Source organism: Nyctereutes procyonoides, unplaced genomic scaffold, assembly GCF_905146905.1.
Source record: "Nyctereutes procyonoides isolate TBG_1078 unplaced genomic scaffold, NYPRO_anot_genome, whole genome shotgun sequence".
NCBI classification, from domain to species: Eukaryota; Metazoa; Chordata; class Mammalia; order Carnivora; family Canidae; genus Nyctereutes; species Nyctereutes procyonoides.
In genome coordinates, this window is record NW_026575024.1 from 27,946,856 (window position 1) to 28,018,217 (window position 71,362).

At 49.4% G+C, this 71,362-nt stretch overlaps 1 protein-coding gene across 1 annotated transcript; it reads right to left on the bottom strand.

Annotated features, from left to right (window-relative positions):
* Positions 1-12,159: 12,159 nt before the first annotated feature.
* Positions 12,160-47,653, bottom strand: RSPO4 (R-spondin 4). Its single transcript, XM_055306375.1, has 5 exons — positions 47,453-47,653; positions 17,744-17,932; positions 16,899-17,039; positions 15,265-15,456; positions 12,160-12,292 (listed from the first exon to the last, which is right to left on the bottom strand). The coding sequence occupies exons 1-5, from the start codon at positions 47,529-47,531 to the stop codon at positions 12,183-12,185; spliced, it is 711 nt and encodes a 236-aa protein (XP_055162350.1). The 5' UTR covers positions 47,532-47,653; the 3' UTR covers positions 12,160-12,182.
* Between the last annotated feature and the right edge of the window lie 23,709 nt (positions 47,654-71,362).

A 71,362-nucleotide genomic window follows, 5' to 3' on the forward strand; every position in this document is an offset into this window, starting at 1 on the left:
GACAACTACTCAGCATGGACACTGACCAATCAGAATGGATCCCAGCAGCAGTATAGGGCGGGCAGTGGGCTGGTGCTGGTGACTGGTGGCAGCTCTGTGTCTGCACAGCTTTTGCGTGACATGGGTGTGCCAGCATGTATTTAACCAGTCTTCAAGTGATGGCATGTGGGCTGTTTCCAATGTTTTACTTTTTCACTCAGGGTTGCGAGGAATACCCATTTTGCACATATGTAGGAGGATAGAAGTAAGATGATTTTCTAGAAGTGAAATGGCATTCTGCATCCATATGTCACAAAAATTATTTTAACTCATCTCTCACACTATACGTAAGAATGAACTCAAAATGGACCATAGAGCTAAATGTCAAACCGGAAATCATAAAACATCCAGGCAAAAACCTTAGATCAGGCAAAGATATTTTTGACAAGACACAAAAAAACCTGAACCATGAAAGACACAAAAAGTCTGAGCGATGAAAGAAAAAAATGATCAATTTGACTTAATCAAAATGTAAACCTTCTCTTGTCATAGAACTGTTAAGAAAATGGAAAGGCAAGCCACAAATCAGGAGAAGTATTTGCAAAAGTCATATCTGATAAAAAATTTGTGTCCAGAATATATATAAAAAGCTTTCACAACTCAATAGGAAGACAAATAATCCAATAAAAAGTGAGTGAAAGATTTAAGAAGGCACTTCACCAAAAAATACATAGTGACGGTTAATGAGCACAGGAAAAGATATCTAACAGTATCAGATATGCAAATGAAAGCCAGAGCCAGGCACCGTGGCACATCTCTGAGAATGGCTAAGATGGAAAAACAGCTGATAATACTAAGCAGCAGTCAGGGTACACAGCCACTGAAACTTGGGAAATAATTAGGCAATGTTGTAGAAAGTTAAACATATACTTACCACATGACCCAGCAATCCCACACCGATGCATTTACCCAGTAGAAACAAAAACTGTGTCCACACAAAAAAATTATATGCAGATGTTTAGAGTGGCTTTTTGCATAATCACCAAAAACTGTAAATAATTGTCCAACAGGTGAATGGATAAATGATGGAATACTAACTGGACAATAGAAAGGGATGAAGTATTGATACACACATGTGGGATGAAAGAAGCCAGATTCAAAAGGCTACATACTGGATGATTTCACTTATAGGACTTTCTGGAAAAGACAAAACCATATGGAGAGAGAGCAAACCGATTAATGTTCGTCAGGGGCATGTGGGGGAATAGGGGAGACCAAGCACAAAGGAGTATGGTGGAATTTTTTGGGTGATGGGATTGCTCTAGAGCATGATTGTGGGGTGAGTACACAACTGTATGGGGTGAGTGCACGACTGTATGATTGGCCCTTGGACAAAACAGGCTCAAACTGCATGGGACCGCTTATATATGTGGGGTTTAGGTGTAAATACAGTATAATACTTTAAATGTATTTTTTCTCCTTTATGATTTTGTTAGTAACATTTTATTTTCTCTAGCTTACTTTATTGTAAGAAGAGAGTGTATTACATCTACTGTACACAATATACGAAGTAGGTATTAATCAACTGTTTATGTTATGGGTAAGGCTGGTCAATTGTAGGCTATTAGTAATGAAGGAGATTTTCTACCAACTGGCGTCAGTGCCTCTAAACCCCAGTTTGTTCAAGGATCAACTGTAGATGTTCGTCAAAATACAATGAGCTTTACATCTCAAAGGGATGGGTTTTATTTACTGTAGTGAACTATATTTCAATAAACCTTATACTTAAGAAAACTGTATGTATGTCTGTAAATGTGATAACTATTTCTAAATGGCCCACAGAGGGAGAGGCTGTACAGGTTCATTTGTCCTCCCTCACTATGAGAGTGAGGGCCAGACTCTGAAGGATCAATAGGGAGTGGGGGGATGGGGATCGGTGACAAGACGGAGACTGGAGGCTGTCTGCTGGGGCCTTGGGCCAGTGGCTGCTGCTTGCCGGGTAACACCAGATCTCACTCCTGCCCAGTGCCACCTTGGGGTCATTCATTCATCTCTTCAATAGTGGCTAGGTCCTACCCTTGTGCCAGACTCTGACTGGGCACGGGGATCCAGGGAAGAGTCAGACCCAGGCCTTAACCTCATAGTGCCCCGATTTGGGGAAGACACACACACACACACACACACACACACACACACACACGGAGTCAAGGACAACACAGTCATGTCAGCGCAGAGCTAATGGAAGAGGCACCAGGCCAGCCTGGGAGGCTGTCAAGGAGGGCTTCCAGGAAGAGGTGGAGTCAGAACTGAAACCTTGAAGATGGTTGGGTTCACAGATGAGGAAAAGAAGAAGGGGGCTCCAGGTGGAGAGCACAGCTGTGTGAAGGAGGTGAGGGGTATAGTCAGGGTGGGGGAGTTACTCGGCATGGTTTACACACTCTGTATCCATGGGCCTCCCGCAGCCGCAGCCATAACCGCAATCTCCCAAAGTGGTTGAGATGATTCAAGATAATGGGTATCAAGTGGTCAATGCACCATTGTGTCTGCAACAATGATGGGAGAAGGGGAGGGGCCCAAATATTTGGGGGCCTAGAGGAGGGGCAATCAGGAAAGTCTGGTGGCAGCCCCTCTGAAACAGGGTCAAATCCAAAAAGGAGGTCCTCATGCTCTCAGCTTCAGGGATGTTTCCTCCAAGGAAATAGAGGTTTACTATCAGTCCTTTACTTATTCCTTAGAGTGAATTTTCACACTCCTCACCCTGCCCTTATTTCTTCTGAGATCTGCATTTTTAAAAGTAGCCTCCACATCCAGTGTAGAGCCCAATGCAGAGCCTGAACTCCTGACCCTGAGATCAAGAGTCAGACACTTAACTGCTTGAGCCACCCAGGCACCCCTGGGATCTGCAGTTTAAGCTGGGTTTCTGACCAGGGGATAAAGTGTCCCTTGAGATCAGCCCAACTCTCATTCCCATGTGCTACCTCCCAACTGGAGTGGTAATTAGTTCTCGATGATGAAATGTAAGCAGAAGTCTGCTAGGTGTGTAGGGTGGGGCTGGGGGGTGAGAGAGAGCCTGGAGGGAACTGGAGGTTTCCTAGGAGAGCTTTCTTGACACAGATATAGCCTCTTTCTCTTGTTGCCTCTTTCTTTCTGCCTTGAATCTGTGTGTAGAGGTAGCCATCTTGCAACCATGAGGGGAAGTTCAAGAGAATCACATTCCTGACATAACTGGATCACTGAACCAATGCCAGCTGCCACCTACCTCCAGACTTTATGTGTGAAAAACAAACCATTATTTGCAGGGGGTGATTCGAAAACATTGAACAAACTGGCATGACCATACACCTGTGTGCTGGGTACATATTCCTCCCGCTTATTTGCTGACACTTCTATGAGTTTGCGGTTTTCAGTGTTTATAGTCAAATCAGTCTTAAAAGCCCACTTAACAGAGTCTTAAACAATTAGGGGCTTATTTTCTCCATGTAGTGGAGGTTTGGAGGTCAGTGGCAACTGGTAAAGTTTCAGTGGTTCAACAAAGTCAGGGATGGCAGCTTTGCTCTTTCCCTCAAACCTGTCACCTCATGGACACAAGATGGCTGCTGCAGCTCCAGATATTACATCTACATTTAAGGCAGGAGTAATAAGAGGTTTGAAAGAGTAGTTCCATCTACTTCCTTTTAAGCAGACTTCTACTAAGGCCTCATTGGCCAGAATGGTATCAGATGATCACCTCTGGCTTCCTGGAGGTTAGGAAAGTGAGTATCTGGGAAAGCCAAGAAGAAAAATTGTGTTCAGTTAGGAAGGCAGAAGTGGGGGATGGTATTTGGGAAGCTGTGCCCACTATATGTCACTCTAGTGTCAGGAGCAGGTGGAGAGAGACTGTAGAAGGGATCCTAGACTAGGGACGCCTGGGTGGCTCAGTGGTTAAGCTCTGCCTTCAGCTCAGGGTGTGATCCTGCAGTCCTGGAATCGAGTCCCACATCGGGTTCCCTGAGGGGAGCCTGCTTCTCCCTCTGCCTATGTCTCTGCCTCTCTCTCTCTCTCTGTGTCTCTCATGAATAAATAAATAAAATATTTTTTCAAAAAAAGGTATCCTAGAATTCAATAATTTTTTAACAGAAGTATAATTTACATATAGTAAAATACAAGGAATTTAAGTGTACAGTTGGATGAGTCTAGACAAATGCATCCTCCAATGGCACCACCGACTGAAAAAAGTTACAGGACATTTTCACCACTCCTCCCAAATTTCCTTGTGTCCTTTGAGAAGGAGAGATGGGAAGGTATTCAAGATGAAGAGCCTTTGCAAGTGACCACAGGACACATGATGAGGTGGTTTTTCTGTTTGAAGAAAGGAAACCCTTGTCATCCATGAGGTGACAGATGTTGTAGCCAGATGGCCCTTATATCCAGACAAGGTCATTTAAAATCACAATAAGGGCTATGAAGAAGCATTTAAACAGGTACTAAGCAGAGAATGCCTTGGGGTAGGTACTGGCTATTAGGTAAACTTGTCAGGGAAGGCCTCTGTGAAAAGGTGACATTTGAACAAAGACTTAGAGAAAGAGAAAGAGGCAGGCCACATGGAGATCTAAATCTAGAGGGAGTGCACTCTGGGTAGAGGGATAGCAGGTGCAAAGGCCCTGAGGCCAGAATGAGATTGGTGAATTTTGGGAACAGATGAGGCTACTGTGGCTGGAGGGGCAAGGGAGACAGGAAGAAGATAAGATCAGAGAAGGAGTAGTGGCTGATTGAGTAGGACCCTGTGGCCATGAGGAGTATGGATTTTATTCTAGGAGTGGAGAAGCTTTTAGCCTGCACCAGTCCTGACACAGTGCAAGGTGCCCTCCAGATCCTTGCTCCTGGTGTCTTTGGGCCTCCTGCTTCCTCCTCTATGTTCATCAATGTCACTGGGCAGGTTGGCCATCCTGATTTCTTCCCATGCCCCTCTACCTGTCCTGGCTCACTAGCAATGATGCTTACCCTTCCCAAACCCCCTTTACACAGGCTTCCAGGTCCTCACACTGCTCCTCTTGCATTTCATTGTGTCAGCAAAGCCAATGACCTAGACCACAGCCTCCTGAGATCTTGAAGGAACCAGAAAAGTCATTAACTGAGTGAAAAATGAGTGCATTATTATTGATGTGAGAAGGGTAGGCCAAGGTGAGGGCTCCCCCTCCCACCGCCTGGGCCTGAACTTTGGTGGTAGCACACCGTTAAATGGGGGAGAATGTGGCAAACAAAAGTGTGAATCGAAGCTCCTACATCCTCAGTGGTCATCAGAGAAATGGGAGTTAACAGTGAAGAGGCACACCTCCTCTGCACCACTGGGCTGGCAAAAATGAGAAAGCCAGGAGCTTCCCGGTGTTAGCAAGGTGTGGGAGATGGGAATTCTGTGTTCTGCTGGGTGTTCAGACTGGTGCAAGACCCAGGGATGGTAAGCAGAGATATACCAACGGCCCCGCCACACTTTACCTGCATGTGTAGCCCAGAGAAATTCTCCCACAGGCCCAGGAGGGGCTCTAAGGGGTATTAGACATGCCAGGTAAGTGAGCCAGGGCGGATGCAGGAACAATACCACGAGATCTAAGAAACACCAGGTGGGTGAAAGGGGGAAGAAGACAGGAGGAAATCTGTAGTGCAAAACCATTTCTGTAAATAAAAACACACAAACCCAAGGATTCACGCACATTAAACAACACCAAAAGAACTTGTGAGAGCGGATACCTGGGTGGGAGGGGAAGTGGGGCAGAGCAGGGGGCGTCAAGAGGGAAATTAAACAAAGCAAGAGATGGGTTTGCCTGAGTTGAGAATGATGAACTCAATTCTCTAGACAGTGAGCTGGAGGAAGCAGAGTGCCCAGGGTGGTGTCTGGCACACAGTAGGGCTTCCTAGGTATGCACCCTGGTGTTGCCTTGTCCAGCCTGGCTCCTCTGGCTTCCTGGGCAGCGCTGCCCTCTCCTGACCAAGAGAGTTACAGCACCCGGGCCACTCCCCAGGGTGTCAAAGAGTGTGCAAGGAGGGTGGAGAACTGAGTCACACAAGAAAGAGACAGTGGATCAGGTAAAGCTTCCTGGAGGAGGAGCATCTATGCTGCAGGACAGATATGATTTGGAGTCAAGGAGACTGATGAACAAATGAAGGGATGAGTGGAATTACAGTATCACAAGCTACCATAGTAGTGCTAAACCCTACTATGTGCCAGGACTTTACATACCCCCTACCATTCCATCTTCTACCCCTTGCCCCGGGAAAGGGTGCTCTTGCCTTTGGCAGCATTTACAGTTGCAGAAAGGAGACTTGGGGTGGGAGTTGAGGGGGGTAAAGTGACATGCCCACCAGTGTATTCTATCATCCCCTATTTTCTTGCAAACGAAGGAACCTCTGTGAGCTCAGGCAGGATTTACACGTGTCTTGGTGTCTGGACAATGTCTCAGCGGAGCTTCATGCTAGGTTTGCATAGGGAGTGAGCTTTCTGCTGCTCCTGTGTGAACAGAAGAAAGTTCCCTGTGGGACCTTGCACAGGGGCTCACGTTGGAAGCTGGACCCCTGCTCTCTGGCAGGCAGCTAGGACACCCAACTTGGGGATCAAAAGTGGGCCTCCCTCCTTGAGCTCAGGGCCATTATTTTTTGGAGTTGGTAGCATATTCCTATGTCTTAATAGTTAAAAGGAGCAAAAGAGAAAAGTGGTCTCCCTCCACCTGCTGCAGTCCTAGCCCCCGCGCAGACGACACAGAGTTCTGCAACTTGCTTTTCTCAGTTAATAACGCGTCTTGGCGATTGCTCTGTGTCTGTGCATTGAACACTTCCTCGTGATTCCTTCTCAGCGGCATGGCATTTTATTGAGTGCTATGCGATTATACCTTTAACAGGTCTCCTACAGAGGTTTAGGATGTTTCTAGTCTTTTGTGATCACACACAGGCTGCAGGGAAGAGCTCTGTGTCATGCACACTTGTTCTGCACTTAGGTGAGGCTAATCAGAGCATAAGTCCCTGGAAGTGGCTGGCTGAGCCAGGGGAGGAGTACATTGTCATTTTGATAGATGTTGTCAACTCATCCTCTATAGAGGTTGGGCCAGGTCCTTCCCCCTAGGAAGGCAGGAGAGAGCACGGGCTCACCTGCAGCCCTGGCCAAAGCTCTGTGGTTTCAAAATCTGACTCTTTTCCACTCAGGTAAAAATAGTAGCTCTGTGTGATTTTATTGTCATTTAATTAGAGTGAGGTCAACTCTTTTCTGTTGTGTGTGTCCTTTGGAGTCCTTTTCCAGATGAAGCTTTTTTGCTGTACAGGAGCGACCCTAAGTGGAGGACAGCAGCGGAGCTCCAGTGGAGCTCCAGTAACGAGGCGCATCTCCCCGGGGTGCAGTGGGATGTGCCCCACGGGGGCCACACAGGAAGCAGCCACCTGGTGGAGGGTGAGATTTTAAGTTCCCACTCCACTGCTTCCTTTCTGAGCCTAGGATTCCTAGGCTATAAAAAGTAGGAAAAATAACAAAACCTACTTCTGAGGGCAGGATGGAGGATGAATTTAAGTTTTTAACGTGAAAGGCCTGATACAGTTCTAGGCTCAGACTTAGTACTTAAGTAATGGTTGTTGAATGAATAAATGAAATAGATCTTAAGATAAAACCCTTTGTTGAGTGCACTTACTATGTATATAAACTCTCGGATATTATTAAAACTTAATTAAACCTCTAGGAGACACCATGAGGGGTGCTCTTATCCCCTTTTACAGATGAGGAAGCTGTGGCACACAGAGATGTACAGGATGGTGCCTAAGAGCTCAGAGCTGGTCAGTGGTGGGATGACACGTGTGACCTTGCTGTGTGGCTCTCCCCTGTGCCTCCCTGCCCACCACCCCAGTTAATAGGGTGCCACTATTAACTCCCATTCCAGTCGTCTATCGCTGCGAAACTAACTTCCCTGACCTTAGGGACATAAAACAACAATCATTTTATTGGGTGTGTGGGCCTGAGGTCCAGGAGTACAAGACAGGGTAGAGCAGGGCCCACTTCTCTGGGCTGGGGCCTTAGCGAGGAAGACTTCCCAGTTGGCGTCTCCAGCCCCAGGCCTGGCTGGCTGATCTAGTCCACCTTGTGGGTGGTGGGTGGCTGCTTGAATTGAAGACTGTGGGTGAGGCTGGCAGTTGGAGGGCAAGCTGGGGGAGCAGCAGACCCTAGTGCTGAGTCCTCTGGTCCCACAGGCGGGCTGATTAGGAGGCTTGCAAATTCTGGGGTTGGCACCCGATGAGCACTTTCTGCTCCAGGCATTTGTGCATCCCGTTTCCTGTAGCTGGGATCCCTCCTGGCCCATGTCAGTCTTCAGTTCCCAGCCTGCCTACCTGGTCCTGGAGGAGGTGCTCCCTGAGGCTCCCCTCCCCACCATGGGCTGTACATGGATCTCCTGTCCCTCCTCCCCGATCCCCTCCTCTGGGGATCTGGAATCATGGTAATTGACTTAAGTACAGATCTTGTCCAGGGACAAGGCCTGGGGCTTTATCACCAGCACCCAGCACCATCTCAGGCACACAGCAGCCCCAGTGTGCAAATTTACCGAATGGATGACAGGATGAGACTGGTGGATTTTGAATGGCTTTAACTCGAGCCTCACTTTCCTTTTCTGTAAGTGAGCTTGCAGGGCTGTCATGAAGCTGCAGGAGATGAAGATGAAGGATGGGGAAAAGCTCGCACACAGGAGGAAGTTGGAAAGATGATCTGTATGGAAGGGAGGAAAGCAAAGGAAATGAGCTACTGCCCCTGAAGTGCCCAGCCAGCTCAGTACATTTAAGACATTCTTATTATTAATCATCGTGATCATTACTGTTGTTCTGTTATTACAAGAATGCACATTTCCTGAGTCTGATGGACCACACAGGATGGTTTGAAATCTTCCTAGAAGTGCAGATGGGAGAAATATAACTTGGCGAGTCACCCGTGCCGGGGGCCAGGATGTCTTGGCAGGAGGTCAGGAACTGCTGCAGTCATGCTTACCGGCTACGGGATGTTGGGCTCGGGTCCTCCTCTGAATCTGAGTCCCCTCTGTGCCTGGGAGGAAGGCCTGAGTGCTATGAATGCCACTCTGCGGAAGCCACCATCGCAATGCTTGTCGTTCAGCCTGAGGCAGGAGGCAGCCTCCCCTTGTCATCCACACCCACCAGCCCTACTGGGAGAGAAAAGCCACACGACCTGACCCTTATTTCTGAAAAGTGCCCAGTTACTAGCCAGGCTGCTGCACTATTCCTGGTTGGGTGGCACCCTCTAGGGACAGGATGTGGGAAGGATATGCGGGAATGGGGACCGATGAACTCTGGGGTGGGGTGTCTGCCTGCGAAGAGGGCCTTGGAGTGGCCCCTGGAGCCGGGGTGGGAGTAAGGGGGAGGCCAAGCCATGTTTTCTCCCTCTGGAGTAGCATCTGGCCAGCAACGAACCTCCCTCTGGGCTGTGTCCCTCTTCGGCTGGATGACACTAGCCAATTTTCGGAGCTTCTCTCTGAGCTTCACCTGTAAGAGGCAGTTCAATGGGAGGGTCTCCTTCCCAGTAAAGCAGCCCAATCCTCTGGAGAATGTGGGAGAGGCTGGGATGAGAATGGATTAGGAGCAGGGGGGGCAGGAAACATCTGAGATCCAAAGGTTATAGGAGGGGCTTAGGTCCTCAAGAAACTTTATCTCTTAATTTAAAAACATTAAAAAAAAAAAAAAAAAGACAGCCTTGTCCACAGCCTTCAATTGCAGACAGAGGACCAGGCTCCTGCAGGAAAGAACACAGCCAGGGGATTGTAGGATGGGAAGCTTCCATTCCCATCTCAATTTCTTAGAATGGTGGACTTTAGAACCTCCAGCATCCTAGAATTCAAATCTCATCAGAAAACAGAATGGAGAAGACACATATACATGAAACTCTATAGAATCATATCGCAGAGGCTTGCAGTCAGAATCAGGTTGGCAGCCGCTTCAAACTTAGGCCCGAGCAGCGTGCAGCTGCAAGTCACCCGAGAGCCACCCTCTCCACTGAGCTTGTTCTGGAATGAGTAGCTAGCTCTCACTGTCTGTCCCCAAATTTGTTCACAATTAGCAGGCCTGGGGTAGGGCCCTGAAATCTGAATTTTTAAAAAGCATCCCAGAGGATGCTCTTGGGCCACCCAGATTTGGGCAAAGAGTATAATCTAGTCATGCCTCCTCTTCATTCATCAAATTGGGGGAGGGGAGAATTGAGGCCCAGAAAGAAAAACTGACTTGGCCTGGAGCCCACAGACAGCTGGTGCCAGACTGGGACTCGAACCTGGGCCCCCAACACTGAGGCCACTGTCACCTGCAGCCCAGGGTATTCAGATAGCTCCTTGGGATGGTCACACCTTCTGGGGTGTCCCTGGCCCCTCAGACATGTCCTCTAGAGCACAGATGGGTTCCTGCAACCACTTCTGTGATTCATGGGACTGAGAGGTGCTGGGGGTGGGGAGCACAGTGTCACTGTTTCTGCCCCATGGTTAAACCCCCTTCTAGAAAGGACTGGGTATGGGGGCTGAGGGACCCTTCTCTTCTTTCAGCACACCCTTTGTCCCCAACACACCCTAGTCTTTTCAGCCCTGAACATTCCAGGGAAAACCGCCCCACATGGTTTAGATTCAGTTATTCCAAACTCATCAGCATCATGGTTTTGTAACACCCGCCTGATGCCCAAGAAGCACTTGCAAATTTCTTGTTTCTTTTTTCTCTTTATTAAAAAAAAAAGTTGGGGTCTTGAAACAACAATAGAGCATTTCAGAGGCACAAAATTTTGCAGAAGAGAAGCTGGTGGTCTGGCCAGGCGAGGAAGGGCTGTAGCTGTCCTCAGGGAAGTGAAGGGAATGTGGGGATGAGGGTGAGCCTTGGAGGGGTGGTAGCAGCATCAAGAGATTGAGCCAGATAGAGGGAAGCCTAAGGGCAGGTACTTTCTTGGAGTCGGGGAATGCTACTTCATCACCTGGAGCCTCTCTTCCAGCCTGTGGATACCCCATTCCCCAGGCTACCCTGGGCCCCTTGGACCTCAGACTCTCAGTGCTCCTAGCTCCTGGACCTTGAGTTCAGGCCAGCCAGTAATGCCAAGGAAAATTGGAAACTCCCCTTCCTGGGGACTCAGGGAGGCTGATGAGGAGGTACATCATGATGTACCATGATGGTGAAATGACAGGTAGTGAGGACAAACCTGCTACTGAGCTAAGTCTAACCTGAGACTCCCCAATGTTCTGGCGTGTGGGGGTGTCACAGTGAAATGCAAGTGCTCAGGGTTCAGTGGTGGTGTGAGGGAGTGGGGGGAACTTCCCTTGCTCCGGACCCTTCCCTTGCTCCTTCCTTCATCACCTCCCCAAAGGCAGTGACAGAGCAGTGACAGGGCTTGGCAGGCAGCGTCCAGGAGTGCAGACTCTGCGGCCACAGGAAGGCACAGGGCTGGCTGTCCAGCCAGAGGCCCCATCGTGCTCCTGCACGGCCAGCTGGGGAAAGTGTCAAGACAGGGTATCAGGAGCCCCCAGAGCCTCTTGATGGGGGGTGTTCCTACGTGATTCGGTGACCGGGGGCTGTGGAGGTGGCCTCCAGGGATTGGCCTGCCCACGGGGCACTCGCAGACCCGGGTTCTGGGGTCTCCTCTGGAGCAGAAGCAGGGCTGGCAGGACTCACAGAGCCTGCTTGAACCCAGAGCCTGGGCCCGCTTTTGGAAACCCCTTCCCTTCTCTGCCAACAGGGCGGGGTGGGGGAAGGTGGGGTCAAGACAGCGAGAGGAAAAGGCCTAGAGAAATGTTTGCTTTCTTTAAGAAGTAGAGAGAGCAGCCGGGGAGCCAGGCACAGAAGGGTCATCTCTCAAAGTGTGCATGTGTGTGCATGCGTGCGTGTGTGCGTGTGTGTGCGTGTGTGACAGAGAGAGAGCAGGACACAGGCAAGAACAGGAAGGAAAGCACGAGGAAAGGAAAAGAAAAGCAGGTGAAAGGGAAAAGTGAGAGAAGGGAAAGGACGAGAGGGAAGGGGGGAGGAGAGACAGAAGGAAGAGCAGGAATAAGGGAGAGAGCAGGAAAGGCAGAGGGCACCGGGGAGGACGGGAAGGGTGGGGAGAGAGGGTACAGGCCCAGGGACCGAGCCGGAGAGGGCGGGCGGGGGCTGGAGGCGCTGGTGGGGGGGCGGCGGCGTGTCTGCGGGGGTGGGGGGTGGCTACAGGCAGCGGGCGGGGGTGCAGGTGCTCCTCAGGCCGCAGGCGGGCGGGGCCTCACGTCCAGCGTGCGGTCCAGCTTCCTGTCCTTGCGCGGGCGCCGGTCTCTCCGGCCCTTCTTCTGGCTGGGGTTCTTCTCTGCATCTAGAGCACAGGGCGTTGTTTCTGAGGCCAGGTGGGCCCTGGAGAGGCCCCTCCATCCTGAGAGATGAGGGGGTGTCCCCCACACCCCCGCAGGGGGCTCAGAACCGCATTTGGGGGCTGACCTTACAGTCACTCCTTTTTGGAGTTTGGACTGCAGGGTAACTTACCCCAAATGGAACATCGCCCCCAGTTCCTTAGCAGTTGAGGAGGAGCGCTGACTGGCTGAGACCCACACGCCCCCCATGCTGGGCATCTGGCATGGCCAGGCCCGGAGGTTCACACCACGGGGTTGGGGGGAGTAGTAGGACTTAGGGTGGCCTCCATGGGGGTGCCCGAGACCCTCCCACTGGCACTTACTTCCCAGTCTACAAGGCTTTACATGGGAGACTCAACACCTTTTACCCGGGTCCCTGCACAAACTTCCCTGATCAGCTTCTGGCCCCAGCTCTGGCCCTCAGACAAGGACAGTAGCATTTTGCTGGTGCTCCTGCATGCCAGGTGCATCCCAAGGGCTCTATGGATGTTAACCTCAGGACCGCTGTGGGGGCAGGCACAGCCCCACTGCCCCCATATGACAGTTCTTATGTGGGGTTGGTGTGCAAACGCCAGACTTAACTGAAAACCCCTTGACCTTGTGCCTCCACCCCCAACTCCACCCTTGGGCCTGGGATGAGTTTCTAACATAAACATCTGATTTGTCCCATTTCTCAGATAAAGTGACTAAGGCCCAGCAGGGCCTTGACTTGTCTGGTGGCATAGTCTGGGCTGGGCTTCTTGATGTCACTTTCGAGTGGCTCCTGGCTCACATGGAGGAAAAGACCAGGACTTCTCCCTGGCCTTCCCCCCTCCTCTTACCCCTCAGGGGGGATTCTGAGTCATCCCCTTAGACCCAGTTCTGCCCAGTTTTGGGCCTCACTTCTGGGCCTCCCTTCACCCACTCCTGAACCTCAGGGGTTGATTAGGCCAGGTTCCCACTCTAAACTGCAGGGGTGTTTCATCTGAGGAGACATGAGCATCTGGGTGATGAAGTGTGGGTGCCCCCATCCCTTCCTTATGCCTGCTGATATTGGCCCACCTCCCCTCCCATCTACCCACCAATCCACTCCTCAACAATGTGAACTGAGCACCTACTGTGTGCCAGGCTCTTTTCTAGGCCCTGGAGAAACAGGCAAAGAGTTGGTCCTCATTGGAGATCACATTCTAGTAAGGAAGACAGACACCAAACAGCTAACACAAGAAGGTGCGCCATCATTTTGGGAAGATGTAAGTGCTATGACACCAGACGTTGGAAAGTGACTCTTGGTAGGGGCCGTCGTGGAAGGCCTCTCCGAGAACTTTGAGCTGAGACCTGGAGGATGCAAGTAGCTCACAGTAGGCTTGTCTGGAGATCAAAAGGGATCATATTTACAGAGCACTGACCACAGGGCCCAGATCACAGTAGGTGCTGTGTATGAATGTTTGCTGCTGCTGCTGCTGTTGTATATTATTATTATTATCTGTGGGAAAGGCTTTCCTCTCTCCAGGCCTCCACTGCCAATCACCACCAGCTCTCAGGTGCCATGAGAGGTGTGGCCAAAGTGACAAGTGTTATAGAGAACTTCCTATGTCTGTGTGTGTGGGTGCTTCCCTGGGTCTGGGGTCCTGTCTCAACCTCACCCTCTGTCCTCAGCTGCCCAGCATGACTCCTAGAAGACCCATCTCTGCTTTGCACTCATACCCCAGACACTACACGTGCTTCTGAAACCAGGCATGGGTTCGAGTCCTGGTTCCACCACATCCCAGCTGTGTGGCCCAGGTGACCTGGCTCCAGGCACCTTACACTTAAGCATGACTTTCGTTCCCTCTTTGCACACAGACCTACGTTTCAATTCCAGGTCCGGGCTTTCCTAGCTGCGTGAGCCTGGGGCAAGTGACTCAACCTGTGGCCTCTACCTACTCAACTGTAAAATGGGAATGGTAACAATACCACAGTATTGTGCCATTGTGCAGATTAAGTGACTTGAATGTGGAGGATGAGCTCCCTGCCCAGCACATAGTAGATACATAGTTAATGATGGCTAATTCCACATGATTGCTACTCAGCATTCACGTTTTACCTACCACACTCTGCAGCCTCTCTCAATTTTAAGTCAATGGCTTTTTAACAGGCCTCATGGGTATTTTGTAACTCTGTGTGCTGATCTGGGTTGTTACAAGGAGGGGGACCCCAGCAGTGCTCAGTGGACAGGGTCCAGGGACAGCCCGTGGGTCAGCTCTCCACAAAGAACTCTGGTTCCACTCAGTTCTTGCACCTCTGCCCCCTGTGGCCCCAGGCACACAACTGGAGACTGCACCTTTAGAGCCAAGCTCCATCTCGCCTGTGAAGGTTATGTGTGCTTTTGAACAGTCACCTTAGTCCCTGAACATCCCCAGGCTGCCAGCGTGGTGCCAGTCAAGAGATCTGACGGCTTGCTTGGGCTTTACTACGAGTGGGTCCCCTCTTGGGAGGTCGCGTCTCTGCAGCCCTGACCATAGCTCTCACTTTTGCCCTGACTCCGCTAAGTGCTCACCGAGGGTGTGGAGCCCAAGTGCTGCCATGTGGGGCAATTTCTCTTCTTTCTCTTTTATGTGACAGGGCACTCTACTGATTTTTTTTTAATGACCTGTGCAAGGAGATCACATTATCCATGAACTTTGGAGTTGTAAAAAGGGCGCTCCAAAACCTTGTTATTAAAAGGGAGGCAGTCAGTCCGAAAGGGCAGATAAGTCCTGATGAATGCAGGCACACATCCCTCATGTAAGTGGGACTGACCCGGGCAAGGAAGACTGCTTTTGAAGGACACCAGGGAGGGCGGTACTTTATCCACGGGAAGGCATGGCTGATCTTGGGCTTGCAGGCGGCCTTATGGGTGCTATATGGGCAGGCCGTGTCCCCAGCCACGTCCCCCATGGGCCCTGCCTGCCCCAGCCTCAAATGCCGGCCCAGTGCTTACCTGCTGGGCATGGCCTCTGGATGGGACACTTCCTTGACTCGGACAGCACCTGGCAGGTTGGTGCCTCCTCCCGCCCAGCCCTGCCGGTCTCCCGCACTCGCACTCGGGTCTCCAGGCCCCAGGCAGAACCACAGGTCTTTCCGTTATGCATGCAGGGGCTCCAGCTGCCCCAGGGGCCCAGCTCACATTCTTCTGTTGGGTGGAGAGAGACAGACAGATCAAGTCAGCAGGCAAGGAGTGTCCTTCAGATCCAAGGGCAGGGTCTGAGGGGTCCTGGTCCTTGAAGACACCATCTCTGCATACAGGGCGGGGGTGGGTGTGTGTGTGTGTGTGAGGGTTTGTAAGCTCTCACAAGGAGCAGAGAGAGAGGAGACACTTAACTATCTATTTATGAGGACCTGGGATGGGTGCCATACTAAAGCATGCCTGGGTCAGAAGCAGGAGTGACCGTTGGCTTTAGAGGGGGAGGCTTCCCTGAGGAGGTGTCAGAGGAGCTAAAGGGAGAGGAGGTGATCCGGGGGGCCCCGAAGGAAGCACATTGCAGGCAGTGGTGCACTGGCAGCCCCAAGGATCTGCAAACCGTGTCTGAGGAAGGACAGCTAGAGTGGGGGCTGGGGAAGGCTGGGAGGAGGGGCAGGCCTGGAGGCCAGAAGGTCTGAGGGGAGGCCCTCAGGGCTACGACATCACTTTGACCTTGATCATGTGCCTCTGATGCGCTGTGCAAGGCAGAAGCTATACAGTGCTATTGTGAGGAACAATGAGGTCACAGGATAAGAAAGTTCCTCAATAAGAAACAACTTTAAAATACAGATCAATATATATGTTCTTTCACATTGGATTATTTTAAGAGTCCCTGAGAGGTAGGCAAAGAACAGGGCAGCTATTATTAATACCCCATTTTGCAGACGAGGCCACTGAGGCCTAGAGCAGGCAAGGGGCCTGCTAAGGGAACAGAAAAAGGGCTCACCATCAGAGCACTGCAAGTGTTTAAGGCCCAACTGGATCCAGAAACTGGGTCTCCAGACCTGAGAACAATGGTCCTTCTGCTAGATGTGTTCATTTGACAAGCAGGGACTGAGGACCTACTGTGAACCTCGTGCTGTGCTGGGTGCTGAGTGGCAACTGGGACAAGACAGACCTGGCTTTGACTCCCAGAGTTTGCCCATAGAAACGTCAGGACAGAGTGGGGAAGGTACTTGTGCAGTAATGGGGGAAGCACAGGCAACGGCCGGAGCCTAGAAGAGGCATGGGTCCCAGGGTCCTGAGGAACCTGGAAGGCTTCCTGACCTGAAGCTTGAAGTAGGGGTGGGGAGATTAGCCAAGCTCAGGGAGGGGCAAAAAGGAGGCATGAAGAGGATTTGAACCCAGGTCTGTCTTACTCCAAAATCAGTGCTCTTCTTGTGGACTCTGCTGTCTCCCTTGCTAATAACAATGAAGCTGACGTTGTAGTGATAGTGATCATAATAACGGTGCTTATGATGGCTCTAGGGAATTGAAGGGTCCCTGTGTATACCTGATGTCACCGGTTGGGCCTCCCAGCACCACATGACACTCTCCTGTGGTTCTTCTGGGTCTCCTGACACCCCTCTCCAGCCCCCGAAGGGAAGGAGGCAGGTGAGAAAGCCCCCACTCACCCTGGCACTCCCGTGTGCTGGGCTGGGCCGCAGTGCCCAGCGGGCAGGTGGGCAGACACTTCCCCTTATACAGGTAAAACCGCCTCTTGCACTGGATGCAGAAGTCCTGGCTGAAGCAGCTCTCGCACGTGGCCCCACATTCTGCAATAGAGCCAGGGCCACCCCTGGTGAGGGCAGCTGCCCAGAAGGGGGCCCTCTGGGCCTGCCTGAGGTGAGAGGGCCTTTGAGCAGCCCAGGCTCTGAAAGCTGGGGTCAGGATTGAGTCTCCTCTGAAGCCCAAACTTCTGTAGGAACTGCATTCAAGAACTCCCTTCCTCATCTGAACAGAGGCTCATTGGGGGCAGGTAACATGTCCAAGGTAATGTGGTTATTTGAATTTAAAGTCCAAGACTCTCTTTCTCATTTGAGCCAAGGCTCAGAGAGGGCAAGTGACTTGTCTAAAGTCAAATAGCAAATCTGGGCTGTGAGTGAGGACTTTCTGCTGCATTTCCATCAAAGCTCAAAGATGGTCATGCTTTGTCCCAGGTCACAATGAAAATTAGAGTTAGGAGTTGGGACTCCTATTCCCATGTGAGCTAGGCCCAGAGAGGGTGAGTAACATGCCCAAGGCCACACAGCAAACTAGGGTAGAGAGACGTGAAGGTTTCCTGCCCTATTAGTGCTGAGACCAGACAGGGCACTGACTGGCTTAGGACTTCTGAGCCAGCCTAAAAGCAAGCAAGGATCTGAGTCGGGGCTCAGGTACACAGCACTTCCCCTGTGGCCGTGTTGGGGTGAGAGGTGGGATGTGGGCCAGAGGTCTCAGGAGCCTGGCACAAGCACAGGACAAGGGAGGAGCCACGTACTTTTGCACCTGTTGACCTCCTGGCCGCGGACGCCGAAGTAGCCAGGGGGACAGTCATGCACACACTTGCCGTACTGGCGGATACCTTCCCGGCGGATGAATAGGAAGAGCCTCTGCTGGCAGGTGGAACAGCCATTTTCTTCTGAGCAGATGACACAGCCTGTGCAGTTGCCACCCAGACCAGTGCCCACTGCCAGCCAGACCAGGGCGGAAGGTGGAGGGATAGGGGAGAGAGAGAGAGCCAAACCATATATGTGAGTGGCTTAGACTGTCTCCTGTGGCACATCAACTGAACACGTGGCCACCCAGACAAACGACTACATTTCCCATACAACTAGATATGGTCATGTGACCCCAACTTGGCCAAAGGGGTGTAAGCTAGAGCAACGTGTGTGACTTCCAAAAAGCTGCCTTAAAGGCCAGGGGCATGCCCTTTGTCATCCCCTCATCCTTCCTGTTGTGTGGAATGTGAACACGATGGCTGGAACACAAGCAGCTACTTTGGATCATGAAGTGGGAAGTATGTGTTGAGGATGGTAGAGAAATAAGAAAAAAGCCCGGGTCCCTGAGGAAGGGAAAACCTGCTAATCCAGCCCTGAGCTGTCTATGTAAACTTACAGGAGAGAGAAGTCACTGTCTGTTTTGTTTAAACCGTTATTTGGAGTTCTCTATAACTTACAAACTTAACCTTCAGGGGAAATAGTGTGTATTTTTCATTGTGGGGGGTGCACATGCATGTGGGGTAGGGGAGGCCCTTGTCCTCCTGCTGTGTTTCTGAACAAGACTCCTCTGTTCCTTCCTGTCACTGTCATCAAGTGCTCCCAGTATCAAGCATAGCGAGTTGAGAGAAGGAAACTTTTATTGCCCCAGAGTCAGCAACCGGGACCCAAAGCTTGGAAGAGGGAGGCAGAGAATATTCTAGAAAGAGAGCCTCTCCAAGGCTCATAGAGGGTCACTGCTCTCTTGACCATTACCTGATTAAGCTGACCACCCAGAGAGAGGGGCTCATGGGTGTTCAGAGTTGTCAGCCTGGGGACGGGGTGGGTGGCTGTGGCTTTCCCTCTGTTCCCAACCCCCAAAACCAAGTAAAAAGAGAGGCAGGGATGCCCCACATAGAGACAAGGTACCTGCAAAAAGAGGTGACCAGCTTCTCATGTCCCAGTTGGACAGATATTCACTTGTGTTCAGCACTGCTGACCTGCCTCTCTGAGCAGAGACAAGAGGCCAGGAGAGAGAAGGGCAGAGTTGAGAGGAGAGGCAGCCATGGGCTGCTCGGTGTCGAGGGCCCCTCCGGAAGCAGCCGGGCTTCAGTGCTAACGCTGCTGCCTCCCCCAAGCAGACTGCTTGCTGGCAAGTGTCCCAGCAAGAGGCAGCGGGGGAAACCATGACAGGTAGGAGCTGGGGAGAGTCAGAAAGTGACTGGGTGTCATGAAGGACCAAGCAGTGTCTTAGAGGCAACTAGAGGACACGTTAAACCATTCCACATTTACACTCCAGAAAGATCAGACTGTTTAATAAACACAGTTGCACACCCTGGCTCTCCTGAGCCCATGGCCACCCAGCATAGGACATTCTTGACTCTCCAGCTCTGTGCCACCACCACCCCTTCTATTGGTGCCTCATCTGTTATTTATTTATTTATTTATTTATTAAAGATTTTATTTATTCATTCATGAGAGACAGAAAGAGAGAGAGAGAGAGGCAGAGACACAGAGGGAGAAGCAGGCTCCATACAGGGAGCCAGATGTGGGACTTGGTCCTGGGTCTCCAGGGTCACACCCTGGGCCGAAGGTGGTGCTAAACCACTGAGCCACCAGGGATGCCCCTCATCTGCCTCTTAAAGGAAATTCCCTGTTGTGTGAGGACCTGGGAAGGGCAAATCCTGGTACACCCCCCACACACCCAGAGCAGAAACCAAGGAGGTCCAGCCCTTCTTCAAGCTGGTGATGACTGGGCATTGACCAACCCAGATACTCATTCCTGAGTCCTAGGAGTTAGAAAAAAAAGCAAGGGGGCTATGTGAGGATGAGGGTCACTGTGAGGTCTTTCCAGACCAACCTGGAGCCTTTTCTCCCTCTTCTCCCTCCTGCTCTGGGATGGGTACCACCCTGTCTCCAAGCTTAATCTCCAGCTGCCTGGATCCTGTGAGGACCCCCACATCCTGCTGATAACTCCCACTGCTGTTGCTTACAACTGAGAACCCTGACTGATCCAGCGGGCTTACTAATTGCCCCTGCGAAGAGGAACAGCCACAGAAGAGCAGAGTAAAGGTTTGTGTGTTTCCAAAGCTGTAGCTCCGCAGGGACCTGAGAGCAGAGAGAAAGTATGATGTCACAAGAGGGATCCCCAGAGCCAGAGAGAGAAGATTGCTGAGAAGCAAACAGAGCCCAGACCTCCCACCCAATGGGAAACAGATTGAATTGTGATAGCACAGAGGGCTGGCAAGGATGAGAGGAAACTATTCCTTCTGATAGGAGTGTAAATAATCCCTGGAGAAAAATCCAGCAGCTTCTAGTAAGTCTGAGGATGTGCCTTTTCTGAATACAGCAATTTGGCTTGTGGTCTAAACCCTAGAGCAGCGCTTCTCAAACTCTTGCATCAGCCTCTTCTACAGGTCTTGTTACAACACACAACGCTGGGTTCCACCCTGAGCGCCTGCATGTCCCACTGAGTAGATCTGAGGCTGAGCCTCAGAATTTGCATTTCCAACAGGTTCCATGAGGCTGATGCTGCTGACCCACAACCAGGCTCTCAGAACCACCAGTGCAGAGAAACTCTTGTGTCTGTGCCCAAAGATGTTCGCTGCAGCATCATTTGCTAGCAAACAAGTGCAAAAACCTGTCCATCAAAAGAAGAGATAAGCACACTGAGTGTAGCCCCATACCTCAGCCATATACCACATATATGACCCATGATACGTGACTGATGTGGAGTTGGGGTTGTCATCATGGACATATCTCAAACACAACACTGAGAGTGAGAAAGCAAATTGCACAATGAATCATAGAGGAAGAAGCCATTTATAAAGTTCAAAACCCTGCAAAACTATACTTTGGGACATGCATGATACTTGTTTGTATTAAGAGTAAAAGACATAAGGGACTGATAAACACTGAATTCAGGATGTGGCTCCTCCAGGGCAAGAAGTACAAAAAGGGATTCAGGAAGAAGGTTGGAACGCTCCTCTTGAATCTGTAATAGGGCATTTCTTAAAATCTGAAGCAAGTATTAAAATGGCAAGATTTGCTACAAGCGGTTGGCAAGTATGCAGATGTTCATTGTATTTTTTATTCTTGACTATAGGCTTGAAATACTTTACAATAAAAATATATTTTAAAAAATGTTTAGCCTCAATTGTGTGTGTGGGTTGGGGGAGGCAGAGGGAAGAGGGAGGCAACTATCTTCTACTCCTACCCCTCCCAGCTTCCTTTCCCAGGTCCTGACCCATCCTCAAGCTGAGGGCTTGGGCAGGAGAAGGTGACAGAAGTTCTGAGAGCCGTGGAGACCCACAGCCATGAGCCATGAGTATCCCCCCAGGTCCATTCTCTTCTCAGTAATGGAACCTCTATGTGTAGCCCAAGGCTTGCCTCCCAAGAATAAAGACTACATTTCCCAGCCTCCTTTGCCTAAGTTTTGACCAGTAGGCTTCAAGTGGGAGTGTCCTGTGCCACACTCAGGGAATGATCTTTGTGGAAGGGCAGCTCTATTCTCCTCCCCTTCCTCCTCTGCCTGCAGGGTTGTGGACTTGGAGGCCCAAACCTGGGAGGACGCAGGGGGCAGAGGGACCTGGCAGTGAGGCCGTGGCTTGGCCATGCTAACCCAGAGCTGTCTACTGCAGACTCCTGTAGAGGTGAGGGAGGAATAATAATGATAATAATAATAATGACTGATACTGTGGGGTCTTCAGCTCGCAGGTAGGCACCGAGTGACATCAGTAGAGGAGACCAGGGTACCTCTTCTCAGTGCCTTGTCCTATGTAATCCTGCTGCACGTGAGATGCTGCCCCACAACAGAGGGCAAAGGGACCCTCAGCTGGCTTGAGGTGATCTCAGCCCCCTGGAGGAATAGGAGGTCAAAGTAGAAATTACGTTCAGTTACAGAAAAACAAAATAGTATTTCCTGCAAACAGTGTGTGGACAGAGAGACTCATACCCGATATGGGTGTCCTTGCCCACTTTGCAGCCGAGGAGACAGGCTCAAGGAGGTGAGATGCACTCCCAGGGTCCATCAGCCAACCCCCACAGCCCTTGTGGAGCATTTGTTCAGGGCTCCTCCGTGTCAGGCAGAGCCTGGGGCTGAGGGGGGATGCGCCACACATGGCCCCTGCCATCATGGGACCTCACAGCTGGTGGGAGGGCTGAAGCCCACAGGAGTGGCTCTCTGGTCATGCAGACGGGACAAAGCAAACTCTTTCTAACGGGTCTCTGGGAAGAGCTTAGGAATCACCCAGCCTGACCCCTGCGGTTGCACTGGGGGTCCTGGGGCCAGAAGGGGTAGAGCCTTCCCCAAGGTGAGTCCGTCAAACAGCAACTAGAGCTACAGCACTATTTGTAGAGTGATATTTCAACATGCTGAAGACAGAAGATCCTGACAAGGACCCTCCCCTGACCTTGGGTGGTGTCAGTGTGTGTGTGTGTGTGTGTGTGTGTGTGTGTGTGTGTGTGTGTGTGTGTGTATACACATGGGTGTGCATGCAGGGATAGATCTCAACTGGCTTCTTTCAAACCCAGGTCTTTGCCAAGGTAGCTTTGCCTCCTGCTGCGTTCTTGGTCCTGGTGGCGGGCTAGGGTGCCCTCTAGTGCCACTATGTTGTAATGGCACTTCTGGCTTTTAATTCTGATGGCCTCCGGCTTTTCATCACATCGCTGTAACTTGTTGGAAAGAGCTATGCTATTTCTCTCCTCCTCAAGGTCACGGGTGCAGAGACTTGAATGATAATTTTGTGAATAATAAGTGATGACAACTAGAGTTTGTACAATGCTGCGTTAGAAAGATCCAAACAAGATAGTTCTTAAACTTGACTGTGTGTTAAAATTCCCCAGAGAGGCTTGTAAAGTATCTGATTCAGGCCCAGGAATGTGCATTATAATAAGTCCAAAATAAATGTAATGTGTTTTGGATGTATCTTCCCTGCTCACAATATCTCCTTTCCTTGAGAACCAGACCTGGCAACCGTGCTTGAATTGCACGACCCTGTCCCCTGCCAATAGTGGACAGATTGAACGAGAATACTGATGGCTCTTCCTGGCTGGGCCAATTAGACCATCTCTCCTGAGAATTTTTTTAAAAGATTTTATTTATTTATTCATGAGAGACATAGAGAGAGAGAGAGAGAGGCAGAGACATAGGCAGAGGGAGAGGCAGGCTATCTGCGGGGAGCCTGATGTGGGACTCAATCCCAGGACCCCGGGATCATGACCTGAGCTGAAGGCAGATGCTCAACCACTGAGCCACCAGGTGCCCTTCTCTTGAGAATTTTGACTTTGGGGCAACAGACAACGGTCTGGGTTGGCCTCTTGATCTAAGGACATTTGCAGGAGGGCAGGGTAGTGCCCATGTATGAGCAGCTTTGGTAGGCACTAGCATCTGTGTCCCCTCTCTTTGCTAAAGAGCCACTTACACTGAGATTGTCCCCCTGGAAAGGGAGGAACAGTCCCACCAGGGAGGGCAAGGGCAGAGGGTGGAGTCTCTCCACCCAGATGCACTTAACCTGGGCTCGGGCAATCACCACACCAGGTCCTCTTGACTATAGCGGCTGTTCAGACATAGGCACACGTCTCAACAAGAGCCAGTCTTAAGATTTTAAGTGAGGGGTGGGAGTGGTTAATGTGTGTGTGTGTGTGTGTGTGTGTGTGTGTGCGCGCACGCGCACGCGCGCGCCCGCGTGCACACACACACATACGCATGCCCATGCACATGCATGCATTTTCTTTTCCATTCTATTTGGATTTGGGAAGACATAGACCAGAGCTGGTGGACACCACATGACAGGAGGGTGTTCCTGAGAATGGAGGCCACAAAGTAGCAGCAGGGCTAAGAGATTGTCCATGCACCTGGATTCAACCCTTGGAGGGTCCATAAATTCTCTTCTTTTTTCAAGCCACTTTGAGTCAGTGACCACTTTGGTCACTTGCAACCAAAGCCTCCTGATTAATACAGGAGAGAGAGAAGGAGAGAGGGAGAGAGGGAGGGATAAACATATGCAGAGAGAGTAAAGCAACCAGAAACCTCATGGGCCCCCAAAGATAGAGTTGCTGACCATCATCTAAGCCTGGGTTCCCTCAAAGCTAGGCTCACCCTGTAGCTCTGAAGAAAGTCACTTTTTCACTTGAGCCAGCTCTCCTCCTATCAACTTATAATCAAAACGACGTACATCACCAGATACGTGGAGCTCACCAGACCATGGTGGAGCTACTCTGCCTCAACAAGGCCAAGAGGCCTGGAGCACCAGCCACCCAGCTTGACTACCATGGCTCCCCAATGGGCCCTGGGCTTTAGGGAGCACACTGTGAAAGCCCCTGGATCCTTTTACACCTCAACTGGATCCTGGCCTTCATCACTGGCCTCTTCCAGCTCAGATGCACATTTCTAAATGAAAGCATTTGAATTCTACTTGCAACACCTTGGGTTTTTCGGGGGCATCAGAGAGAATGGCTCCCCATGTGATTTCCTTTATCAATTATCTCCTGTGATCACAATCATCCTCCCTCACTCTAAATACCAGGCCCCAAATGCACGGTCCTGATTTACTCCAGCAGTTGGGTGGGTTTGGAATGACATCTGAGTCACTTCATCTTTCCCCAAGAAAATGACAGTGGAATAGGTCACATCGGGTTTGGCAGTTTCCAAAGGGATACAGGCTTATAACAATTCTGAATGTGTCCGCTAGCCTGGGATTGAATGATCCATTCATTCATCCATCCATGCATCCAACCAATATTACTCTGTGTCAGGTTCAGTGTGAGGGGCTCTAAGGTTATGAGCTTTGGGGGTCAGCTGTGTGATCATGGACAAAGTGCTTTAGCTCTCTGTGCTCAGTTATTCTAGTGTAAAAGGGGGTGATAAGGCTTATCTTGTTGTAATTAAAGGAGACATTTCCTGAAAATCTCCTGGCTTTGAGCCCAGCACAAAGCAGGCCGTTGGTAAACTGTGGCTACTGTCATCATATATAAGCAATGACTTGTTCTGTGCTCTCAAAAATCTAAGGATGTATATTGTGGTGCAGGTGTTCCATCATTCATGGAGTGACCTTGGATAAGTACCCTCATCTCTGTGGGCCTCAGTTTCCGCATCTGAAAATCTGTGGCAGCAATTCCTACCCTCATGAGGCCTTGATATGATGGGAGCAAACAAACCAGCAAGTGCCCGGCACATAGTAGGTGCTTCTTTATAAATGTAAGTTCAGACTCCCTTCCTGTTCCCACTGTCACGGCCCACAGTGAGATGTAAGTCCACACTTGGACCTCCTCCCTTTCATAGGTGAGCAGAGACCAGAGATGTTGGTGGACAGCAGGGTCCAGGGAGATGGTCTTCAGGGCATACATGAGGAGGCAGCTTTGATCTTGGATGAAGGGCAGGTTTATCCTTTCTGTTGGGATCAGGGGATGACCTGTGTCTTCCAACAAGGGTTCCCAACCTCAGGGTGACCCACATCACAAAGCCAACCACAGGCACCTCATTGCAGTAGGAGTCAATGGCTCAATGTTTGCAAGTGATCTCCATATTTTTTCCATTTGGGAATTTCGAGTGGGTTCAGGATCATCTCTGCAATGTCGTGCCTCCCCCCACTCTTTCAGCCTGCAGAACTTTCCTGGAGGGGGTCAAAAGGCACAGGGTGACATCTAAGACCCTGCACATGACCTGTTCTCCCAGATAGGCTCATGTCCTCAGCAGCCCACAGCGAGTCAGTCACTGAAAAATCCTCAATACTCAAGAACTCCAGCCCATACTTTTTTTTTCCAGCCCCATACTTAAAACAGACAAACAACAAACAAAAAAACAACCCAAAACCAAACAAAAGAGCTTAATTTGGATAGATTGTTAACATTTTAAAAATCAGATTTCACATAAAAAGCTGGAATTTGGACAGCTCTGGAAAAAAATCAGAATATCTATCAACACGGGGCCTGCATTCCCATGACGCAATCATTGACTGAGGTTACATAGATGGGGCACAGGCTCACCAGCCTGCCCCACCACTCGTTTGAATTATTCCTGACACTGAGGGCAAAGGTCAGCTGCTCTGCATTCTCATCCTTGAGCCTCTGTGTATCTTGCACCCACTTCACTCACTGGTGTTAGAAGGCAATGTAGAGCGCGGGTTCTCAAATGCGGGCATGCATCAGATTCACCTTGGATTTGTTAAAACACAGATGGTTGGGTACCCCCTTGCCCCCCTGAACTGTTGATTTGGTGGGTCTGGGCAGGGCTTGAGAATGTGCACTGCTAACAGGTTCCCAGGTGCTGCTGGTCCAGTTCCTGGTACTGGGACCACACTTGAAGACTCGGGTAGGATTAAGAGCCAGACAGTATGGGTTCAAATCCCAGTTCTACCCCTTATCCTTGCTCATGTGACTTTAACCTCTCTGTGCTTCAGTTTTCCCACTGGTAAAACAAGTGTCATACGGGCTGAGCTTCCAGTGGATGTCATGAGGACTGGGCAGGCCTGATCCCAAGGCTCGGGATCCTTACCATCGCCACCTGCCATGCATCTTGGGTGTCTGTGATTCAGAACTTGCTTGGGCAATCAGTGCAGAATTTTAATTTCGATGTCAACATGCTGGGGAGTGGAGTTTCTTCCTAATTGGGGTGTGCCCAGGGAAGTGTGTCTTGCAGGAGAACATGGTGTGTCATGGTCGACTGAGGATTTAACACAGCTGTCTCGAAGGACCCCCTGGGGGTGAGAAGGACGGGGATGGAGAGAGACCGCTGCCCCTTGCCCTGAGTCCTGCCTGCTCTGTCCCTGGGAAGTTTCCAGAACCACTGTTGTGGGGCAGGGGTGGGGCATGCAGAGAGCGCTGGGCAATGCATCCACTGATCCTGGTCTGGCAGTGGAGACACATGTCACCGATGACCAAAGGAAATAACAACATCTGGTCTCCCGCCTGTCCACTCAGGCCACCACATATGGGAGGCAGTCGCTGCCCTAAAAGCTGGCTCAGAGGAGCCCCAAGGCACATCGCTGCCTGGGGGGCAGATTGCACCATCCCCAGCTAGGGATGGGCCCTGGAGATAACTCCCAGCCTGTAGTGTCCTATGGGGTGTGGGGCTAAAGGTCTCCAGGCCTGCCTCCCTGGCCTCTTCTCAGCACCCAGGGGGGAACCTAGAGAGCCTCACATTCAGCAAAATGTTGAGGTGGTCTTTCTTTTGGAGCCTGACAAACCACCATTTCCTGGCTGGGTGATGTTAGGCAAGCGGCCTCATTACTCTGAACCTCAGTCTCCTCTTCTGCAAAATGGGAACAATAGTAGCAACCAGCTCCCTCCCAGGCACGTGTCTGAATGACATGAGCTCATCCACGCAAAGTGCTTAGCACCCCTCATGATGATCAATGGGCACTATTTCATTACTTGGTTTCTGTGAGATGCATGGGAGGCGCCCTGAGGTGTTCCCTGGAGGGCCAGGGCCCAGTTTGGAGTGTTTTCCTTCAAGTTTCGATAGCTTTGCATCTTGTTTTCAGAGAGCTGCAGCTGTGGTGGAAGGGCCAGGCTCTCAGATTGCAAAGGAAGTTGATGATGTCCCGCTTCTGCCACTGAAGGATGAACCCCAGGAGGGCAGGGAAAAACCACAGCGCCCCACGGAGATGAGTCTGCACTTTGCTTGTCCTCATCCAAATTATCCTGGCAAATGTTACACCTCACTGCCTCATTCTTTTCCAGAGCTGCTCACCATCCCACATGGGGATGCTGCAAAATTTATTTAATTACTATTGTCATACCCACTTCAGAGACAAGGAAACGGGTTCAGGGCAGTGCTGCTGCTTGCTCAAGGGCATGTAGTAGGAGGTGTAGTGGACTGTCAGACCTGGGCAGGGTAACTGCAGGACCTGAAAACTTCATCTCCAGGCCACAGCACCTCCAGGGTGCCAGTGTACCTCATGCCTCCTTCAATCCTCCACACTGAGTAAAATGTCCCCCACTAGGGCTTGCTAAGTTCCCAGTGTCCTGCAAAGGCCACTGCCTCCTTCCATGTCCGTTTGACCTTGACTGAGACAGGAAGTTGGTCCCACTGCCCAGTTCAGGCCATCCCAGGACCGAACCCGCCTCTTCTGCACTGCTCATTCATTCTCCCCTGGGCCGTGCTCAGCCCCGGGGGCGTGGTGCAGGTTAGCACATGTGCCTTCAATCAGGGCAGCAAACACCTGTTCCTGTGGTTCTTCCTTCAGGTCCCTTGCAAACTCTCTTTAAGGGATTCTCTTGTTGCCCCCACCAGGGCTTGGAGAGAGAGGCGGAGAAGTGCCCTGCCCCACCTCCAGCCACTGCTTGGAATCCAGAAGGAATCCTTTACAGACACCAGCTTACATCCTCAGGGGGAGGCAGGGCCCGCTGGAAGATGGTGGGGAGCCAGGGTTCACACCCACATCGGTTCTTTCCCAGCCCTCGGTGATCCTCAGATTTCACTCCACGTAGAATCACCCAGGGCTGCTTATTAAAAGCAGAGGTGCCACCACCTTTCGATATATGGGGTGGGTTTAAAGTATATGGTGCTGTGCCCAGTACTGTATATGTATGAACACAGGCAATCCTCAAAAACCACTCTGTGGAGGTCAGCCAGGGCTTCCCAAACAGTAATGCTGCACAGAGTGCCCAGGGATCTTGGGTTCAAATGTAGATTTTGATGCTAAAGGTCTGGGGTGGGGTCTGAGAGTCTGCTTTTCTACAAAGCTCCCCAGGAGTGCTGATGATGCTGGTCCCTGACCTCGTTTTAAGAAGCAAGGCAGTTGGTGTTGTTATTACTGCTCGTTATAAAGGTGAGCATATTGGGGTGCAAAGCCCAACCACTGGAAGTCGGGGAGCTGAACAGAGTCCCCAGGCAGTACCTTGCCCTGTGATGGATGAGAGGCTGCGTAATATCTAGAAGGGGCAACCCAAGTCCTCTTATCACTCATCAGAGGGCTTTCCCAAGTGGCCCAAGTTGGGGACAGTCCCAAGTTCAGCAAGTCAGGAAGGGGAGGGGCTGGGTTTGTATGCGTCTGAGCGTGAGCATACTGCTGGGTCACTGGTGGGTGTGTGCTGGCAGGTGAAACCCACATCAAAAGGAGTCTAGTGCTCAGGGTTGAAGCATGAAGTCCTTGCTCTGTGTTGTCCCTGCCTAGCCCTCCTGCTAGATAGGGAGCTGGACACAGTTCAGAGCAGGCTGCTTGTGCCTGGCACCACCACCCTCTCTCCGCCCCCACCAAAACAAATCTTTGCTTCCCTAACCCTTAACGACCCACCCTGGCCCCAGCATGCATTCTGCTTCCCATTAACCACACATCAAGGGCATTCACACTTGTGTCCCTGGGGGGAGCCCACGGGTGCTGAGCACCCAGAATCCACAGTACTGACCCTCAGAAAATCATCATTTTCTGTTAAAAAAAAAAAAAAAAGATTGTTATTGGATCTCTCATTATTCAGCAAGTTACCCTGGGGGTAGGAGTAGCCAGTGGAGACTGGGAGCAGGGGGAGGGAGTCCAGGTGGCTTCTCTGGGACCCATTTCCCCAGAGCTCAGCTGCCTGTTTTCCATGAACACAGAATCATGAAGCTGTCCTGAGAGTCAAATTGTCAGAAAATCAAGCTGCCCAGGTAGCACTGTGACAATGCTGTCTTGTGTGTGGAAGTGTCACAATGTTGTCAAGTATGTGAAATCGTGTAAGGAATTGTCTCCCAATTGTCCTACATGTAAAACGGTCACAAAATTGTCAAGTAGATGCAGTGGCCACTCTTGAAAAAATATTGAGAAAAGAGTTCCCCCACCCGCACCCCGATTACAGGCACAGTTTTGCTATGTGAGCGGCTCCTGAACAAGTTGCGGAAGTCACTGTGCCTCAGCTTCTTCTGTATTTACCTCATCAGGATGTTTTGAGGATCAAATACATTCTGCTTAAAACAGTGCAGAGGAGGTGCTCAAGAAATCTTACTACCCTGCCCATGAATGGCATCTCCCTGCAGCAGGTGTGTTTCTGGCTTGCTTGTGGCTGTAACCCTAATACCTGGCAGAGTAGGTACCTGGTACACAGTCGGTGCTCAGTGAGGACTTGTTCGCTGAGAGTGGACCCAGACAGTTCTAGCTCCTTCCAGTTCTGGCTCTCTGTGGTTTGCTGTGTGACCCTGGGCAGGCCTCTTTCTTCTCTGATCCTCTCTACACCTATTTGGCTGCTGTAAGGTACCCTGAGACCTGCATATGAAGTACACGGCACTAATTCTAGCTGCTAATCCTCCTTCCCTCCCCTGAGGAGCTTGTGCTACTCCATTTGCTCTTTATTTGTGGAGGCCTCTCATGGCTCTGTGGGAGGCTAGAAAACTTCAGCTCTGGCTGAGAAGGAGGATGTTCGCAGCAGTTAGGACCCTGGTGAGACATGTCCAGCCAATCTGGAGACCCCCTGCCACATGCCACGGGGCGGGGGGGTGGTGATGGCCCGCTGCCTAAGCCAGGAGGCTCCCACAAGCCCTGGGGAGGATGTGAGTGCCAGTATTCCAGGGAAGGGAGGAGAGACTTTCTAAGAGGAATGGGAAAGTGTGGATTCTGAACGTTAATCTGAGAAAGGTACTGGGTTTGACAGCTCTACAAGCAACCTCCTCTACTTTGTCCTTTGAAGTCCTGTGACTGATGGGTGCAGGGCTATGAATCAGGACAGGGGTACCTGTCGCAGCTTGGACTCAGACTCCTTGTATGATCTTCGCAGAGTTCTTCATCGCCTCGTGCCTCAGTTTCCCCAGCAGAAAAACAAACGATTGGTCTTGATAAAGGGCTTTCAAAATATTTGCAGCCAAGGAAGCTTTCTGTTTCCCATAATGAGACGGAATGTGGGCACTGAGGTAATAAGGCAGGTAAGGAAGGAGCTGCTTTGGTTGATGGATGGGTGTGAGGGTGTGAGCCTGGATGGGTGTGAGGGTGAGGATCTTGAGCCCAGTCCTTCTGGTTCCCTTCGCTCAGTTCTGGAGGCAGCCCCTGAGGGCTGGGATCATCACTAAGGACCCTTCAAGCCCTGATGTCTCACAGTGCCAATGGCAGTAGGAGGGGTGGAAGAGCAGTTAGCAGCCCTGGCTGGAGATGGACAGCCTGGGTTCAAAAACCTCAACCTAACCTCTCTGAGCCTCAGTATCCCCATCTGTAAAATGGGGATACCAACTGTCTCCTATGTTGTTGTGAAGGCTCAGAGAGTTGGCATGTGACACGCTCAGAACAGGGTCTGGCAGATGGTAGATGCATGGCAGCAGGATATCTGTGAGTAGCGTGGAGCTTCTTCTACAAGGCCAGACTCTGTTGCAACAATCCTATGGAGTGTTATTATCTCCTCTCACAGACATAGAAGTTAAGGCACGGAGAAGGTAAGTAAGTTGCCCAGGATCACACAACTGAGAAGTGGCAAGCTGAAATTTAAAGCCAGGTCGTCCTAATAAGCAGTGGTTTTTATTAAGTATTAGGGAGAAGCTAGCCCTCAGAACTGGCTCAATATAGACACTCTCCTCAGCTTATAAGATGAAGCCCAAGGAAGCTCTGGGTATATGATCAGCAGTCAGCACAGAGACATCCCAGGGCCCCACTGCCATTAAGCACCAGGGAAGGGGACCAGGTCTAAAAGTCGGGGCTGGTCCTCATGCCAGACCCTGTTCTGTTCATTCATTCATTCATCATGTCTCTGTTCCAGAGACAGCCCCAGCCCTCTCAGCCAGCACCCTGGGGACCAGGAGGTTTTGAGGGGTAGCAGAGTCGAGAATCTGGTTGGGCCTACAGGCATGAGAGGCGAAGCATCTCCATGAGCCTGATTCTGGGTTTGGCCTCTTCTCATAGGCTCCTTTCTCCTCTCAAATCCTGGCAGAATGGAGAGAGCTGCAGATGTGGACTCTTGTCCCAGACCTTCGGGCCCTAGGGCAAGATCCTCCCTGTCTCTGAGCCTCAGAATCTCTGTCAAAACCCATTGTGCATAAGGGTCCAATATTCACCTATCCACCCATTCATTGGGCAAATATTTCTTGAATACCTGCAATGTACCAGGCCCTATTCTAGACTTCGGGAACATAAGGGTAAACACAGGAAACAAAACACCCCCTCTCATTTGCTTTTATTTATTAGGCAAAGTTAGAAGACAAATCACAGACCTGTTGAAACATTTTAGAAGATGTACAATATTATTCTAGATTGGAAAGTAAATTTCCCAGGTTCTCTGTCTTTTCCATCCCTCCTCCCAGCGCCATGCACAGTGCTGGGAATGCTGGGTGCTCTGTAAATGCTGAATGAATGAATGAACAGGACTTAGCTTGCTGCTCCCAAACTGGTAGAAGCAGTCTCTGAGTCCTCCCCTCCCCTGCCACAATGTTCTTAAGAAAGATGCCTCATGAGTATGAAATTGAGGCCTGACACAGGCTCCAGGGCTTAGTGAGAGGGGGGCCAACTATCTTTGCACCCCCCTATCACCTCCCCTTCCATCACCTCCCCATCCTGGGTAAATGCATTTCTGAAGTGCATCCAAAAAAATTGTCCCACAGGGGCTGGGGCCAGGGCTGAGCACTCCCCATCTCCCTAAACCCATCTGGGGTGGTAAGAGAATCACTCATTGTTTAGAGGGCACCTGACGACCGTGGAAATGGCATTTCACCTACTGCTGGATACACATTCACTGACTCTCCCCATGCATATTGGGGAGGAGGGGAGAATGAGTGAGAGATGCAGAATGGGCCTGCGCAGACCTGGGGATAACCTGCACTGCCACCATTTCAGCCAATTCTCTGCCAAAGGTACTGAAGAAGGCAGTTGATCTTGATCCAAGCTCCAGATTCCCCACCCAAAGAGGCAAGAAGCTGTAGGGACACCAAGGGGTGGTGGCGATAGTAGGAAGATAGGAAGAAGTAGAGTCCATGCTCCTCCCGTGATAAGTCACACCCCCTGCCACAGTTATGACACCTGCGGGGTCCAGGAGCATGAAGGGAGGCATAGGCAAGTTTAGACCTGACACCCTGCCCTGCTGCTCACTGGGGTTGGGACCCCGAGTTTATTCAGTGCTGTGAGGCCACAACAGCACCAGAGAAGTAAGAGACCACTGTACCTGTCCCCATCCCTTTTTCTGCTCTCCAACACACAGGGAAGGGAAGGAGGAAGAGAGCATGACACATCTCTCCACAGTGCAGATAATGGAGTCAGGAGACAAGTCTGTACTGTGGAAGAAGAGACCCTGGAATTAGACCTATGTTTTTAAAATTTACCACTGGCGGCTAAGCTTTTTAATACCAAAAAGCTTTGAGATCGTCCAAATATTTGAGGACTGAGTTTTAGAGATATAAGAGAATAAAAGAGGGATCCCTGGGTGGCTCAGCGGTTAAGAGTCTCCCTTTGGCTCAGGATGTGATCCTGGAGTCCCGGGATTGAGTCCCACATAGGGCTCCTTACATGGAGCCTGCTTCTCTCTCTGCCTGTGTCTCTGCCTCTCCTCTCTCTCTCTCTCTCTCTCTCTCTGTCTCTCATGAATAAATAAGATCTTTTTAAAAAGAGAGAGAGAGAGAATAAAAGAGAGGGAGGAAAAAAAGCACATGTCATGTTTGCAACCCTCTGTTACAAGTTCAGTCTGATCATTAGGCCACTTACACACAAAGTAGGCTGCAGATTGTCATTCTTAATATACAAAGAGCTCCTGGAAATCAATAAGAAAAACAGGAACAACCCAAGGGGGGGTGTGGAAATGGGCAAAGATATCACAAGTCATTCAAAGAAGACAAACAAATGGGCCGGAAACCACACGAAGAGCTGTCTGGCCTCACTAAGAATTTTCAAAATGAAGATTAAAACAAGAAAGAAATACTACTTGCGACCTACGGCATATGGAAACTGTGTAAGACTGAAGTCATCCAGACCTCCCTTTTGAGAAGAGAATTTGGGGAGTGTCTATTAAAGTTTAACATCTGTAGTGTGAGGATAGTAATGTCCTTTTAGAGATGGTGCCCTGATGCCCAGAGAGAGGCAAGCGCCTGTTTGGAGGCACCCTGGTTACTGGAGAGGTGCCCTTGCCCCTCTATCTCTAGCCAGCTGGTCCTCCTCTGGCCTTGTGTACAGTCTGGCCCCTGGCACCTGACTTGGGAGGGTAGGAATACTCTACCTGCTGCTGCCCTGGGGCTGAGGACGGCTGGTGGCTGGCTCTTTGCCCACTGTATATGAGGCTTCCTATCAGTCCTGCTTCTAGTGAGGTGCACGGGGTGGAGGTGGGAAGCCAAGGTTTGGGAACAGACAAACCTGCTCTCAAATTCCAGCTCCACCCTTACTCCCTGGGACAGTTATTTAATCTGTTTGCTCATTTGTAAAATGGAGACGATCACCAACTCACTGGAAAGCTAGTTCCTCCCTATAGAGGGCCTCTCTGTGCCAGACACTGTCCTAGACACTGAGGATACATCAGCGAACAAGAGGGTCCTTCTGCTCATAAGATCTGCATCCTGAAGAGAGAGTATTTGAGGTAGTGACAGGGAGTGAGCGGAAGTTAAGAGAGCGATGGGGAGGAGGATCCGGGCCAAGGATGGCCTCACTAAGACATACAAGGGAAGCATTCTTGACACAGGGAAAGGTGAGTACGGAGGTCCAGAGGCTGGAAAGAGCCTGTTACGGAAGGGGGGCGGTGGCAGGGGGAGAGTGGTGGCAGGTGGGGTGGAAGGGTGAGCAGGCCAGCCCGGGGTGTGGGCTTGGAAGCAGCTGGCACCGTGCTGATCTCCCTAGAAGCAGGTGAGTGTTTGCCTCAGCTCCAGCTGGTGCTGAGGGGCATGAGGCGGGGCGCGGGGGGGCGGGGCAGGAGCAGGAGCCGGCCCACGGACTGGGTGGCGGTCATTAGGTGGTCATTAGGTCATTCGGCTGGTCTGGATGAGGCTGGCAGCTGTGGAAGGAGGCGGGGAGGATAGGTGAGCTCTGCCTGGGGGGCTGCTAGGAGAATCACAAGGGAGGTGGCCCAGTCCTGGTGTGGTTGGTGTTTACAGATCCGTTACCCCGCCTCAGATCTAAGGAGACCTAATCTGAGAATCCCACAACCATGTTTACCCCACAGCCTCCTCCATAAATGCCCAAACCACTTCTGCTTCTCCTTGCCATCACTTCTGGTGGTGCTCACTGCCCTGCTGTCGCTCTTTACTTCCATAGGCCACCAGGACCAGGTACCTGTCCTGGGTTCCGTCAGCTTGTGAAGCAGCCTCGCTGTTCAGTCACACCCCCTGCATCTGCTGCACACCCGCTACTCTCAAGATGGGGTGAACCCCGAGGCCCTGACAGGGTGGCTTCTCTTTAAGTCTGGGTTGAGAATAGGTGGTGAGTCACAGTGACATCTGCCTAGGCCAGTTCCCCAGACCAACTGCCCAACAGTGGGAAATGGGGAGGAGGAGGCAGCACCGGGCAGGTGGGACCCCCAGTCACACATCTGGAGTTTGGATCCCAGCTTTGCCACCTTGCCCTGGGAAGGCCCTTGGACCCCTCTGAGCCTCAGTGTCTCATCTGCAAAATCAAATGATGCTATCCAAGGGTTGCCTGGAAGATAATGGGAGGTAAGAACCCACAGAGCACCTGGGGGTGTGCCTGGTGTATATGCCAAGCACTCACCAAATGAGAGCCAAACAGTCTTATGCTCTGCCCTGCATTTAGCTAACCAATCCCTGGCCCAGTGAAAAGGAGCTCTTTGGAGTCCCAGCCTGGGTTTAACCCAGATTCCCACAGAACCTGGGTTACTGACTTCCCCCACCTGGGTCCTACTTTCCTCTTTTGTCAAATGGGTACCAATTTCCTAAGGTTGCAATGCACACAGAGTACCTGGCACATAGTAGGTGCTCAATAAATGGTATGACACCAGTGGGGAGGAAGTGAGTGGAAGAAAGGGAAACAGGTACAGCATGTGGTGGGGGTAGCAAAGAGCACAGGGAAACAGGGATGTTGATGACCTTTGCTCTAACCCTCTCATGACCCCGAGGCACTGTCTCCACCAAACTGAAACCCAGGCATAGAACTCAAGAATCTGGGCTTGCACTGGCATGAAAATTTGACATCCACTGTCATTGGGCCTCAGTTTCCTTATCTGCAAAATGGGAATCATCCTTCTTGCCCAGTGAAAACCAGGACAAAGGCCTGCAACAGAGATGGGCATCATGGAGCCAGAGATGCTGGTCACTGGCAGGTCCTCGAAGGGACCAGGACTGCAAGTGAACAGAGCCCGGCTAATGCTGTCTGAGCCTCTGCAGCACGCAGGAACCCATGCCACCCTGGTCCTTGTGTTAGATCACTTAAAATGCACTACAGCTCAACAAAGCTGGGGTTACACATTCCCCATCTTCATAGAGGAGAAAACTGAGGCTCAGAGAGATGAAGTGGTTGACCCATGAACTCACAGTGAGGAGTCAGGTAGATACAAAGCAGAGTCCAAGTTCTAAACTGCTGGGGGTCACGCCTTCCAGAAGGCCTGTTTGCCACTCCCTGCTAACTCTCCGAAAGCAGAGGAAAACCCTTGAAAGCCATGTATGTGTCTCTCAGGGCCCAAGGTCAGCCAAGGGGGTCCTGAACTGTTTGTGAGGACAGACAGGATGACTTACTCCAAGCAGAAGAGAGGACCTTCAGTGAAGTCAGCTTTGCAGACAAATGTCCTGAGTGTTTGTATTCTTTTTTCCTTTGGTGGTATTGGTGGTGGCGGTGGTGGTGGTATAAGGTGTTGATGCAAGGGAATAAGATGATCTACAAACTGCGGCCCTTTAGACAAAGCAGCCCTGGGAAGTGGCAGCCTTTTGCTGGGGCTGCTCAGCAAAAGGCTTAATAATTTTAAGATTATTAAAAAATAATCTTTTTTAAAAAAGTAAAAAAATAAAGATCTTATTTTTAACTAACCTCTATGCCCAATGTAGGGCTCAAACTCACAACGGAAGATCAAGAGTCACACACTCTACCAACTGAGCCAACCAGGCGCCCCTCATAAGGACATTTAAATATATATATATATATATTTTTTTTTTTAAGATTTTATTTATTTATTCATAGACACAGAGAGAGAGGCAGAGACACAGGCAGAGGGAGAAGCAGGCTCCATGCAGGGAGCCCGATGTGGAACTCGATCCCGGGTCTCCAGGATCACACCCCAGGCTGCAGGCAGTGCCAAACCACTGCGCCACCAGGGCTGCCCCCTAAAAAAATATATTTTATTTAAATTCAATTTGCCAACATTTTCTAAGATCAAAAAGCCCAGACCATAAGGCAGATGAAAACCTCCTCCCACAAAAAGCCCATATGGGATTTGACCACATGAACCATATCATAAGTAATGATTTCTATTCCCCAAAGGACATACAATGTTAGCAGATGGGTATAAGACTGAAGAAAGATATTTCCAATGTCCAAACCAACAAGGGGTCAGTCAATATGTAGGCAACGCAAGGAGGTCCTATAAATTGACAAGAAAAATTCAGGAAACACAATAATAGAGTGAAAAAAATAAAAATAAAACATAATAAAAAATTGAAAAAGTTAAAATAAGGGGAATGAAAATCAAATAAAAATAGTGAAAATTGTGGGATCCCTGGGTGGCGCAGCGGTTTGGCACCTGCCTTTGTCCCAGGGTGCGATCCTGGAGAGCCGGGATCGAATCCCACGTTGGGCTCCCAGTGCATGGAGCCTGCTTCTCCCTCTGCCTGTGTCTCTGCCTCTCTCTCTCTCTGTGACTATCATAAATAAATAAAAATTTAAAAAATAGTGAAAATTGACAAAAATATATAATAAATAGCATTTTAAAACTAAGATAAAATAAAAATAATGTAGAAAAACAAAATGTAAGAGTAAAATTAAAAATGCATTTGTAACATAAATTTAAATGCATTAAAATTATTGTCATTTTTTAAGTATTGTAAGCTGATTTCCTTTATTTTTTTAAAAAATATTTTATTTATTTATTTGAGAGAGAGAGAGAGCAGGAGCCAGTGGGAGGCGGGGGGGGGGGGCGGCGTAGTGGAGGAAACAGAAGGAGAGGATGAGGGAGAGCCACACGTGGGGCTCAATCTCAGAACCCTGAGATCATGACCTAAGCTGAAGGCAGATGCTTAGCCAACTAAGCCACCCAGGCGCCCTGCATATAAAGTTATTTTTAATTACAAATAAACATTAAAACTACTAATAAGGAAAACTCCAAAAATAAAATTTAAATGTTTAAATAAAAGAAAAAATGTAAATAAGTGAAATAAATTTAAGAATAATTCGTAACAACTTTAAAAAGAAAGAAAACTAAAATACAAAATAAGAGCAGGATTTTGCATGACTGGTGCTGCTAATGTGCTATGAATTAAGGAGTCTGATTGACTCAAATGCCTGCCAGAAGGGGAGCAGGGGGGAGGAGGAAGAAAAAGCATGTCCAAAAGACAGCATCTGACGGGGTTTTTCCAGCCTGCTGTGGGCAGAGGGTAGGACGTCAGGCCCCACGACGGCCTCATCCACAAATAGCCATCACATCATTTATACATTTATAATGTGCCAGCACCACGCACACATACCACACACATCTTCCATCCTCACTCCTGTCCTCTGAGGTCTGATTTCACAGAAGAGTGAACAGAGGCTCAGAGAGAATGGTCTCTGTGCCGCAGTCACACAGCATTTAGGACCACTCTAATCTCTGAATCTGGGCTCCTCAAAGTGAACTTCTTTTAGCAAGTTAGGTCTCCTGAGGACTTCCAAACAGGCAGGGACATGTCTGACATCAGGCTAGAATGTTCTGGACACTAGAAAGAGCCAACCTCCCATGGCGCATCATGGTTATTGCCATTAAGTGAACACTTACTATCTCTCAGGTGGGTTACAAACATAATCTCAATGCTCAAGACAACCACCTGACATAGATGCTCCTATCGTCTCCATTGTACTGACGGATGACACGGAGATTCGGGAGTGGAATATTTTCACCCAAGCACGGTGGTCGCAGAGACAGGAGCTGGACCCATAGATGTCACAGCCCCAATCCTACCCTCCCCACCTGGAACTCTTGAGAGCTCCCCCTATTTGCTAGAAATGTCCTATTTTGCAAGTTGGCCAACAGAGGCACAGAAGGGAGCAGTGACCCGCCTAAGGTCACTCAGCTAGTGAGTGGCAGGGCCCGTGGCCTTTGTGACAGCCCATTGGCCTCCCACTGCTCATCTGGGACTTGCTAGAGACAGCTGTGCCCACTTGCCAACCCCAGAGCAGGCTCCGGAAGGGCAGTGGTGACATTCTTTCTCTGCACGTCCCCACCCCTGAGGATGTGGGTACTGCTGTTGGGCTTCAGGGAAAGTGGAGGCTTCTGGCGAAAGGGAGTGGTTTTCCCCATGTGCTCTGGGTCCCCCCGGGCTTGGGAATGCCTTTCTTTTGAGCTGGTGAAACAGAACCCCCACCACAATGGCACACTGGAGCCCCACCATGGACCGCAGAGCAGGGGCCCTATGAATCACGTGGCATTACTCCAAGATATCATCCCCGGGCAGGCGGCGGTGGCCCAGCCCGAGGCAGCCATGCCCGAGAGGAGTGCCTCCCCCCTTTGAGATGGGAACCAGACCATTCCCTGTGGGACCTGGAGGGATCCCCGAGGTTGGGGCTGAGGGCATGTGTCTGACAGTGCTGCCTGTTGCACAGGCCAAGAAAGGAGGCTCTGGAGACCTGGAGACCTGGAGGCATATCCCAACTTCTCCCCGTCCTGGCTGTGTGCCCTTGGCAAGTCAGTTGCCCTCTCTGAGCGTGGAGGGACTCCTCTGTAGAATAATAGGATCAAACTACCTCATAGGCTATTCTGTAGCTGATTGGAAGAAGGCCTGGCAAGGTGGTTATGCACCCAAGCTTTGGAATTAACTGTCTAGGTTTAAATCCTGGTTTTGTCAAACTTACTCTGCCAAGCTATTAGACTGAGACATATGAAATTGCTAATATTGGGCTGTTTTTGACTTATAAAAATGGCAATTTCATATACTTCAACTAATGCCCTTTTCTCTTAAATCAGTTTCTTCCTCTATAAAGTATGGATAATAGTTCTCACGGCAACCTATGGGGATTAAATAAGGCTGAGAGGCAACTGAGCTCAGTAGAGCTGAGGCTCTGGGACCAGGCAGGATTTGAACCTTGGCTGTGTGACCTTGGGTAAATTACTTAACCTCTCTGTGCCTCAGTCTTCTCATCTGTAGAGCAGGGGTAATAATAGGATCCACCTCATAGGTTTTTAAAGAAAATTTAGGGATGCCTAGGTGGCTTATTGGTTGAGTGTCTGCCTTCGGCTCAGGGCATGATTCTGGGGTCTTGGGATGGAGTCCCACATTGGGATCCCCATGGAGAGCCTGCTTCTCCCTCTGCCTGTGTCTCTGTCCCTCTCTGTGTGTCTCTCATGAATAAATAAATAAAATATTTTTAAAAAAGAATTTAACTAGTTCACATGCACTAGCACTTAGAACAGTGCTTGATATTGTTAAATAGAATAAAATAATACAGATAACAGCATCTGGCATAGAGTAAACGTTCAACCGTAAAACCAAATCAAAAGCAGACTTTAAGAAACCTTTGATGCCAGTGAAAGTTAAGTACTTTTAAAGAAAAAAAAAGTTTTTTAGGAACATACATGTGTGTGGAAATACGGGTGAGGAGCATGCTCCTGGGTACCCACCACGCCTGGGGCTGTTCTGTGTCTGGACAGTGCCCACAGTTCTAAGGGAAGGACTGGCCTCAAGGCTGTGATGGCTCTGAGTCTGGCCCTGGCCGCAGTCAGCTGCCTCTTGTGGAAGCACAGAGCCAGGCCACAGACCCTGGGTGGCACACAGGTAACTCCAGGCCCATCTGAGGCTCCCAACCCGTGCTGGCTTCTCGTTATTAAGAAACCTCTGCCCAAAGCCTTCGAGCTACGGAAGCTCTCTTGATTCCATCTATCATCTGACATTATCCCAGCACAGCCAAGTCATACAGGGAAACTGAGGCTCTCAGGAGCCCTACACCAGGACTTCCAGGCTCTGGAGTCGGCCACCTTCCTCCACTTCTCCAAAGTCGCCCTCCCCTCCTCCCCAATCTCTGCTGCACCCTCGCTTCCACCCCCAGCCAGGTGATGGTGGGTGAAGTGCTGCCCTGCTTGAGCCTCCATCTGCACAAATATTGATCTCAGAGATCTCAATTGGCTTTTTCAGGACTAGCATTCCATTATTCTATAAAAGAGGCAAGTGGAACCCTTCCACAAACTGTTAAGTGCTGTGTGAACCAGAGGGCGGTTAATGGCATTAACCATTAATGGGTTTTCCAGAGAAGTCTGGTAGGCAGGATTTGCTCCTGTAGGTCTGGAATCTGGAAGACCCAGGCCACACATCCATCTCCTGTGTGACCTTGGACAAACCAGGTCCCCTCTCTGAACCTGCTGTCCTCTTCTGTAAGGGCAGACGGAGCAACCACATCTGCCCAGCAGGATCACTGCAAAAGGCCCACACGATGCCTGGCACACACCGGCTGGTCAGTGGTGTCCGATGCAGGAGGATGTTTAGGGCCCTGCCCCATCGTTCTACCTTCTGGGGCTAAAAGTCATGTGTCTTGGGAAGGACGTGGCCACCAGATGCCATCAAAAATAGCCATACGACTTGCAAAATGTGTCAGGGGCAGTTGCTGCTCAGAGACAGTTTGGTGTAGCATTTGAAGCTCTGCAGCCAGACTCCCAGAGTTCACATGCCCCGGGGCCCTCTGGGCCTTAGTCTCCCCATCTGTGATATAGGGACCCTCCTAGAACCCGTCTCTGAGAGATTTATAAGGACTGTATGGAGGCTGCTGGACCACTTCCTTGACAGTGGTAAAAATTACAGTTTTATATCAGTTCACACACAGTATGCAGAACACACACACTAGAACAAACACACACATTCACACATACCCCACATCCACGTGCACACAGACGAGCCTACACACTCACTCACATATTCACATATATGTGTAAACGGACATGCATTTCTCACAATGACATTTAATCTTAATACTTGCAATACACTCTGATATTTTCTAAAAAAGGAGGCTAGCTAACTAACTCTAGCCTATGGGCCATATCTGGCCTTCAGTCTATTTTTGTATGGCCTGGGAACTAAGAGTATGGGACAGGTCATATGTAGCCTGCAAAGCCTGAATTATTTACTACCTGGCCCTCTACAAAAAAAGTTTGCTGACCCCACCTTGTTTTATTCTATTCTATACTGCTCTGTCTTGTCCCATTGCCCTGTACTCCACTTCATTCAAAATTGCTGGCTGTACTTAACTAAATTTATCTCCCTGATATGCAAACCTCAGTTTGAAAACTTTGCATTAATGCAAGAATCAGGTTTTTTTACTAGATGGAAAAATGGATGAATAAACAGTGAACTCAAATGGACATAAAGACACAGGAGAACGAAATGGATAAGGTCACCTTGACCAAGCAATGTGCCCTCACGGAGTATCAGACTGCTCAGCTGAGACCAGGAACACTGCTGAGCTGCCTGCCACCCAAGGCTGTGTTGACGAGCAGTGGGGTCCTGTGTCAATCTTTCTGATGGATCTGTAATAACTGACATCTCAAGGAGACACTGAGCTCTCTGACTGTAGGGACAGTGGAGCGCACGCATTTCTAATGTCCTTGTCAGCTCCCAGTGCAGAGGCTGGCCTAGAGGAGGGGCTGAATAAATATTTCTTTGTGATGATGGTACATGCAAGTGGCATCCAAAGCCCTCCATGATTGGACTCAGGCCCTGTCTGCAATCGGACCTCCACTTCCTCTGGCCATACAGCCTCTTTGCCTTTTCCACTTGACCAGACTCTCTCTTCATCCTGCTGGAGTCCCCAAGCCCTACGCTGCCTGAAAAAATCCCTGTGGTAAGGCTCCTCTCAGATGCCTTCACCTTGCAGCCCCTGGCAAGTCATTAGCAGGACCAATTTGTATTTCTGTGCATGGGCTTTGGAGCCTCCGAAACTCTAGGTCCATGACCCTGATGTTGGGAGTTCCTGGGCAGCTCACTGCCCTTCTCCAAGCCTCAGTTCTCCTGTCTGGGAAATGGGTGTAACACTAGGCAGCACCATAGTGAGGATTCCCTGTGTGCAGAGCTCCTGGCACATGGCCAGCCCTCACGACGTAGCCTCAAGGCTCTCCTTTGGTGACTGGATGGGGGCTGGGTGTGTTCCATCCCTGGACAGGGAGGTGGATCCCCCCCTCAAGGGAAGGGGCATGTGAGGTGAAAGCAGCATCCCCTGTGAGCCCAAGTTTGGCTCCAGAACCAGCTGCAGGAGAGGGCATGTGAGCAAACTAGTTTATTGAGTACCTACTACGTGCCAAGCATACTGCCTTCCTTTTCTCAACCAGCCATATTTTATGAAGAAAAGCCATCTTTTATGAAGAGGCAAGGATGACTTGCCTAACGGAGCCTTCTATTGACTCACACCTGAGCCCTCCAGGTGTGGTTAACACCCCTGGCCCCATCTGAGCTGCCCCAGGGGGCATCTTTACCTGGTGTCACCTGGATGCCACCACTGAGAGGGATGCACCTTGTCCTGTGCCCGCCCAGCCCTGGCTCAGCCCTGGAACAAGAACCCTGGGTCATTCCCCATCTGTCACTGCCTCAGGCACCTGCTTGCTGGGTCTCAGCTTCTCTGCCAGGTACAGGGGACAGAGCTGCTGGCCTCCAGGGTCCACATGGAGCATTGCAATTCACAGAGAATGATCACACTCACCCCACCAAGGGAGGCGCTGCCACAGTTGTTTCACAGATGAAGAAAGACAGACTCACAGAAGGGACAAGGGAAGAGGTGAGCTTCAACCCACACGAAACCTCCTTTCCCACCCCCAGTCCAGACAGCACACCACCCTGCTGTAAAATGGGAGGGAGAGGTGGTACAGTCTTTATAAAACACCTACTGTATGCTTCTAGACACCTTCCCTCTGGGGCTGTAGTGAATCCTCCCAACTGCCAAAGGGCTAGGTACTGTTCCCATTTCCCAGATGTGGAACCACAGACTGGAGAATGCATGAGGGATGCCCAAGGCCACACACCTAAGGCAGGAGAGGGCTCAGGAATTGCACCCAGGGCTATCTGAATTCCAGAGCCGGATGCCCTGAATTCCCTCTGCCCCTGGATGCCTCAGGTCTAAAAGGATTTGAAATCACCATGTGAAGGTAGGGGACTCATGCCTCCACTCAAGCACTCAAGCCCCCTCCCCAGCAGGCCTGAACATCAGGAAAGTCTATCACAAGCAGTCTTCTCCTCATTGCCCAAAAGAAGCTCCATATCGGGGTGGAGGGGTGCAGACCAGAGCTCCCTCACACTTCCTGACAGTCCCATTGCTAGGACACCCCAGCATGTTTCAAGAGAAATGTTTCCATCTGTTTTTGATTCATTTACACTTAATTAATCAACATGCTGTTTTGTAAGAGACACTTGAGATCCAAGAACCTTTCTCAAGTTGTTCTTTCATTCTTTCTTGTCTCAGAAACAGAAGAATTGGAGGAAAAAAAAAGAAACAGAAAAATTGGGTTTCATCAAAAAACAATGACGCCAGAGCTTGAGGAAGCATGGGTCTGCGGGTGCCAGGCCCTGGGGGCAGCAGCTCAGGCTGGGCAGCTGCTGGGCCTTGCAGAACAGGCCGAAGACTGAAGCTCAGGACTCAGGCGCGCAGGGGAGGCAGGGGAAGTCAGGGACGGGGCATCCATCCCCCCTGGCAGCTGCTCAAGGGCAGGCCCCAGGTCTGGACACCTCGGCATCTCCAAGATCCCCAGCATAGAGCCTGGTGCAGAGGCTGCCCTGTAGCAACTGTTGAATGAACAAGTGAAGGGATAGATGCATGGAACACAGCCAGGGCCTAGGTGCCTTCAGGACACATTCTCCTCCTAGAGTTAGAGCAAAATGTCAAAGCTGGTAAGACCCTCAGGGATGTCCTGTAAAGTTTTCTAAGCAGTTGTCTTAAGAAAAATGGCCTCTGCTGCATAATTAGTTTGGGAAAGGTCCTGCTATCTAGCTCTACCGCTTCACCATTAATGCTCTGATAAGCCCTGCAGTCAAGAATTATGCTAAATCCAGCATTTCCCAAACCAGGACTCCTGTGACCAATTGGCAGAATATGCTACAGGAAGGATTTTCCTACCCCTCCACCCCCACCCCAGTGCCAACAGGGAAACTGAGGATGTTGGCAGGAGCAAGGGAGTCCACACACTCGAAGTCACACAGTACAAAGGAGTCTGGGGTGGGACTGAAATGCAAGGCTTTCTCCAATGCACCTGACTGATAAGTGGAGCTACAAGCCTCTCTCTGGAGATGCTGGATAGGGCATGTTTGTGTCCCATACACAAGACACCAACTATAGCAGGAGGGGTCCTGAGAGCCTCCTTGCTAAACTTGGGCAGAATCAGGAGCAGCCATGCCCAAGCTCCTCACAGAGCAACTGGGGATGTGGAAGTTTTCTTTATCTTTAATCTGTGTGCGTGTGCGTGTGTGTGTATCTTTTTAAAACTGAGAAGCAGGGATCCCTGGGTGGCGCAGCAGTTTGGCGCCTGCCTTTGGCCCAGGGCGCGATCCTGGAGACCCGGGATCGAATCCCACATCGGGCTCCCGGTGCATGGAGCCTGCTTCTCCCTCTGCCTGTGTCTCTGCCTCTCTCTCTCTCTCACTGTGTGCCTATCATAAATAAATAAAATTAAAAAAAATAAAACTGTGAAGCATCTTAAAGATCTCCCCAACTGGATCCTCTTCAGATGGGGAAGCGGAGGCTCTGAGAAGGGAAGACCAACACAGCTCAGGAGCCATCATGACCAGAGTGGGATTCCAGCCTGCGTTGCTACTTACCCGCTGTGCAACCTTGTTCAAATCAGTTTCCCTCTCTGTATCCTCATCCAGATCATAAGCATCTCCCCAGTCCCCAACCCCACTAGGCTGCTGTGAGTAGCCAGGGACATCATGGCCAGGAAATGATGACTGGTACCCACAAATGCCCACTAGGAACCTGTATACGCGGCTATTTACTTAGTATACACACCAGTGTACCTTGTGAGTTGGATACTTCAGATTATTATTCCTTTCTTAAAAAAGGAGTCAATGAGAAAGTTTTTATTTTTATTTCTTTGGTACATTTTAAAACTGAGAAAAATCTTAGAGATTTTCTAAAAGACCCTCAGATGTAAACCCAGGCTCAGAAAGGCAAAGTGACCTCCTCGAAGCCACTCAGCTAGTAACTGGGGGAAGCTGAGATCTGAACTCAGGGAGGCCAATTCCAGAGCCCATGGACTCAACCACTATACAAGGGCCATTCGCGGAGGAGCATCCCTGTGAAGTTGTAAACTTCCCCTAGCTCACCTGAAGCCCACTGCTTCTCGGGCCCCTGGGTCCCTCCATCTAGACACACCAGGGATTGGAGCCCTTTGGGCCAGTCTCTCAGCCCCAGCCCATTCCACCACCCCATTCTCCCATAGCCCCTCTCTGCTTCCTGCTTTACTCCAGGAGTGCGGGTGTCCCCGCAGGGCTTTTCACTCAAATGGACTAGAAGCCCCTAGAGGTCAAACTCTCTCATTCCCTTGTAGCCTTGTTCAGACCTAACACCACAATTGGAAAGAAAGAAGACACTGGGTCTTCCACTCATCTGCTGGACAACTTAGCAAAGTTACTTAACCCGTGTGAGCCTTGGCACCCGGCTTTGTAAAATGGAATGAGCGGTGGGGATTCCCTTAATAAGGGAAAACTTTGGCACGGTGGCTGGTATTCCAAGGCTGGTTCTCAGACTGGTACCAGCTTGGGAGACTTGCCCGCCTGCTTGCCCTCCGTAGCCCCATGGGCTCTGCCAACCCCGACTCTGCAGCAACAGCCTCAACCCCACCTCCTGGGGACCTTCCCTCACAGTGAGCGGCTGTGACATAGGACCCCGAGGGTACAAGGGGCCCCTCTGTGCCCCATGTATATTCATTGTCTGAACCTTGGTTTACCTTCCCAGTATTCCCAGGTGGTCAAGATGGAAAAACTGGGGAGCTCTGGGGTTTCTTCCAGGTCATCTCAGAATAAATGGACTTGAATTCAGGTCTCAGGGCTCCCTGAGTTCCCAAAGCTCATGTCCTTGCCGGAGGAGATAGGGGGCCACCAAGGAATACTGCCTTCCTGGAAGGTGACAGGGTGAGTCAGGGTCAATGATGAGGCTGAGACTGGGGCATCTGCACTCCCAGCCCAGGGCTGTACTTGGCATGGCTTCTAAGTCACTAGTTCTGTCCCCTAGTCCTAGTGTCCTCCAGCCTGGCACCTGGGGCTTCCTGTCTCTGCACAGAGCCACCCTCCTTCTTCTTCTCGGCAATGTTGCTACGATACGGAGCGAATCCGTGAGAGAGCCCTACCAGCCCCTTCCTTCCTTGGGGAGCCGCCTTGGCCAGCTTGCTCGACAGGTGCCCCGGGGCCTCAGTCTCCCCGTCTGTAAAGTGGGTCTGACGGGTATCCGGAGGAGTGGGCGGCCGGGGGCGCGGGGCGCCAGGCAGCTGTCCCAAGGGCAGCCCTGCCCGCCCCGCTGTGCGCGCCCTGCCCCCCGGCCCGCTGCCCCGTGTACCTTGCTTCTTCCTTCGGTTCAGGGGAAGCGTGTCCACCGCGTGCGCGACGAGCAGCAGCAGGCAGAGTGGCGCCCGCATCTGGGCAGCCTGGTCGGGGCGGGCGCTCGGGGGCTCCCCCGGAGGCCCGATGGCTGCTCCGGGCGCCGCGGGCGCATCCGCGGGGCGCCTGCTGGTCCCGCCGCCAGGGACGCGCCGTCCGCCCGGACCGGCCGCCAGGTCGAGTGAGGGCGTCGGCGGAGCCGGGACACTGCCCCGGCGGGGAGGAGCCGGCGCGCGGGGCGGCGCGTTCTGCGGCTCCCGCGGCGCGCGCGGTGGGGGGCGGGGGTCGCCCGGCAGGGGTCCCGAGGTCGCTGGGCCCCGCGGGCCGCGGTCTGGCGTCGGTCCGCCCCCTGCACCGCCCGCCGCGCGGACCCGCCGCCGCCGCCGCCGCCCCCAGGCGCAGGTACAGACGCGCGGCCGCCCGGCGGCCCCATCCCTGCGCTCGGGGCAGTCCCGACCCCCCTCGCCGCCCGCCCCTCGGGGCCACTCCTGCGCTTCCTCGTGTTCCCGCCTGCGTCTCGCGGCCCGGCTCTGCGGCCTGACCGCCTGGCGCGCCCTCTCCGCTCGGCCTCGCCCTTTCAAGACGCTCGTGCGTCCCTTCTGGCCACTGACCCTGCAGGTTTCCTGCGCGGCCTGCGGGGAGCCCCTGATCTTTGACTCCGAGGGACCGGCACCTCATAAATTCACTTGTGAAGGGGCTGGGGACCTGGACTGTGTTTCCTCCAACCTTATCTACTGGACTGGGAGCAGCTGGGCCGTTTTAACCCTTTCGGAACCAGATCCCGCTGACTACCCGGCAGAGAGCTCACTCCTTCCTCCCTGTCGCGTACCCACCGCAAACAGGACCAGTCATAAGCCCTGTAGCTACCACTTTTGAGGCCTGTGCTTGGGGTTGTGCTAAGCACTTTACACAGAATGTCATCTTCAAGGGAGGAAAGAAGCTCAGAGAGGCCGCGATGTGCCCACCGCCACACACAGCAGGCCAGCGCCCTGTCTGCCTCCAGCGCCTGCCCTCAGCCACTGCTCCAGCCAGACACAGAGGAGCTTACCTTGGACAGCCTCTGGCTGAGCACTTGGCCTTTCTTTATCCTGTGTGTGTGGCTTGTCTCCTTCAGTCCCTTCTTTCCATCCTCTGAGTCCCCCATACAATGAGGGCATTTGAAGGCATGTGGAGGAGGAGACACACAGGGAGGCAGCTCTGACTGGGCCATTCTTCTGTGGGGCTCCATGAACACCAGCAGACAACATCCTGCCGTCTTGATCAAATGTTGGAGCGGATCCACCCAAATGGCTCCATTTTACAGATGGGGTCACTGAGGCTTCGGGATTATGAGTGCTTAGCTCAGCCAGCCCAGCAAGTCCAGGGCAGAGGTGGGATGGGAGTCCAGGAGCTCCAGCATGGATCTCTCTCTCTCTCTCTGGGCCTATACAGGCCTTTTGTTCTGATTCCTTTGATCTTAATCTTCCCCATCACTCCACCACTCACACCTTTGATCCCAGAGATCTCAACTCCTTGCAGTATTTGACAGACTCCTCCAGGCCTCCCACACCTCTGAGCCTTTCATGTGTGGCCTCTCTGTGAATGTCAGCCTACATCCCATCCCCTTTCTTTGCTGACTCATTCAGGACCCCACCCTGGATATGCCCCTCATCCAGGAAGCCTTTCTGGATTCTCAGGCCAGGTTCAGTGCCTTCTCTGGGCTCCCACAATCTCTTTATCACAGCTTGGATCACACTAAGTGGTAACTATTGATGTTTCTGTCCCTCTCTCTAAATTGTCAATTCTTTGAGGCTAGAGGTGAGGTCTTACCTGAGTCCCTAGAGCACTGGCACCCACTGGACAGAGATCAGGAGCTCAGCATGTTTGTAGGATGAATGAGTGAATGAGTTCTCTGGATGCAGGAGTCTCCTGGCTTATACATGGAATTCAGGTACTTGGAGAAATGAGGTGACCCCAGAATATCAAACCTTAAGAAGGTGGGAAGTGAAGTCAGTCACTATCCAACCACCCCCAGGGCTGAAGTGTTCAGAATCTGGAGCCGGACAGCCCCTGGGGTGAGCAGGGGCTGGGAAACAACAATGCGCAGTGGGGACCGCGCAGAGCTCTTGGCTACTGGACCGCCACACAGCTCTGCGGGCTGTAGCCTCTCGCCCCTTCTCTTCTCACTCCCTCTGCTCTGGCTACTTAGCCTTCTCCCCCTCTGTAGGGCTTTTTTGCTGTTCCCACCATCTGGAAAATCCTTCCTGAGATATCTTCAGGGTCTGTCTCTGCTCAAGGTTACCTCCTCCGAGAGACCTCCTGACCACTCCAGATAAAACAGAACACCAATTTCCTTTATCCCCTTATCTTGCTTTATTCTCCATCCTACCAAGTACACCAAGTACCAAGTTCTGCTCATATTTGTAATTTGCTTGTTTATAAGTTCTATGAGGGCAGGATCTTCTATTTTTACTCATGTGCCTAACACATAAAATGCTTAATAAACACCTGTAGCATGAATGAGTGCTCACTCATCTGCTAGTACACTGTAGGACCTCGAGCACCTCCTGCTAGCAGGGCCTCAGTTTCCCCATCTGTTCACTGGAACAGATGGGAGTCTGTGTTTTCTTAGAGCCTTACAATCCTTTCAGAACCTGCTATTTCTAGGATTCTGGGAGCCAGAACTCAGGCCTCTCCCTGGCTCTGAGATGCACAGAGGGTCTTGGGGTTTCTGCAGCTATAGGGAGCTGTCTGGGAATCCTAGCCTGCCATCTGGTCACCCTCCCCCAACACAAGCACCCAGGATGGACATTGAGGCCAGTGGTGCTGATGGCATCCCAGGAGGTGTGCACACCAGGGGCATCCGTTAAGGAACCACAGGACACTGTCACAATAGATAATGGTATCATGGTATCAATGGTACAATGGTTATTGATACATGGTATCAATGGTATCATGGTTACAATGCATTATAGTCATATTGGATGTTCCAAGTCAGCAAATCCTTCTCCTCCATGAACTCTCAGGTTGTGCTCTGCTTTCTCAGTACACAGCTCAAAGCTCACTGTAGAAGGGCCAAGGCCTGGAAGATCATCTATGGCAGGTACCAATGTCCTGGCCAGAATTCAGTCACATAGCCACACCTACCTGCAACGGTAGCTGGGGAATATAGTGTAGCCATGTGCTCAGGAGGAAAACCAAAAGAGTTTGGTGAACATCGGGCCATTCCATTGCACAGGACCACTCTCATTCCTGCCATAATGATGTAGTAGTTCTTGCCTGTGTTGGCTCTGACCTCTACAAGCTCTTTTTCCTAAGCAGCCAGAGGACCTGGATTTTCTTCCACGTGAAGTCCACAATTTTCCTTGGCCCTGCAGGGGCTACAGGATAGCCCCTGCTAGAGTGACCAGTTGTCCCAGTTTGTCAGGGATTGAAGAGTTTTCTGGGATGCAATTTTACCTCATGGACAGCTTTGTTTAACTACAACCACATCAAGATACTTAACTAGACCTGCACAAAACTCCCTCATGATCCCTTTATGACTCCACCCTCTCCCTTCCCTACCCTTAACCCCTAACAACCACTAATATGTTTCCCATTTCTACACTTATGTTGTTACACAGATAATATATAATAGAATCATGTAGATGTGTCCTTTTGAGATTGGCTTTTTTTATTTGGCATAATTTCTTGAGATTTGTCCAAGTTGTTGCATGATTAACAGTTGTATTTTATGGGCACCTGGGTGGTTCAGTCAGTTAAGCATCTGCCTTCGGCTCAGGTCATGATCTCAGGGTCTTGGCATCGAGCCCTGCATCATGCTTCCTGTTCAATGCAGAGCTTGCTTCTCCCTCTGCCTGCCACTCCCCCTGCTTGTGTTTCTCTCTCTCCCTCTCTCTCTCTCTCTATTAAATAAATAAATAAATAAATAAATAAATAAATAAATAAAATATTTTAAAAATGAACAGTTGCGTTTTCCTGCTGAGTAGTACTCCATGGTACGAATGTACTAGAGTTTCTTTAGCCATTCATTCATTGAAAGACAGATAATTTCCAGTTTGGGGTTATTAAGTACAAAGCTACTATGGATATTTGTGTACGAGTTTTTGTATATCCTTCTTAGCAAAATGTCTGTGCATGTCTTTTGCACATTTTTGATTGGAATTTTTTAGTTTTACTGTTGTATTTTAAGAGTTCCTTATTCCACACAGAATTCCTTTGTTGGATATGTAATTTGCTAGTATTTTCTCCTAGTCTGTAATTTGTCCCTTTGTTCTCTTTCCAGTGTCTTTCACAGAACAAAGGTACTTAATTTTGATAAGGTTCCTTTTGACAATTTTTCCTTTTATGGATCATGCTTTTGGTGTCAAGTCTAAGAATTTTTGCCTAGTCTCAAGTCTCAAAGGTTTTCTTATATTTTTTTTCTAGAAGTTATATCATTTTATGTTTAAGTTCATGATCCATTTTGGATTAATTTCTGCATAAAGAATGAGGTTTACATCAAGGTTCAATTTTTTGCCTGTGGATGTTCAAACACTCCAGTATTATTTGTTGAAAAGGCCTGCCTACCTTCACTGAATTGCTTTTGCTCCTTTGTCGAAAATTAATTGGGCATATTTGTGTGAATCTGTTTCTGGATTATCTATTCTGTTCTGCAGACCATGCATCCTTTTGTCTGCCAGTACCTCACTGTCCTGATTACTGAAATTTTGAAATTGGGTAGTCTGATCTCATCCACCTTATTCTTTCTTAAAATTGTTTTAGTTCTTCTAGTTCTTTTGCCATTTAATATAAATTTTAAAATAATTTTGTATATACCTACAAAAAATCTTGCTAGGAATTTGACCAGAATTGCATTAAACATGTATATAAATTTGGGGAGAATTAACATTTTGACTATATTGAGTCTTCCAATTCATGAACATGATATATCTCTCCATTTATTTAGGTCCTCTTTGATTTTTTAAAGAATCAGTGTTTTGCCATTTTCAAGTCCTAAGAGTTTTGACTTATACCTAAGAATTTTTCTTTCCTTTTTAAAAAGTACTATAAATTGTATTTCAATTTTGTTGCCCCACATGTTCATCCCTAGTATATAGAAATACAACTGATTTAAATTCAATTTGCCAACATATAGTATAACACTCAGTGCTCATCTCAAGTGCCCTCCTTAGTGCCCGTCACCCAGAATACAACTGATTTTTATCTAGTGATCTTATATCCTGCCACCTTACTGAACTCACTTACTAGTTTTAGGAGTATTTTTGTAGATTTCTAGGGCTTTTCAACAAAGATAATGTGTCATCTGCAAATAGGGACAGTATGCTTGCTTGCTTGCTTTTCTTTCTTTCTGATTTATATTCCTTTTATTTCCTTTTCCTTCTTTATTACATTGGCTAAACTTCTAGCACTGTACTGAATAAGAGTGATAGGAGCAGACATCCTTGCCTTGTTCCCAATCTTAGTGGAAAAGTATTCAGTCTTTGATGTTGGCTGTAGATTTTTTGTGGATGCTCTTTACAAGTTGAGGAAGCTCCTCTCTATTGCTGTTTTTCTGAGAGTTTTCAATCAGGAATGGGTGTTGAATTTTGTAAAACAAAACAAAGCAATGTTTGCATCTGTTAGTAATATAATCGTGTGATTTTTCTTCTTTAGCCTGTTGATGTAGTGCGTTGATTGATTTTTTTTAATTTTTATTTATTTATGAGAGTCACAGAGAGAGAGAGAGGCGCAGAGACATAGGCAGAGGGAGAAGCAGGCTCCATGCACCGGGCGCCCGACGTGGGATTCGATCCCGGGTCTCCAGGATCGTGCCCTGGGCCAAAGGCAGGCGCCAAACCGCTGCGCCACCCAGGGATCCCTGCGTTGATTGATTTTTGAATGTTGAATGTTTGAATGCACCTGAGTAAACCCTATTTGGCCATGGTATAGATTCTTTTTTTGTATTGCTGAATTCTACTTGATAATATTTTATTAAGGATTTTTGCATCTATATTCATGAAAGACATTGACTTATATATAATTTTTGTACTGTCTTTGCCTGATGCTAGCCCTAGTAGCACCAGAAGAACAAAGCAGACCAGAATTGAAATGCAAGGGTTCTAGAAACTAAATGGTCATTACAACTCCAGCCTCCAAAAGTAGATGAGAGATACAAACTACACCTAAAAAGTGAGGTTGCCTGCTAAAATAAAAGACTTAAATAGGGCCTGAAGTTTCCTAATATACCAGCCCAAATGTCCAGCATATATTACCTGTCACACTGAGAACCAGAAAACCATAGTTTGAATGAGAAAAAAGACAATCCACTGATGCTAAAACCAGGATGATTCAGATGTTGGGATCATCTGACAAGGACCTTAAAACAGCCATCCAAAAAGTGCTTTGGCAGGAAATTATAAATTATTTGGAAATGAATGAAAACATAGAAAATCTCAACAAAGAAATAGAAGTTATTTTTACAAGAGCCAAATAATATAAAATTGAACAGTACAATAATTGGGAGAAAAAAAGAAAACCTTGCTGATGAACTCAGTGGTAGAATGGAGATAACCAATGATGGGCAATGACCCCAACCTCCTCCTTCAACAGGTGGAATAGCCTGAGGCATGTCTATGCTGTTTCCCAGAACTCCCCAGCAGTGTTGAGCTCCAGATGTCCCCAGTGGTACCTATGTCGATGACACACCCTTCACGGACTGGCCTCCCATCCTGTTTCACAACTTACTCACAGCCCCATGTTTCCTAGGACCAATTCCCAAATAAACTTCTTGAACTCCAATCTTTGTCTCAGTATCTGCTTCACAGCAACCCCAAATCAAGACAATATCTTAATTGTCATGACCTCGCAGGGGATAGTGAGGTAAAAACAACATCTAACCCAGAATAAGTTCTCACTAACAATTTTCATTATCTGGGCCTCAGTTTCATCTCCTTAAAAGACAGGCATTGAATCCTCTACCTTCCTCCGCTGAACTTTGTCTTGTTTCCTGTTAAACCACAACCTCTGCCTCATTCCATCTTCATTCTTCACCTTGTCTGGTTTTTCTGAGGGAAGGCAAGCAGCCTTGTCCCTGGGTTTTTCAGGCAAACAAAGGAGCTGCTTTAGGCCAGCCGCCCCTCCCTCGCCAACCCCAGTGGAATCACAGCCTCCATGGTGGGTTGGGTTGTTGTTTTTAATACCAGTGTGAAATAAATTGAAAAATTACCCATAAAATACAGGTTTTCAGCAGCTGGCCTGAAATTTCTTTCCATAAACAAACAAGTTTAAAGAGATGCCTTAATGCCACCCGCCAACTCCTCCTCTAGCCTTTCATGTCCCCTGGTGGGAGTGGGGTCTGCTGAGAGACAGCCTCCTGGGGAAAGGCAGCTGCTGGGGGCACGGGTCATTGCTCGGCCTGCTGCTGACTTGCACCTCTCACCCCTGTCTGTCTGCTTCAAGGAATAATCCTCCAGACTTGTCCCTCACCCCCAGTGCCTACACTCAGCATAGACTTGGTAGCCAAAGAGCCTAGGTTCGAATCAGAGATTTTCTACATGTAAAGTGGGACTTTAAGCAAGCTACTTAACCTATCTCTGCTTCAGTGTCCCCACCTGAAAATAGGGATAAAGTCAGTACCTACTTGATAAGATTGTTCGTAGATTAAATTAAATATGCACGAAGCTCTGAGAACAGTGCCTAGAACAAGGCCATGCTGGGTAACTGTTAGCTATTATTAGTTTTACAGGGCGGAAGAGAAACTAGGATAGAAGGTGGAGTAGGAGGCTTAGTGACATTTGGACTTTTCCATGATCAGCCTTCTTTGGGGTTTCCCCCGGGGGTGTTTATGTAAACATCTGCCCAACACCCTGCAGTTTGCAAAGCTTGCTGACATCGCTATTTCATCCAGCCTGACATTTAACTATGGAAGTATTCAGGATGAGGTTATAATTTACCCCTAGCTCACAGAAGAGGAAACTGAGACCTAGAAGGTGAACTGACTCACCTGTCGTCCCAGGCCTTTCTTTTTGGAGGGGGGTCTAAAGACCCAAGATGAATCCTGATCCTGGTCACACATTGAACCCTGACTCTCATCATAGACTGAGTCCTGGTCATTCATCACACACTGAAACTTGATGCTGATCCTAGGCCAAATATAATCCTAGTCCTAGGTGAAGTTCTGATCCCATTCTTGATCATGGACTGAGCACCAGACTAGCCACATGTTGGTTTTAATCAGACCCTGAATGTTGTTTCCTGCCCGGCCTTGACTCTAGCTAGCTTCAGCTGAGTTCTGGTCCTGATCTTAGACTGAGCCCTGACCCTGTGACAGACTGAACCCTGATCTTTGTTATGGACTGAGTCATATTCCTGGTTCCATACTGACTCATGATACTGGTTCCATACTCAGCCCAAGCTCTGGCCCCACATGGAGCCCTCAGTGGGGTCTCTAACATCAAACTCCACCTGTGGCCCCATCCTAGATCTGCTGTCTGAACCCAATTGTCCATCTGCCCCAGAGTCCAGTGTGTCACCCAGGAAATGGCCAAGAGAACTTCTCTCAGCACCTTTAGGAGAAGGCTCGGCATCAGAGCAGGATTTACAACCCATTACAGAAGCAAGACTCCTATCTCCCATATTTGCAAAGCCCCAACCACACCCGGGGGGCAGCTTCAAAGACCCAGGTCCTCTAGACGCCAGATCTCTGAGGAGTTCTATTGTTTGGGTGGTTTTCAGTTTTGATTATCCTTTCTGGTTTTGCGTTTGTCGTCCTGGTCCTCTGGGGTAAGATTTTTCTTCCCCCTGCGGTTGGAACTGTAGCACTCTTTCAAACAAAGGAAAAAATTTTAAAAGTGAAAATATTTCCAAAATATGTTCACAATCAAGTTGATCTCTCAGTAATTGACTAGAGGTGGGGGGAGAAGGGAAGGACAAAGAGAAGGCTTTGGTAACAAAGGGCCAGCAGGTCTCTGGTGGGCTGGGGGCAGAGGTATGGGGCCAGCCTTGGCTCTGGGTCAACACAGAGGTGACTATGGCGTGGGGAGATATTGAACAGAGTGCAGAAAAGTGGAGGACAAAAGCCAAGGTCCCGGCCTCCAGACATTCCCACTCTAGAAGGAGCTAAGACCAGGAGCCACTTACTTGCTATGCATCCTTAACTCTGAGCCTCACTTTTCTACGCCTGTGGAATGGAGGCAATACTGCTCATCCAAGGATGACTCTGGAGATCAAAAGAGCATGTGACTGCAGAGGCTCCAGCCCAAGTCTGGTACTGAGCAGGTGTGTGTAATAACAGTTGCTGCTCTTGTGATTATGTGTATGCATTGTTCATCAGCTGAGAGGCAGTAGAGGCTGGTGGCACATGGAGGCCAAACTGCCGGGGTTCAGGTCTCCTTCTACTACTTACTACCTGTATGACCTTGGGCAAGCTGCTGAACTCCTCTGAGCCTGTTTCCTCATCTGTAATCAAGTTATGTGAGGAGTTAACACATGCCAAGCACTTAGAGCTGTGCTTGGCACAGAGTGAGTGTGCCTAGTAAGTGTGAGCTATTATCACCTGTTCAAAAATTATTTCATGCATTTCTTACATGAGCAGGTTGGTGTTAGAAAATTTACTTCACATGAAGAGCAGTGAGGGACACTGGACCCCCAAGTTTTCTTGTCCCATATCCTCCATCTTGATTCTGACTACAAGCGGTTGATAATTGATGAATTGATTAATTCACCATGACCAAGCACTAACTGCATGCCAGGGAGCAGTGAGAGTTAAAGACACAAGGCCCTCATGGTCTGGTGGGGAGAGAGAGAAAAAGGAGAAATCACAACCATATTGGGAGAATTCTCAAATCTAGGCATGTGGGTGGGGTTGCAGGAGCTCAGGTGAGGTGAGGAAAGTGCCTGAAGAAGCCAATGGTTGAGCTGAGTCCTGAGTGGCTCGCAGGACTTAAATATGCACTCATTCAACACATCTTTGCTGAGGGCTGGTCCACCTGCCCAGGACTCAACTGACAGTACAACAGGTCTAGAAATGGCCCTCTTGGAGCTTTGGACCCAGGAGCCATAACCCCCTACATGTGGAACATAACATTGGTGACAGTGAGTGCAGTGAAGAAAGCTGGAGTTGGAGCAGGGCGGGGGCAGGAAAGGCTGCTCTGAGACACTGAACAAAGACCTGAATGAGATAAAAGAGTGAGCTGTGTGGAGATATGGGCAGAGCATTCCAGGCAGCAGGAACAACTGATGCAAAGGCCCAGAGGCAGGAATGAACTTGGGGCCAAGGCAGTGAAGGGAGTGGCTGGAGCAGAGCTGTTGCAGGGGTGGTGGGGTTAGCGCAGGGCTTTGTCTGAGTGTCTTCCCACAGAGATGGGAAGGGGTGGGTGAAAAGGGCCAGATGCTAGAGAGCTGAGGCAGGACAGATGGGGAGGAGTCTTGTTCATCCAGGGAAAGGTGAGGGAGTTTCCAACTTTCTCTGAAAGCCATTGCTGGCCACCAAGGAGCCCAGGACAGGGGAGGGATAAGATGGGACCCTGGCATCAGAAAGTCTAGAGTTCTGGGTCTTTGTACTCTCTCTCCCTTAATCCTCACAACAACTCATTTCACAGATGGGACGCTGATTGGAGAGGCCAAAGATCTGACTGCATCCAGCTATCCCACCTTCTCTGGCCTCTGCCTCCCAGCCCAAGGGCCCTCACACAGCCACCCCCAGGCCCATCAAGTCCTTAGCCACTTTATTTTCAGCTGCTCAGCAAAAATTGGACCAAGGAGGAAGTGAGAGGCACTGACCCTCTGGTCTTGCTCAGCCTCTGAATCCTAGGACCAGACCTCCATCACCCTATGGCTCCCATTCCAATCCATCTTCACTTATTGGTTCAGCTCCCAAGAGGTGCTGGCCAAGGTATTCACTTCCAAGTCTCCACGTTTCCACTTCTGTAGCTCCTTCAGTGGCTGCCCTGCACAGACCAGCTAGGCATTCACCATTCAGGTCCTTGCTGCCGGAACCCAGGGAACGACCACCCTCCCGTAGGCTGGGGGTGCTGGTGACTTAATGCCCCTAGGAACAACTCTCAACCAGGGGTGCTAGGGGGGTGGATAAGCCCCCAGCTCCTTGCCCCTGCATGGGATGATGACTCTGTCTCCAGAGTCCCAGCAGGATGGAAGCCCAGCTGCCCAAATCAGTTCTCACTTCTCCTTATACTTGCTTCATTTTCTTCCCTGTCTTCCTTCACTTCTTTGCTGGAGTTTTCTGGGATCTGCCCCTAAGTAACCAATTTGTCCTTGAATTCTTATTTCTAGGTCTTCTCAGGTGATCACCATGCCTAGTCCATTTTACGCAAACTAATTCTCAAACCCAGCCACTTTCTGTCACCTGTGTTACTGCCTGTCCATCCCTACCCCTGCATCTCCTGCCTGCATGTGCGTAAAGGCCTCCCAAATGTTCTTCCTGTTTTGCCTGCAGTCTGCTCCCCACCCCAAGAAGCCAGATGGATGTTGACATAAAGAATATCAGGCTATCTCCTTCCCCAGCTTAAAACCTGCCGTGGCTGCCTGTTGTTCTCCCTGTATCCCTGCCTATGAGGCCCATAGGATTCAGCCCTGCCACTCCTGTCTCTTCTCTACCTCTCTCCTGTGGTCCTGTGACTAGGCCACACTGATCACTTACCATCTCAGGGTCTTTGCACTTACTGTTCCCTCTGCCTGGAGCACCCCCCAAATCTTGTGCAGTGGGTTCATCCTTGTCTTTCTGGCCTCAGCTCCAAGGTCACCTCCTCAAAGAGGCCTTCCCTGACCGCTGAGTCATCCTTCATCCATTCCCTTCCTCTGCTTCCTTCCCTTTATACCATCTTCCAGGATCTGAATGGGCCTTGTTGATTTGTTGGCTTGCTGATTGCACCCCTGAAAGCAGGGACCTAGTTGGCATAAGCTGGACCTCTTTGCCAAGGGACCCTGTGCGGGCCCCAGTGTGCAGCTGTGAGTTTGATGATGTCCCGGCCCTCCTGGAGGGCAGGGCAGTCTGGCTGGTGGGGCGTGGGGGAGGAAGGCAGATGCTAGGTCAGTTATGGAAAATACCACCGGGAAAGCGGGATCCCCCAGCAGGGGATGGGCAATGGAAAATCATGCTCGCTTGGGTAGCTAGATTCTGTAGAAGAACAGAGATCCAGGACAGGAATGATTGAAGTGAGGTGCAAGTGTAGCTCTCCCCCTCAGCAGCCCAGATGTGAGTAGTGCTGCTGGTGGAAAGTCTCCATGATCAGACTCATTGCACATGGTAGCTCCGTGGCTCCCTGGGGGCTACCCAAGATAGCCTCCAGCACACCCATATTCCAGCCGGTGTGATTGGGACGTGGCCGAGTCCAGTCTTCAGGGAGGCTGGGAAAGCTAATATACTACAGGGAAGCCTCATGCTTAGCTAAAATGCAGGGGAAAATGTATTACCCAAGAGAAAGGGAGATTGGATATGGGAGATGCCTGGCAGCTCTTGCCTCAGGCATCAGCTGGAAGCCACTGGCCCTCACTTCCTGTTTTCTGCATGTCCCCAGTTGGTGCATGGTGGAGGGAAGGATGACTGCTCACGGTTCTGAGCCAGCTTGAACCCCCCTGTGAGCCCTCACACCCTCCTGCATGGCCCCCAGCATGGACCTCCCTGTCCTGGAGCTCCATCAGCCTGGGGTCTGTCCTCTGTCCATCTTTGTTCCAACCTTCGCTCTGCTTCTTCCTCCTCACGAAACATCCCCAAAACTCTGCCCATGCCCATGGTGGCTGTTTTCTCGCTCTCTTCTCTCTCCAGTCCCTCCAGAAGCATGGCCTCTAGTTCCTGCTCCCAGGAGTAGCTGACCCAGCAGGGCCGGTCCCTCTCCAACACGAGAGCCACTCTTCTTCCCAACCTCTGCACTGCTGGACACTCTTCTGGATGCTCCCTGTGACACTTCACACACACTGGAAACACAGAACCTGGGTTCTGTGTTCAGGCAGAGGGAGCAAGGTCACTTCACCTCTCTGAGCTTCCATTAATCACTCCATCTGTAAAATGGGGTTAAGAACATCCACTAACTACTTAAATAAATTTTTATGCACAGCCACTCCTCACAGGTATTTACATAAACCCATATAAATGCACCTGAAAGAGTGATAACAAAGCCAATAACTCCACCACCAAGTGCTTAAGAGGCCATGCTAAGCCTTTGACAGACACAGCTCAGAGTGCTGCCCTCCTCCATCTGTTTGCACTTTCTTCTTCCTTTGCAAATTCGTCTTGCCCTTCCCTCTCCTTGCTGCCTGCCTGCCTTGCTGTGTTTCTGAGTCTGTCTGGGCTCTGTTCTCCCTCCATCTGTGCTGCTCTCGCAAGTCCTTTCCCAGATGTGACAGCTCCGCTGGAGGTCCTGTGGGCACCTCAAGCCCAGGTTGTCCGGAGCCGGGTGCAGCCTCTTCCCCTTCAGGTTTCCCACCCTGGGAGGCACCCATCTGCCCACTCACCAGGTCTGTGGAGCCAAGCTGGCCCTCAGGCCCCCTTCTGCAGCCCGGCTGCAGCAGGAGGGCCCCAGTGTCTGCTGCAGCCACTTCCCTGGGTCTCAGGCTCTTCTGAGTCTCCCCCTACCCTCTGTTGCCCACCCCACCCTGAGCGCTCAAGTACTCTTCCGAACCCACTACTTTGTATGTGTCACCCCACCTATAGCACTGGCCATCATCACTCCCTCAGTACCCAACTTTCCATGCCCAAGGAGCATCCTGCAAACACCTGCAGCTTTCTATTGAGGCCAGAGGTTCTGGGGAGTTAACAGAGCCAAGCACCCCCAGCTGGTGACCAATGGGAGCTAGTGGATAAATGCTCAGCTTCCCGCCCTCAGTTGGGATACCACTGAGGGATGTTGTTCACTGTCTCCCGGAGGTCCCTGGTTGAGATACAGTTGGGATGGAGCTCCCATAGCCCACGTCAGCAACCTGTTTGATTATGCATCATTTTGGCTGTCTATCCTTCCAGGCCTCACTTCCCTGTGTTTCTCTGAATCACCTCCCAAATTAGCCACTTGCTTGATTCCTCATCTGGGTGTCTGCTTTGTGGGGAACTCAAACTGAGATGCCGTCCTCTTTTGTCTAAAATAAAACATATGTCTTCAGCTTACCCCAGTGTCATCATTGCCTCTGGGTCATGGGATTTTGTGAAAGTCACGGCTTCTCTCCCCAGAGCCCATAATTAAAGCCCATTTGCCTCTGTTTGAGAGGCTCTGCTCTGCAGGATGACAGCCAAGCCCCTTACCAGGCAATCAAGGCACGAGTGCACCAACCTTTCCACCATGTACCTGCCCTTCTATCCCTTGTTATGCTGTTCCTGCTGGTGTGAAATGATTGTCTTTTTGCTTAATGTTCATCTGAGTTACACCTACTGTTCAAGGTTCAGCTCAAGTCCTCCTCACAGAGGAGGACTTCCAAATCACATTGATCCTTGGAGTGTTTCCACAGCCCCAGGAGTTGGCTCCCTGCTTGTGGCACAATACTTAGTTTGTTCCTCCGGGAGACAGTTAGGTTAGCATTTTCTTTGTGCATGGCTCTGAGAGCTGGGAGAGGTAAAGACATGGAGGAGAGTCAACATAGAGCCTGCCCTAAGGTTCGAGCAATCCAATGCAGAAGATGTACAGGAGATGGAGTTGGCATTCCTGGCAAGACATCAACTCCATGAAGAAAGGAACTATTTTTATACACCATTAGAAAAGCATGAATCATTTATGTTAGTGGCTTAAAACAGGGATTGGCAAATCATGGACCCAATCAGGTCCGTCATTTGTTTTTATAAATAAAGTTTTACAGGAACATGGCCACATTTATTTATGTATTGCCTATGGTCAACTTTGCACTACAATGACAGAATAGTTGCAACAGAGACCACATGGCCCGCAAAGACTAAGATATTTGCTATCTGAACTTTTACAGAAAAGGTTCACTGACCCCTGGCATATGACACCAATAATTATGTATTATCTCACACAGCTCCTGAGAGCCAGGAATTTGGGAAGGGCTTAGCTGGGTGGCTGTGGCTCAGGGTCTCTCAGGATATTGCAGTGCAGATGTTGGCTAGGACTGCACATACCCTAGGGTCTGGCTGGGACCAGGGGACCTGCCTCTAAGGTGGCTCACTCATACGGCCATTTAGCAGATGCTGGCTGCAGGCTGCTGGCTGGGATCTCAGTTCCTCTCCACAGGGTTGCTTGACCGCTCTCACAGTGTGGCAGCTGGTTTCCTGTCTATGTTCTTTATACAAAACCTCATCAAATCCTCACAACAGAGCCTCATAGAATCCTCATACCATCCTTAAGGGACAGAAATGACTTTGATCTACATTTCTCAGCTGAGGAAATCAGAGCTCAGAGAGAGGAAGCAACTTGTCTGAGTCAGGGACAGACCTAGAGCTTGACCATTGGTCCCTCTGGTTCCAAAGCCCTGTTCCTAAATACTGGGTTGCCTGTCTGAATCATCACACACTTCCAGTGAATGATCTGTGGCTATGGATCCAGGATCATTTTGGCTTGATGTAGACCTCCCCTTGCTGGGACTGTAATCCTACCCTCCATCGAATTACCAGATCTATGTGTAGCTCCACTGTCTCTCAGACTCTATCAAGTGAGTCACTGGTCCTATCCAGCCTCCCTTCCCAATAGTTTTGCCATCTACCTCTCCTCTTTTCTAGCCCCACTGCTTCAGTTTTATCTTGGCTCTCTGGTCTCACACTTAAAGACAAAGTCAGAGGAAGCAATGCTTCCTGATGATGTCTCTTATTTTACCCAGCTGGTGTACCCTCAGCTCTCCAATGGAGATCCTTTTGGAAATCAAGATGTAAAGGATGACCCCAAAGCCACAGGAAAGCCCCAAATATATTCCAAAACACCATAAATTGTACTTCCTGGTCAAGTCCTATCTCTGATAATCAATAATAGTAATAATAATAATAACAACAACAACAACAACAACATAGTTTCCTGTGGTCAGCCCTCCACATTCACAAATAATGGGATCTTGGTATCAGTTGAGTTTCTTGAGTTCCTTCTTGGTCTTTGCTAACTTGTGTTCATAGCCAGGCCATGTCTTTTACTTTGGCCTCAGCCTCCTCATCTCAGGGTTGCTGATGAAGTTAAAGGAATTTGACATTGCATTTGGTACACAGCAATTGCTAGACACCTGATACAAAGAAAATGTTTGTATATTTTACAGATGTGGGAACAGAGAGTCAGAAAGCATGAGTAAATCAGCTCAGGTCACATGGCGAGTGGAGAGGAGACTGGAACAAAACCCCAGGTCTGTCTGATTCCAAGACCAGTGCTCTCCTTACTCTATCCACTGATCCTGTACCCATTAGCCCATAAAACCATAGGCCCATATTTCTATCCATCCATTGACCCATCAATCCATCCTTCCATCCTCCCATTTAACCATTTTCCCATCCACCAACCCATCATTTTCCTACCCAACCATCCTCTCACTTACCATCCATACATCAACCCATCAACCCATTGATCAATAGACCTATTCTCTCATCCATCCATTGACCCATCAACCCATCCTTTTTTCCTCCCATCTATCCATCTTTCCATCTATTCTCTCACCATCTTCCCATCCATCTCCTCAACCACCATCCACCCATCCACCCATTGACCTATGACCTATCTTCCCATTCTCCTATCTACCCATCCACCAATCTATAATCACCCATTCTCTCACACTCCCATCCATCCACCCATCCTCCAGTCTATCTATCCTCCCCTTTTCTTAATCACCATCCACCCATCTACCCATTTATTCAATTGTTACTAAGAGCCTGCCATCCATCAGTTACTATTCCAGTGAATGAGATACAACTTAGAGCCAGATCAAGTTCTGCCCTCATGGAGCTCACATTCTGGCTGTGGGAAGCAGACAATAAACAAATAAATACATACTATACATGAGATATAAGTGCTACTAAGAAAAATAAAGCAGAGGAACAATGTTGGGAATAACCCGGGCAAGATGGTAGTCAGGAAAGTCCTCTTTGGGAAGATGACATTTAAGCAGAACCCTAAAGGAAGTAACGGAGTAAGCCCTGTGATCACTTGGGAGAAGAGCATTCCAGGCAGAAGGAACAGCTGTGCAAAGACTGTTTGGATCAGCAAGGAGGTTAGTGGGTATGAAGCAGGGTGAGGGAAGATGAAGAGGCCAGTTAGAGCTAGATGGCATGAGGCCCTGTTGGTTACCTTACCTGGACTTTATTTCAAGTGAGCTGACCAACAGAATTCCCCCAAAATAGGGTGATTTTTCCTCTTCCAGGGAAGGGGCCACAAAGTTCCAGGCATCAGAACTTCCTGATCTCCCCTTTATCAACCTCCCAGCCCAGTGGCTTTTATTAGTGCAACTGAAGCAGGGATGGGGGCTCAGAAGGCTGAGATCTGTGCATTGATTCCCATGGAAAATGAGTCTGTACTCTGTTAGATAAAGAAAGAGAGGGATTATTATTATTGATGATAACCATCATTAAGCTATGTTCATAGACTAAGGCCTGTTTCATCTTCATGACTTTCTAAAGCCGGCATCATTAGCTCCATTTTATAGAAGAGAAGTTTGAGGCTCAGAGTGGTCATGAACTTGCTGGAGGACACATGACCAGGAGGCAGCACCACACTGGCCCTGTCTTTTCACTCTATTTAATTAAATCTTTTAAAAAATTGTTTGAGTTGCTATTGGGTGCTGGACTCAAAGTGAGAGGCACTTGTAGTGTCATGGTCAATTCTGGAGGGACCAGCCTGGTGCAGCCCACCATTCTACTGGTGGGGGAACAGAAGCTCTGAGAATGTTCATCCTTTAGGTCACACAACTTAGAGAAGATGAAGCTGTGACATTCAAACTCAGCTTGTTTTATCACAGCTCTATGGAATGAAAGGGAAAGAGCCCATATTTTTCTCACAATTTAATGACTTGACTTGGAGCTTAACAACAGATGTGTTCTCAGACTGTTGGCTGTAAAACAAAGCAAGCTACCCCACTGATTGTCACTGTGTTTTGGGGGAGGGAGTCTGGGACTTTGGTGTGTGCACTTTGAGTCAATAACTGCCTCAAAAAAGCATATCTGGTAAAAGTGGGAATTTATTAAATTTATCAACAGGCTTCTTAATTGATGGACAGGTTTTAAAAAATATATATTTCATTTATTTATTCACGAGAGACACAGAGAGAGGCAGAGACATAGGCAGAGGGAGAAGCAGATTCCTTGCAGGGAGCCCAGTGCAGGACTCCATCCCAAGACCCCAGGATCATGTCCTGAGCCAAAGGCAGACACTCAACCAATGAGCCACCTCTGCGTCCCTGATTGATCAATGGATTTCTATGTCCCTATTATGTCTTCAAAGGATTTGAGGCATCTTAGGAAGGAAGGCAAAAGTAGAAACTGGTCATCTTCTGTCTTCTTACATTCCACTCATGGGGAGCATCAAGAAATGCAAAAAAAAAAAAAAAAATTCCAGCTGCACCATAGCTGGAGAACAAATTTTTGGTATGGAAGTAATTCTAAAGCTAGCCTCCCCAGAGTACATTCCAAATGCTTTTCCTATTTTCAAATTTAATTAGGAGACATTTCTGTAACATGAGTCATCACTTAATAATGGGGGGTAGTTTATTACGGGTTGGAAGGAAAGAAGACAGGACAGTTGGACAATTCAAATCCAGCTTCTGCAAGTCTCTGACTGGCTGTGTGATCTCGAGAGGCTTCTTTGCCTCTCTGAGCGCCAGTTTCCTTGTCTGTAAATTAATATTTCCCTGGCAGAAAAATTTGGGGAGATCTAAACCCATAAAAACCTGCCACATATTCACTGCCTTCTCTTCCTATGTCTCTTCTCACTTAGTCACCAAAACAACACTGGGACCATAGTAAGAGTGTTTGATTTCTCCAGCACCAGCTCTAGCCTTCAAGAAGCCATTCAGGGAGCTCTCTGAATTGGCATTTCAGGTCAAATTTGGTGCACCTTCCTACACTGACATATCTTTGTCTCTCCCCATGGAGCTAAGCACACAGTCATTATGGTAAAAATGTCTTTGGATGGTGTGGAAAGTTCAGAAGAAGGAGGCATCTCCTGGGTCGGGGGCTCTAAGGACGAAGTGCTAGGATTTGGTTAGGAGGCAAGACGGGGGCATTCAGGAGGTAGAAACAGTAAAAGTCAGTGTATGCCATCAGGACAACATTAAAGATACTGTAGTTGGCAATGATGATGGTATATTAGCCCCCAAAGTCACTGAGAGCTCAGGAGCAGGAGGGAAAAAGATGAGTTTCCACTAAAGAAAGACCAGTCACTCATGGGTTAATATATTCTTTGGGTGAGCATCTTTTTCCTCCTCTCCTGGGAAATCTGCTTCCCTGGGACAATAGGCATTGTTCAGTGCAGACTTTGCCCACCACACTGTTTTTCCCTTTCCTCCATCTCTGGGGAACACTCTCCAATTCCAGGAACCTGGCAGAGCTGTGGGTCAAGACTGCTGTCACTCTAGCTACAAGAGAAGGGCTTTCCAGGTGGGGCCAGTTGGAATCTTTTCTTTCTGTTGAGGCTCTAGGGGAGGGTCTCCCCTCTTCAGGCTATCTGAATTGTAGACTTGGAGCTGCTGATGTCATACTTATGCCACATGGAGTGAAGCTGTTTGAAGCAGGAAAGGGTGACGACCAAGTAAAAAGACAGAGAAGCAAAGCCAAGTGTGGAGGGAGGCCTGTCAATATTGTCTAGGTGCCTGAATCCAGCCATTCAGTGCCATTCAGTGCAGTGCCTGCAGCCCATTGGATTGGTTCTATATGTGAATCAATAAATCCCCTTGCTTGTTTGACAGGATTTCTGTCATAGGCAACTGAAAGAATTCTGATTAATACAGTTGACAAATCAGACAAGGCTCCTCTTCAGAAACAAGCAGAGCCGGGAAGGAGCATAGACACGGAAAAGGCGGGCGTGAGTCTGGCCTTCTCTGATGACTCAATGCTGCCTTGGCTCAAGGTACTGTCCCATCTCTGGGCCTCAGTTTCATCATCTGTGGAATGAGCTGCTATGAGCAGAAAAATAAAATCATTTATTTATGTCCCATCTGGAAGCAAAAATGCTTTTAGGCAGCTTTCAGGTGTTACAAACCAGAGGATAGGAAAAGAAATGGAGAACAAAGCTGGGAAAAGGAAAAGGGAACTCAGGGATGAGATCAGGTTGCAGAATGCCTGCTGTGAGGTTCTGGGCAGTTGCTAGAGGTGAACAGGAAGGTTTGTTCTGAGTTCCCTTGCAGCCCAAGCACAAAAAGAGATACATAGATTCACTTGGGGGTGGGGTGGGGGAAGGACACAACAAACCAGTTCCTGAGGGGAAGCCCACGTTTTCCTGGAAGAAAAATCTGAAATAAACTTTCTGTGGTTCTTAGGACTTTTTGAAATACCATGAGCAAAGATAAAAGATAAGTAACGGGTTAGATAGAGAAAATAGGTGTGACATATATGTCAGAAGATCAAAATATATAATAAATTGAGAGCTCCTACAAATCAACAAGAAAAAGACAAAGCACTCCATCATAAAATGGGTGAAGGAGAATCTCATCACCTGACATATCACCCTGTATATGTATTCATTTTTGGGGGGCTGTTGCCTGACCAGACTGCTAGTTCCAGGAGGATGAGGACTATTTCCAGTTCACTGCTGAATTCCTAGAACCTAGAAGAGCATGCCCAGCACAGGAAAGGTGCTCAATAAATATTTATCACGCATATGAGTTAGTGAAAAAAATGAACAGGCAGCATGTAAATTAGTGTAGTATTTTTTGGTAAGTGATTTGGCAACATTCACTAGAATTTTACGTGCACATTCACAGATTCAGAAGTTTCTCCTTCTGCTCAACAGAGATACACAGATTCGCAAAGGACTGGTAGAAGGGTGTTCCTTAAAGCATTGCTTAACTGGCAAAAGTTGGAAATAACCTACATACCCAGTAGCACTCACTGATTAAATATCCTGATGGTATATCCTATGAAATGCTCTGCGTACTTCTTAAAGCGAACAAGATCAGGTCTCTGATAATGATATGATCCAATCTGTAAGATATATTTCTAACAGGGAATAAACAGTCACAGAAAAACAGTGTATGATGTTCATGGGAAAAACAAAAACTCTATCTATCTATCTATCTATCTATCTATCTATCCATCCATCCATCATCTATGAATCTATCAACATAAACAAATAGAAAAATATTTTGGAAGGAAGTGTCAAACTTAACAGTGGTGGGTTCTGGAGGAGAAAACAAAATGGGGTGGTATGCAGAGAGCTATTTTTACTTTGAAATTTTATTTGTGCTTGGATTGTCTATGTGCCTAGATCCGGTATAGCACACATTTAGAACACGCACAGAGGGGCGCCTGGGTGGCTAAGTTGGTTAGGTGACTGCCTCTTGATTTCATCACAGGTCGTGACCTCAGGGTTGTGAGATCGAGCTCCATGATCAGTAGGAATCTGCTTGGGATCCTTTCTCTCCCTCTGCCCCTCCTCCCTGCCCCCCCAAATAAATAAATCAATCTTGAAAAAATAAAATGCACACAGATAAGGGTGGAAGTTGATAAATTTTTCACAAACTGTGCTCATCCCTGTCATCAGCACTCAGAAGAAGAAAGAGAATATGGCCAGTGTCCCAGGAGCCCTGTCTGCTATCCTCTCAAGGGTAGCCATCACTATCCTTCTATCCCCTTTATTATCTTAAGCATGTTTTGCTGATTTTTAAACATTATATAAATGGAATCATAAGGTGGATACAATTTTGTGTTTGGCTGTTTTCATGCAATGTTCTGTTTATGTATTTCATTATTTTTACTCATTTATTGATCCATTTCAACTAATTTCCAAGAGAATGTATCACTCGTTTTCTACATATGTGAGTTGGATAGTTACAATTTATTAGTTAAAATGAGTCAACATAGAGAGTGTGTGTTCATCAAGTACCATAAGAAGTCTCAGGTACAACCAGAGAACAGGATTGCTGGGCACAGTTGCAGGCTGCTCTTTCAGACCCCTCACCCCAGAACCTGCCTGCAGAAGGAGTCCTGGAACCTGTTTTGTGAGGTTTTTTGGGCTTTGGCTGAGGATTTCATGGGATCTGGAGGTTTGGCAAATGGTGCTCATTTTCCATGATAACAGCAGCTTCCATGTGGTGAGCCCCACCTTGCCAAGTGTTTGCAGACATCAGCTCCAGCTCGCACAGCAGCCCAGGGAGATGACGTGACTTGGGCTTTGGGGGCTGAACTCAGGTCTGTCTTAGCTTCAGATTCTGAGCCAGTATTTTATGATTTGGTGGTGTAACAGGCAGCCAAGAAAACAATGAAAGCGTGCAAAGCAAGACACATGTGGCTGCACAGAAATCCACACCCAGGAGGAGTGAGTGGTAGAGAATGGGATGGTGGGAGGTCAGGGACGCTGATGCAAAATGCGGAAAAAAGGCCTGCACGTTGGGGGGGGGGGGGTGGGCAGCTAGGGGTCAGGAGGCCTGGAGGCTCATCTTAGACCTCCTGGGCCTCTGCATCCTCCTCTGGCACGAGGGGGCCAAAGTCTCCACTTTGAGTCAGTGGGGGACGAATTGTATGGCTCCATTTCAGCTGTTGTCTGTGATTATTTTTATGATTTCCAACAGTGCGCCGGGACAACAGGTGTAAGCTGACAATTGCTTCAAATCCTTTTAAAGATTTCTTTCTTCTTTTTCTTCCTTCCTTCATTTTCTTTTTTTCTTTCTTTCTTTTTCTTTCTTTCTTTCTTTCTTTCTTTCTTTCTTTCTTTCTTTCTTTTCTTCCTTTCTTCTTTCTTTCTTTCTCTTTCCTTCCTCCCTTCCTCCTCCCTCCCTCCCTCTTTCCTTCCTCTTCCCCTTCCCTTTCTCCTACTTCCTCCTCCTCCTTTCTCTTTCTTTCTTCTTTTTTTCTGAACAGGTCCTAGACATAGGTTGTTCAAACACAAACAGTACAAAAGTGTATCCTGGGGAAGGAATTGTCGGTCCCACCTGTTCCCAGACACCCAGTTCCCCTTCCCAGGAACTGCCACTGTTTGCGGTTTTTTCCTTGTGTTTCCACTCAGGAGCGCTTTATGCATTTCTGCGCGTGCACGCAAGCATCCTCTCTTCCCCTTTCATCTTTACCAAACGATGATCGCATAGGACCAAGTGTTCTGCACCTCACTTCTGCAACACGTCGTAGGCGTCATTCTCCATCAGTACTTGGAGACCTGCCTCTTTCTTTTGCACAGCTGCCTGAACTCTGTGGTTGAGATGTGCCAGCAGCTTATTTAACTGGTGCCCTACGAATGGATGTGTAGGTTGTTTCCTGCCTTTTGCTGTCACCACAAGGCTGCCATGTCTGTCCTTATGCCGATGTCATTTGCAAATATGTCATGTGCAGAATAAATTCCTAGAAGTGGGACGGGGCAGGGAGGGGAGATAGAAGGGATGTGACTTTGTACCTGGGTAGATATTGCCAATGGCCTGAGACTCCAATTGACGCAGCAGAGTGCCTGTCCCCTAATGGGCAACTGGCCAATACTTTTCATCTGATCTGCAGTCTGTATTCCAATTTTGTCAGTTGCACTGATAATGCCCTTTATAGAATGTTTTTTCCAGTGCAGGATGCAGCCCAGGATCATATATTGCATTAGTTGTTGTCCCTTTTTATTCTCCTTTAATTTGGAACAGTTCTCGACCTTTCTTCGTCCTTCATGACATTGCCGTTTTTTGAGGAACATAGTTATGTTGTGTTACAGGATGTCATACCCTTCGATTTGGGTTTGTGCAATGTTTCTTCATAATTAGACTCAGATTATGCTTTTTTTTTTTGTCAGGAATACCCTGGAAGTGATGCTGTGTCCTTAGTGCATTGTATCAGAAGGCACGAGACATCAACTTGTCCCTTCAT

Coding starts and splice junctions, on each gene's coding strand:
- RSPO4 (XM_055306375.1), bottom strand. CDS start 47,531: ATGCGGGCGCCACTCTGCCTGCTGCTGCTCGTCGCGCACGCGGTGGAC. Junction 15,457..16,898: donor CAGCACACGGGAGTGCCAGG/GTGAGTGGGGGC, acceptor TCCACCCAACAG/AAGAATGTGAGCTGGGCCCC. Junction 12,293..15,264: donor CCAGAGGCCATGCCCAGCAG/GTAAGCACTGGG, acceptor CCTGTGCTCTAG/ATGCAGAGAAGAACCCCAGC.